At 46.3% G+C, this 72,089-nt stretch overlaps 3 protein-coding genes across 3 annotated transcripts; 1 reads left to right on the top strand and 2 right to left on the bottom strand.

Moving 5' to 3' along the window:
- On the bottom strand, positions 19,549-24,072 carry LOC8061539 (probable flavin-containing monooxygenase 1). Its single transcript, XM_002436788.2, has 4 exons — positions 23,423-24,072; positions 20,895-21,129; positions 20,617-20,774; positions 19,549-20,460 (listed from the first exon to the last, which is right to left on the bottom strand). Exons 1-4 carry the CDS (start codon positions 23,924-23,926, stop codon positions 19,738-19,740), a joined length of 1,620 nt encoding a protein of 539 aa, XP_002436833.1. The 5' UTR covers positions 23,927-24,072; the 3' UTR covers positions 19,549-19,737.
- Positions 31,401-35,882, bottom strand: LOC8061538 (SUPPRESSOR OF GAMMA RESPONSE 1). The gene is made up of 6 exons (XM_002436787.2): positions 35,724-35,882; positions 34,225-34,366; positions 33,614-33,800; positions 32,384-32,985; positions 31,849-32,217; positions 31,401-31,769 (listed from the first exon to the last, which is right to left on the bottom strand). The coding sequence occupies exons 1-6, from the start codon at positions 35,729-35,731 to the stop codon at positions 31,713-31,715; spliced, it is 1,365 nt and encodes a 454-aa protein (XP_002436832.1). The 5' UTR covers positions 35,732-35,882; the 3' UTR covers positions 31,401-31,712.
- On the top strand, positions 39,166-39,885 carry LOC110430747. The gene is made up of 2 exons (XM_021448649.1): positions 39,166-39,477; positions 39,657-39,885. The coding sequence occupies exons 1-2, from the start codon at positions 39,196-39,198 to the stop codon at positions 39,702-39,704; spliced, it is 330 nt and encodes a 109-aa protein (XP_021304324.1). The 5' UTR covers positions 39,166-39,195; the 3' UTR covers positions 39,705-39,885.

The raw sequence follows: 72,089 nt of genomic DNA, 5'->3' as shown, positions 1-72,089 counted from the left end.
CCTTGACGGTCTCGAGGGAGCCCCCATGGCGCAGGAACAGGTCGACGAGGCATGGGAACCGCCCGTCGTCGTCCACCGTCTTCCAGGTTCCGTCCTTGGTCCCCGATGTCCCGATCTCATCCTCCTCGGAGGGAAAGCGGTCCTCCCATGCCTGACGCTCCCGGAGGAACCCTGGGGCGATCCTGTCCATGCCGTAGATCGTCCTCTTGATCTCGAACTCGGGGTCGGTGGGGGTGCGCATCATGCAGGCGAGCGCCACCACTCCATCCGCTCGCCCCGGCTCTGCCCGGATCACGGCAGGTGCCCCCGGGAGGAGCCACGCTGGGGTCGGGGGGCCGTACACCGGCAGATCCTCTTCCTGCTCGCCGGGCCCTTGCGGCTCCGGCGGTACTGGCTGGGCCGGACCTTGGGGCGGGGGCTCGAGCAGTCCCTCCTCTTGGCCCCCCTGCGGCTGTTGCTGTTGTTGCGCCTCATGCTCCTGCGGCTCTCGCCCGCGGCTCTGCTCCGGCGGCTGCCGCGCCACCTCACGCTCCCGCTCTTCATCTTCCTCCCTCTTCTTCTTCTGCTCCTCGAGGGCACCGAGGCCGGCGGGCCAGGGAGTCGGTCCCGCGAGGTGAGAGGTCGACGCTTCCTCCTCCATAGGGTGGGCGCCTCCAGGTGTTTCGTTACCATCAGATGTATCACTGATGGTGATGGGTTCCCCCTCGACCCCCAATCGAGGAGGCTCGGGGGCTCCCTCCGGCACTTGCGTCTGGGGCGCCTCACCACACGCCGGCAGCGACGGGGTAGGCTCGGAACGAGGCAGAGCACTCTCAGCGCCCACTGGAGGTTGGAAGTCGGAGGAGCCTACAAAATAAAGAATAAAGGCCGGTGACTACGATGGTTAGCGCAAGAGCATCACAGATCCCAAAAGTAAGCCACAAACCTGGCTCCTTGGAGGCGGCACCCGCTTTGAGCCTCTTCGCCATGGACGGCTGGGCCTGCTCGAGGGTCCGCTTTAGCCTGAGAAAAGAAAGAAATGAGCGTGAAAAAGATCAGCATATGAGGAAAGGCGGAAGAGGAGGAAGACAAAAGCCACAACATCGAAAAGGCTTACCCCACAGGGAGAACAGCTCGCCTCCCGCCACCCCGACCGGTGGGCCTCGAGCCACCCCGCGTCAGGGCTCCAGACCCCTCGAGGGCAGGCGCTGGCCCAGGCGCGTCAGTTCCTGCCTGGCGGGCGCCGGGACTGGCGCTCCTGCGACCGGCCTCTCCTTTGTCGGAGGCCGCGGCGCGACCACGAGTCAGTGGCCCCGTCGCCTGGGACCTAGCGTGGCCGCCCGTCTTGGGCACGGGAGGAGGGCGCGGGGCGACCTGACCAGCCACGGGCGCAGGAGGGGTGTCGGCGCGCGGATGGTGGGATCCGCCTGGACCCCCCGTCGGAACTTCCGTCCGAGGAGCGTCGACATCACCTCGAGGTGGACCCTCGAGGATTCGGTCAAGGCGTGATGCCATCCCCTCGGAATCGTCGCTGTCGTCGTCGTCGTCATCGTCGTTGGGGGATTCTTCCTCAGGCTCCCCCCTCTGCCTGGATTTGGCTCGACGCGCCTCTAATGCTTGACGGTCGAGGTTCTTCTTCTTCTCCCCCTTTTTGGCAGAGTCCTTGGCGGACTTGAGCTTTTCGGCGGATTGGCGCCGTTTGTCGCGATCGACCTCGTCCTCCTTTACCGGAGGCCTCGAGGACCGGACGTCAATCCGTCCCTGTCGTAATAAAGGCAGACTTAGAAGAGAAAAAGAGAGGGGAAGAAAAGAAACCCAGAATCGAGGCTGCGCGCATGGAGAAAACATACCAGATCGATCGAGCCAGCATCTGGCCTCATGGGGAAGCCGTTAACATGCTCCGGCTGAAAATCACCGGCAATTGCAGCCCTGACTTGGGCCGCGACTTCGTCATCCGCCGGAGCCTCGTTGGACATCTGGCACGCCTCGAGGTCCAGAGATGAGACGCCAGGGCCCATCTCATCCATCCTCAACGGCCGAGACATCAAAGGGAGAACTCTCCGGTGATGGACGGCCGAGAGGACGAGGGCGGCGGTCAAGCCCTCCAAGCGCAGCTTCTTCATGGCGTCGAGGAGGGGGTCGAGCCGAGATTGATGAGCTTGGACGACGCCGTATGTCCAATCCGCTGGACGCTCCATGATCAGACGGCCCGAGTAGGAAGGCAGGAGGTTGTCGTCGTTCCGCAAGTAAAACCACTGGGAGTCCCAGCCGGCGTGGTTGGTCGATAACCCTACCGGGATGTACTCCCGCGGCCTGTCCGTCTTCCCCGTCTTCTGCACAAGATTGAGGCATCCCGCCCGCACGGGTTTCCTTACGCCCGTGGTTCCGGTGGGGGCGTGGAAAAGCTCGCCCCTGTAGAGGTGGAGCCACATCTCCCAGTGCGGCATCATCCCCAAGTAGCCCTCACACACGGCGGCGAAGACCGCCGCGACGGTGATGGCGTTTGGGGAGAAGTGCTGGAGCTCCACCCCATAGTGGAAGCAGAGGGCCCGCATGAAGCGGCTCGGGGGCGCGCCCAGGCCGTGGCGGTGGAACTTGGCGAACGACACCACGTAGCCCTCGGGCGGCTGGGGCTCCCTGTGATTCGCCGGCGGCGCGATCCACTCTGGCGACGATAACGAGGTACGGCGGCGCAGCAGTCCCTCTTTCTCAAGCTCTAACAACCGGCACTCCGTCATCGACGACGGGCGCCAGTCGTCGGCGGCGACGAGTCTTACAGGCATCACGACCGGAGGGACGGTGGACCCGCTACTGCTCGAGGAGTCGTGTGCGCGTGAGACGGCGAGAGAGCTAGGGCGGCAAGAAGGCTAAGGCAAGAGTGAAGATGGGAGGCGGAAGAAAGAACGGCGGCGGTGCCGCGGCGTATTTATAAGCCAAGATCCGCCAACGGACAGATCCGAGAAATGAGGTAACGTCCACCCATAAATGCGCTACCTAACAGTCTTTCCCCCTTCACAGGCCGGGCGCTCCGAATTCCACGCCGATACAATGTCATAACGTCACCCGCCTAAAAAGGTGCGCCCAACGGGCAAAAAGGCGAACCGCCACGGCCACTTCCTTCCCTTGTAAGCCAAGGGGCGTGCCCGCGAAAGCCTCGAGAGGTCGCAGGCTGGCCCACCGAAAGGGTTCGACAGCCGATCTCGAGCACCAGAGTCAGGGATCTCCAGCGAGCGGTCGAAGATCGAGGCCCGCCTCGAAGACTCGCTGGCGATGTCCAAGGTAGGGTCGAGACAGTCGAGAGGAATCCCCCCGACGGGAGGCATCGAGCCGCTGGACTCTATCGAATGAGACCGGTATCCCCGACCACGTCAACCCAGCTTTATGAGAACGCCTCCGGGCTACAGCTGACCCCCTCGAAAAGGGCACAGGTTCTCACTTGGACTACCCGCTAGGAACTCAATCTGGGGTGGAAGACGCTCGCTCTATCGAGAGTACGTCGAAACCTCCTCCGAAGGCAAAGCCGATCAGAACCTTCCACCAATGGTGTCCATAGCGCTTCTGCGAATTTGGCAAAATAACCCTCAAAGGAATTAAAAACTCCCTCGAGGGCTCGGGGGCTACCCCCGCGGGGTCGCTCGCGCGCCCCCACGGAAGTTCGACCGTAAAAGCAAAAGTCTCCACTCGAGCGCCAGCGCTCGAATGGAGACTCGGGGGCTACTGTCGAGGGTATCAACAAGGGGTACCCTCACCAGTGCATATAACAAGGTTATCCGTACGTAGGACGAGGCCCTCGATTCGACGCTCCATCCGTACGTATGCGCAGCCATCGACGGCCACAGCCTCGAAGACGGAAATAGCGTCGAGCGAATCAATCAGGCGTCGAGCTCTGGTTACCGTCGAATACGGAACAGGCTCACGCGAACCGGGAGGTGTCGAGCGCAAGGACGCCGCCCGCCGCCTGACGCGCGCACGCGAGCCGGGGCATTAAATGCGCCTGATGCTTCCCCACCTAACACATGGGTCACAGGAGGCGTGATAGGGAACAGGCATCCGTCCCATCGATCTTTTTGCAGCCTTCCCCACCAAACGGCCCAGGGCGTGTCAGGACGTGGGAAACAGAGATGGCACGTCTAATCAAGACCCCCTCGAGGCAGCCAAGGTCAGCGCTCCGACATCAGGACGTCGTACGGCGTCCGACCCTCGACTTAACATGGTTCCTTCCTGGGGACGGGTCGGACGTCGACTGGCCACGCCGCAACCACTCCGCCGGATTTGCCGCCAAACCGTACGAGCATGCGACCGTTGAACCAGTACAAGACGGCACGCAGAGCAGAATGCAGGGGCACGCGTAATCATCACCAGGCTATTAAGACGGGACGGCTCGAGGCCATGCCGGTACGGAAGCCTCGAGTAGGTCAGCGCTCCATACTGCTATCGACTCTTATTCTGACGCCTATACATGTACCCTGGGTCTCTCCTTGGAACTATAAAAGGAGGGACTCAGGAATAGAACACAAGAGACAACACCAGGTTCATACGCAGTAGATCTCCACACTCCATACCACGCTTGTATTCACCCCTGTACAAGCACTTAGGTGCAAGATAATACAAACTCTCTCCCCCCGCTGGACGTAAGGCCTTCTCTTGCCCGAACCAGGATAAATCTCTGTGTCTTCTTGCATCACCATCTGGGAAAGGGAGCACGCATACAAATTTACTCGTTGGTGTGACCCCCCGTGGGGAAAACACCGACAGCCCTCTCAAATGAATCTGGGCCGTTGGATCAAACCGACCTTGATTCAACGGTTCTCCTTGATCCTCAAAGGCGGTGGAGCATAATCCGCGTGATTCACCGTGATTGGCCACCAGAGGTGGGCGGGCGCCCAGGGGGGTAGGGCGGGCGCCCTGCCTGTGGGCCTGCTCGGCCTCCCGTTCGTTCGCGTGGCTTCTGGAACCTTCTAGACCGAGAAAAATTGGCGCACAAGTTAATATCTCTATGAAAATTGGCGCACGGCTAGTATACCTAATTTAACACTCTATAGAAATTGTACATCTTTACCCATGAGTCGTGATTTACCCTTTCGCTCGAGGTTGCAAGTCTCTTAACCCCCTTCTTAGGGAGGTCGGCAGGGATCACTATGAAGCCTTTCAAAGGTTTCGTCTAACAAGTTAGGGCCATTAGATTCACTCGGCAGGCAGATATAGAGCCCCCCTTCCATGGCACATAACACGCAGCCTATACACACGGACAGAGGCCGCACTATACCCAACGTGTCTAGCCATTCTTACGCCATTTAAGGTAACCGCTAACAAGCTAGAAAAAGATCCTCATACTGAGCTAAAACCAGAGCCATGTATCTCTCATGGTTGTACGAGTTGTCCCAGCTTTTGCCAAGGGATAAGTCCTTATGGAGGGTTAAGATCAATCTAGCAAAAGCTAGAGTTCTTTCCACCTTTTATGTTCAATTTGCTAAAGCTTATTTTATTGTTTATTGTATATTCAAATATTCATGTTACAAGATAATGGATTATACTCAAGCACTAGCAAGAACTACCCAAATGCATATCCAAATAGCTAACAAGGAATTCAGGATAACAATCATCTATGATTTTGTTAAGGTCATCAAGGTGGAAACATGCATATGATATATATTGTACTTAATTGTGTATAGGTAACAAGGATGATCCCAAGTTATACTTGCCTTGATCAAAGCTCTCCTGAGCCTACTGCTGGTCTTTAAAAGCTTGGTCTTGGTCACCAACGTACGACTCACTGTCTACTCCCAAACATCAATCAACAACACGCAATCCAATGTAGGCAATCATACATGAAGCAAACAAGCTATAATTAGAACATTACACTAACAGTGGTAAATCAAAGATAAAAGTTTATAAAAATATTCTACGCAGCGCTACGATCACACAAACATAAAGTTCACGAAAAATCAGAATTAATACGTAGAAGTTATGAATTTTCTAAGATTTCCTATAGATAAATAATTAATTAAATGCTACTGCAAAAATAATAAGTTTCAAAACAGAGAAATAATACATCTAACATGTAGAGCTCGTAAATACGAATCTAACGAAATTTGAATGGACGAAAATGAAGTTCAAATAAATATTTTATGAGCAAAATACTTTCAGTGGCAAATCTGTGTATAACTGAAAACGTATTCTGAGAGAACTAAACTGAAATACGCTTTTAAATGAAGAAAACGTATCCTATGAAAACCGCCAGGGACTGCGGGTGGAATAATAAAAACTCTCAGGGGCTCTTAAAGAAAACAGCTAGTGAAAGGGTATCTTCTATCATCAACCGTCGGATTCCAATCGAACGACTGTGACTTCTCCCTACCGAACTCCGGCCGGCCGGCCGCCAGTCTCAGGCCCGACGCGGTGGCGCCATTGAAGGCCTCGCCGGAGCTCTCGGTTCTCTCGCTCCCGTGCACCAAAACGCGAAAGAAAAACTCCGATAGAACGAGGAGCTCACAGCGGACTCACCTAGCGACTTTTCTCAGACCGAGGAGCAAAGGAGAGGGCTCGCTGCGCGCGGCGGCTAGCTAGGCTCTCGGCGAAATCCCGACGCGCTAACCTAGGCGGCTAGGGCTCAATTTTCGTGGCTCGGTGGGAAAACGGAGTGCGGGGCAAAGCTGGAGGCCTTTATAGGGTTTAAAACCGCGTCGAAGGGAAATATTCCGTGGAAGCCGGGATTGCATCGGTGGTTTCCACCGAGTCCCGCTCGGTGACGCGCGGAGAAGAAAGGAAACGGAGAAAACCCGCTGACGTGCGGGCCCCGGCTGACGGACACAAAGAGAAGGGAGAGGGGAGGGCGCGCGTGCGGGGCTGCCAGTTGGGCCGAGGTGAGGGGGAAAGGGGGAGCTGAGCCGCGGGAGAAAGGGGAGGGACTGGGCCGAGCGAGTTGGGCTCCGGCCTGGTTCCAGGGAGCTGTCTCCCCTTTTTCTTTTTCTTTTTTCTAATTTCTTTTCTGTTTTATTTTTTTTCAAAGCCTTTTTTGCAAAGGATTTTGAGGACAATTAAATACAAACCAAAAGCAATCAACACAAAATAAAATATGTCTCAGCATGAATGCACAATTAAGTTTACTAAACTTATAAAAAATTTTAATTTCAATAAAAAAATTATTTAAGTATTAAATTTAAATGCTCACAAAAATACTTAATTAAATCAAATTAATTCCTATTAATTGAAATCAAATTTTTAGGTGTTACACAGCATCTACTAAAATAACTCAAACAGAAAGATCCTCTAGGCTGGCTTTTCTTTTTTCTTTTTCTTTTTTTTCCGAGACTGGCTGTCTTTACTAGGAAATGGTTTATGGTTAAGCGAACTAGGATTATAATTTAGCGGGTAATTAATCAGCCCACTCATATTTTCATGGGTATATTATAAAATTTAGCATCCTATTCTTTCGCCGGTAGAACGAGGTAACTGAAATCGGACAGTTCAATCTTATATTTTCATGAACATATATTTAAAATTTAGCTCGCTGGTGGACACAATGTGCCTGAAAATCTTTTTTTTTAACATAATGTGCCTGAAATCTAAGGCCACCTAAAAGGTCCAAATGACTAGAGAGGGTGAATAGCCTATACAAACTTCAACTAAGCTATACTAGACAAGTTGATTAGTAAAACAAAAGGCGAAGCTATATTAGCACTAGCATAACTAAGCTATGCAAGCCACCTACACAAATCTAGCAAGAAGGCTAAACACTAGTTACAACAAGAAAACACAACTAGAAGTTTGCTACACTCCTAAACAAGAGAGCTAAGCTAAATAAGCTACACAACTTAGCAAGGTATGCACAAATAAATGAGAGGGAAGTGATTGTTATACTAACATTGTAGAGATGAGATATATCCAATCAATCACATACACAATCACAAGAGAGATCTCGGTAAGAGATGACACAAGATTTTTTTACCGAGGTTCACTTGCTTCCCGGCAAGCTACTTCTCGTTGTGGCGATACACCTACTTGATGGATTGCGAGCTAATTGGCAATCCAAAGCCAAACCCTCAGCGGGTGCCGCACATCCACTCACAAGATGGGGATCCTCCAAGCCACGAGCAATCTACTAGAGTAGCCAATTGCGATCTCCCACGGAGAAGGCTCAAGAACCCCTCACAAATCACTTGGTGAGGCTCAAAACAATCTCCAATCACGAGCTCAACACCACCGCTGCTCCAAGCCATCTAGGGCGTCGGGAAACACCCAAGAGCAACAAAGAAATCCGCAGCAAACTCAAAAATCAAGTGCCACTAAATGCAACTCTCAAAGCAATGCACTTGAATCTCACTTAATCTCACTAGGATTAGCAATCAAGCAAGGAGATGAGTGGAGGGAGTGTTCTCTAGCTTAATGTATACCTCAAGTAATCAAATGTGCAAGAGAGAACCTCCCAAAGTTGGCCACCTCCTATTTATAAGGCCCCTCAAAGAAACTAGCCGTTGGCTGTTTTTAATGGGCTGCAGTCGGGCACACCGGATGCTACTAAGTGAGCACAGGACGCTAAACCCCCTGCGTTCGATGTTCTGAGGTTGGCCACGTGTCCTCCTTTGAATCTCGCGCGTCAAACTCTAACGGTCACCTGCGGACCACCGGACGTGACCAAGTGAACACCGGACTCGTCCGGTACTCACCGGACTCGTGCGCCGAGAGTTTGTAAAACTCAGGTCTCACCGGACGCGTCGGACTTATGCGTAGAGAGGGTTGCAAAACCTCCTCACACCGGACGCACACCACCGGACGCACTCAGAGCGTCCGGTGCTCTCAGACATACACCCTCTATTTAAGATAGGCCACCGGATGCATAAACAGGAAACACCCTGCGTCCGGTGCTCAACCCTAGCAGGGTCAAGCACTGACAGCACACCGGACGCTGAGGCCAGCGTCCGATGCCTCTGCACCACGCGTCCGGTGTGAGAAACACTCCCGTGACTTCTCCAAATTTCCCACTGGCGCATTAGAAAATATACACTTAATTTTCTCAAAAGCGCTGACACCAACAAGTGTTCACCACCAAAGTGTATGTGTGTTAGCTTTTTACAAATATTTTCATTAAAGGAGTTAAGTTAGCACTTTACTAGATTCTAGTGCATATGCTCAAGATATGGACCTAGTAGCACTTGATTCAAGAAATGACCGTGATTTCCCCTCTTGATAGTCGGCTATCTATCCTAAATCCGGTCAATCACTTCTCTACTCAACTTAGACCGACAAAAGTAAATGTTTATACCTTTGCCTTCATCACTTTACTCCTCGTCTATCACCATGATCTCCACTTTATGCTTCATCTCTTTGTGATCATGTGGCCATCTTCCCATGCCACCATGCATCTTCATCACATGTGTTGCTATGCCTAACTCAAATCACTTAATCACAAGGCATTAGCAACTTGGTATCATTAATTACTAAAACCAAACTTGGGCTTTCACCACCTCCAACAAGACCTGCACAACTGGCTGAGTTAGATGAAAGACATTCGCTGGTCTGAAAAAGTTATGGTTGAAATTATTGTTGACTGATTTATTGTGAGAGAAAAACACTACTGGCTAAAAGAAACACTACTAGAGAAACGAAGTTTCGTGACGTTGGTACTGTTCACTCCGTGGCGGGCGTTTTTTTTGCCCGCTGCTGTAAATCGTGCGATTTCCCACATCGGGCACTTTTAATTAACCGCGACAGACACTTTTGCCCGCTGCGGTAAATTGATTTACCGCAGCGGACATCTTAATACGTCCGCCACGGAAAATATATATTTTCCGTGGCAGACGTATTAAGATGTCCGCTGTGGTAAATATCGATTTACCGTAGCGGGTGTTGACGGTCCTTAATGCTCACATTTAACCATCAACTAATCATAGAAAAGGATCTAAATGAAACCAACATCTAGATTTAGGGTTTTATCTGACAGAATTCCACGAGTTTTCTTGTTTGTCTATTTCTGCAGGGGGTTATCAGGAAATACGGAAGAAAGGCCCACACGTCGGGTTTACATAGAGATATTAACGTGCCGAGCAATTTTCTATCATCTAGAAGACTCCAGAAGCCACGGGACCGAAGCGGAGGCCGAGAGGACTCAGGGACAGGGCGCCCGCCCTCTTCTCCTGGGCGCCTGCCCTCAACCAGAGTCCAAGCAGGACTCTCTTTCGGGATATTGCTCCACCGACCTAAAGGATCAAGGATAACCGTTCAATCAATGTCCGTTTGATCCAACGGCCCATATTCACTTGAAGGGACTATAAAACCAGACCCCCTGGCCCCTGGAGATCATACCTCTTCTACAGAATCAAAGTTAGGGTTTCAATTCTTCATCCAAGTAGAGAGGATCCCTCTAGTTCTTCTAGTTCTACCTCTAGTTCTTCTAGTTCTAGTTCTAGTTCATCTAGTTCTAGTTCTAGTTCTAGTTCCTCTAGTTCTAGTTCTAGTTAGTTCTAGTTGTAATCTAGAAAATAGGGAGAGAGAAGAGGAGAGCGGAGGAGGAGCCGGATCTGTTGGATCTTCCTCAACATTGTACTTTTGCAGCAACTGGTTCGTTCTTCATCGTTCTCCAGGTTCTTCAATTCATAATTCCTAAGTACATTAATTACTTTTATTTACATTCAAGTTATTTATTGGATTCCCGCTTGCATCAAGTGCTCTAGTCTTTATAACGCTAGAGTAGTAATTAATAGATTAGACGTGGTGTTTAGTCTTGCAATTACCTGGAATTGCACCCAATCCTGCGGATTTTTGTGGTAGCCTTAGGGTAGTGACAGCCCTAACGGTCGACGTATTCCACCTCGTTCGGATCGGTGTTTGTAGGACCGTAGTCAGACCTTCCTAGCCCCCTTCTCATCTCTTTCTGTGGTTAGTGCTCTGATGTCCCGATATAGATAATCTTGAAGTAATTCTTGATTCTTAGATCAACTAGAGAACTCTCAGAAAACTTCCTCTCTTCCCACCAAAAATAATTATATAGTTATCCTTGGGCGATCTTGGATCTTAATTAGTACACTCACGTTCTCTGTGGAAAATCGATACTCTGGAATACTCTCGGGTGAAAGCTACATCGGTATCCGTGCGCTTGCGGATTTTTCTGTTTGCGTTTAAATTACCCAACAAGCTTTTTGGCGCCGTTGCCGGAGAACGGTAGCTGTGCTAGTTTCGAACCAAGTCGTCCGTGTATCCTTTTTCTTTTCCTTTATTTACCACACTCACCTTATCACTTTCACCATACCACATGGATTTCACTCTAAGCATTAATGAGCATGGAATTTATTTCATAGCCACTTCATTTACTCCATGCTCGTATGCAACATCTTCACAGTCCATTGGTCTCTCCAACATCACCACATTCGAGATCTCCAACCCCCACTTCTTTTCTATTTATAAAAACTTTAAAAGGGCGGTTGTCGATGCATATGTCTATAACAAATTTTGTAGATCTCGTTGAGTTGATCTTGATATAGGTCAGCGTTGGAGGGGAAACCATTTCACCGACATAAATTAATGGTTTCCCAAGGACAAGCTTAGTGTCCTAAAATAAGCACTGATCAGATCGTAACATGAGCTTTTAATTATTTGCAACATTACCTTGTGTGTTGAGCATATAAGGATAATTGTAAAAAATTCCTTCGGGTATTCTTGTCACTAACCTTTCCAGGATTGGAGCAAGAAGATCGGATGAATTACAAGCACAAGGTATGTCCAACCAATCATCATACAACATTGAATTAAATTCATCCAAACTTGAATTTTGCAAAATTCAAGCTTGGGGGAGTACTTTACATAAAAACATTCTTTGCCATGTTGCTATGTTGGTTGTCCCTACCTTTGAGACATGCTCAATTTGTTAAATACTAATCACACTACTTCATCTCCACTTGAGTAGATCTCTATAAATGCTCTCATGCTACCTTTATTTACTTTAGTATATGTCTAGGTTTGGAGTAGTTTCATTTATCTCTTAATTAAGCATGGTGCTTAGTTTAGGGCTGATGATCTTACTTCCAAGGGAGTTTAAATTAAGCATGATGCTTAGGTTAAAATTCCCTCCTAAATCAAATTAGACATGGTGTCTAGTTTGATCTTTGAGGCGATAGTATGCTATAGTAGATATTGGATATTTTGTTGGACTAACCCCTGCAGGAAAACTTTCAATATTGACCTGGGAAGTCCTGAGACAAACTCACATTGGAGACAAAGAGAGAGGCACATGAAGTTTAACAATTTACACAGGGAAGGCATAGCTCACAAGAGATGGTCTATGGAGGGTGCCACAAACATGATGCACAACCGCTAAGAAAGGAAAGCTTCCACAAGGTGATACTGTACCATCACTCTTCAAGTAAGATAACATCTTAAGGTACTTGTCTATCACTTTTATAAGTTTCTCCTTGGTTCTAGCGTTCATATGAATAAAAGAGACAAACATGTATGATTTACAACTCTAGATTAACCAACCCAGTCGATTCAATATGTTTAGTCCTTCCACCTTTGTGATCCCACACTCCTAATCATATGAACTAAAATGTCGCACACGCAATCTTTGGAAGATATATAAAAAAAATAATAAGTATAGATAGATTATCTTTCCATTAGGTTGAGCGATCTGATCTCACAAATGTTTTAAATCTTACACTCATGATCTTTTTATCCATCAACTTTGTCTTGCTCACTATGCTTAAGGTTAGAGAGAACAAATACACTTTTGGTTCTGTTGGTGTTTTTCACCAACAGAGCCCATGCACTAGATCTTTGCCTTGTCTCTATGAGCAGGTACACTTCGAGCAAAATATGAAGGACTTTTACAACTCCCAGACTCCACCAAGTGAAGAACCTAGATCTACGAGCACAAACACACTGGAGATACTGGACACTCAGGCAATCACTGCCTTGAGATGCTTGAGGACGTAACTACTGGAGTAACCCCATTGTGGAAGTAATTACTGACCTTCTGCCAGTCAAGAGAGGCCATCCAGGACGCCCCGTCATCCCGATCTCCATCGGCATGGTGGACTTCCCAGAAGCACTCTGCGACTTTGGCTCCAACGTCAACATTATGCCCAGAGGAAGCCATTCCTGAACACCTCGGGAGCTGTCATCTATGCTAGTGCTGCCAAGATCAGTTTCTACATCAAAGGGAGGAAGGAGACGTTTTCCTTCAAGAACAAGATTACACAAATCTCAGAGCAATCCCGACATGAACCTAGGAAGAGGACCAACACGAGGAACAGGACCAAGCAAATGTGGACCAAGTCAGCTAAGATGGTCACTGCAGCTCAAGGAGGTCAAGATCGTCAACTCAAGTCGCCTTTCTTGATCAAGAAGGACGACCCTAGTGTTCCAAGCATCGAGTGCACAATCAACGGATATTCTTTTCAGAAGACACTCTACGACACTGGATCTGACGTCAACATAATGGCCGCAGTCACTTATCAGCTCCTGCATGGAACCATGACCCTACAACCAACATACATTCAGCTCCAGATGATTTTCAGGTTATTGACATGGGAGAAGACGAGTACAATACACCCATCACCATTGGGAGACCGTTCCTCAGCACCATTAAAGCAATCATCTACATTGGAACCAGAGAAGTCCACATGCACTTCCTCTCTAAGAAGGTACGCCGCTATTTTACTGACCTTAATTATATAGTTGAAGACTCTAAGCAGGTCACGACAAGAAGAAGACGACGCAACCGTAACCAGAGAAGGCAAAATCATCAAGGACGGATGGGTAGACTATGAAGGAGAAGTTGTAAGGTCTGAAGACATACAACTTGAACAGAACTATCCTGAGAAGATCGTAGCACTGAGTCGGGTGTGTAGAGAGAAGATAGTTATACATGAAGAGCAGGAGCCGCCAGAACCACCGACTACGCCATCCAGCGAATCCTAGGACGACTGAGAAAACGGAGGGTACCGTTCGGAGGACTTAAAAACACCGAACGCCTTGCCAAGAGGTAAACTTGGTAGTTATCCTTTCCCTTTCAATTATTTTAAAATGGTTTGCTTAGTTAATCAGGTTCATATCATCTTGAAAAGAAAATAAAAATAGTAAGCCCCATGTGATTATGCTCATGGCATAAAACCCATACGTACATTCACTGTGGTGGCATAAAAATGAAATAAATATATTCCTGTCCTATAAAAATAAAATTGTAAAAATAAGATTGTGATCCTACTAAAGAGTGTAACATTTATTGAGGAGGCTCAACATGATAAAGGCTAAATATTTATGCTAACACTTAACTAGTTCCACAAAGCTTTGTTGTCTATTTAAGCTCCATAGAATTCAAGGATCAAAGAAGACTAGCAGACGGAGAACATCCTAACCGCTGTCAGGATGCTGCCGACATTCAAATACACCTCCGTCACCTGCTAGCTACATCAGAAGAAATTACGTCAAAATCCAGCTTGGGGGAGAGCACCCCCATTTATCTAGCTAAGTGTTCTACTCACGTTTATACTTTACTCTAATAATAAAAAGATGCATAATCATAAAAACCAAAATAAAGATTTTGTGCTTATATATGTCTTTTCTTAGTTTGCTAAATAAATAAATAAATAAAGTTTGCTATGAACCCTTATGATAAGCTCTCACATGGAAATGATGAATAGTTGCTCTGCCATGACTAGTTCTCAAAATTGAAATCTCTCTCAAGTTTAGGCATCACTGTTATGAATTAAGATTTGCTCTAAACCTGAACTTGTGGGGAGAGTACTTGATCCAAAGTCTAAGTTGTTAACGGATATGATATGGGAAGGTTGAGCTGCTGTTTATCTGTTCCTAGAGATGCTAGAATTCTGGAGAATTTTATCTTTGAAAAAAATCTTTAAAATGTTGCATGATGAGTTCCTGTATGATGAGAGTTTAAATTCCTACCACAGCCATATATACATGCTTGCTAGACTTTGAGCCACACATTTACTTTTTACTGCTTATGAGCATTGAGTGTGGTCAAGCTGTGTAGACCCTTAGGAGCTTGTCATGTGGTTAAGTCAAGATTCACTTGCACGTTCACTCACACATGCTGCTTCTACTCCGGACGTACGCATCCACATATATCCACCCATTTCCATCTCCAGAATCACCTAAAAATATTCTACTCCTAATCCGGGAGAGAATAGCCAAAAACATTTCTGTTTTTCCCTATGAAATAAATGCTCAAGTTATCTTGGTTACTACCACTTGTTATATTATTTTAGGAGATGAGTGCTCTAGAAAAGAGAGAGAAAAAAAAAGAAAGAATACGAGGAAATAAAAAGGGGCAAGTGCCCGAAACCTCGAAAGAAAAGAAAAAGTGAGACGAGAGGTAAAAATGGACAAGTGTCCGACAGTAGAATTAGGGGTACAAGATACCCACCTGAGAGAAAAGAAAAAGAAAATATAGAGCATCTCATTCTCCTCAAAAAGTTTCAAAAGAGCAAGAAAGGTATGTATCCCCTCAAAAGAGCACAAGTAGAATTAGACTTTCACCATTGTTATCACCATCATTACCATACACCATTCATTCACCACACATGCATATCTTGATTTGACTTATTGACTTGTTCTTCTGGATCCATGGTTTGACTATGCAATAAATGTCTTGTAAGTATGTATTAGCTGTCTCCCACCTATGAGCTCCAGATATCAAAACCTTATTAGAGTAGGGTGAGAGAGAAGGCAATGCCACTATGCCTTATACCACAAATACCACATAATTTGAGAGATGGCACACACCATTACTGCCTTGGTAAGGATCCAGAAATACCACAAAAGAGAGACTAGAGAGAGTCATACAAGGAATCTCTGAGTTTTATTTGAAAATCTACAAAAACTCCAGAGCTATAGTTAATCGAAGAACAAGAGACATGGCGCTTGACTAGACCGTTCTATCTTTTAACTGTTAAAGACACAAGTGACGGTTACAAGCCCCATGGTGGAAGGTAAAATGAGTAAATTTAAATCTTAACAGTTTACCCTAACCTAGAGATGAGATCTTGTTTGAACGTATGTGTACCTTTAAGGTATGAAACCACTGCAGAAACTCTTGAGTTCATCCTTGCTCAGGGATGAGCAAAGGTTAAGCTTGGGGGAGCTTGTTGACGGTCCTTAATGCTCACATTTAACCATCAACTAATCATAGAAAAGGATCTAAATGGATCCAACATCTAGATTTAGGGTTTTATCTGACAGAATTCCACGAGTTTTGGTGTTTGTCTATTTCTGCAGGGGGTTATCAGGAAATACGAAAGAAAGGCCCACACGTCGGGTTTACATAGAGATATTAACGTGCCGAGCAATTTTCTATCATCTAGAAGACTCCAGAAGCCACGGGATCGAAGCGGAGGCCGAGAGGACTCAGGGACAGGGCGCCTGCCCTCTTCTCCTGGGCGCCCGCCCTCAACCAGATTCCAATCAGGACTCTCTTTCGGGATATTGCTCCACCGACCTAAAGGATCAAGGATAACCGTTCAATCAATGTCGGTTTGATCCAACGGCCCATATTCACTTGAAGGGACTATAAAACCAGACCCCTGGCCCCTGGAGATCATACCTCTTCTACAGAATCAAAGTTAGGGTTTCAATTCTTCATCCAAGTAGACAGGGTCCCTCTAGTTCTTCTAGTTCTACCTCTAGTTCATCTAGTTCTAGTTCTAGTTCATCTAGTTCTAGTTCTAGTTAGTTCTAGTTGTAATCTAGAAAATAGGGAGAGAGAAGAGGAGAGCGGAGGAGGAGCCGGATCTATCGGATCTTCCTCAACATTGTACTTTTGCAGCAACTGGTTCGTTCTTCATCGTTCTCCAGGTTCTTCAATTCATAATTCCTGAGTTCTTTAATTACTTTTTTGTACATTCAAGTTATTTATTGGATTCCCGCTTGCATCAAGTGCTCTAGTCTTTATAACGCTAGCGTAGTAATTAATAGATTAGACGTGGTGTTTAGTCTTGCAATTACCTGGAATTGCACCCAATCCTACGGATTGTTGTGGTAGCCTTAGGGTAGTGACAACCCTAACGGTCGACGTATTCCACCTCGTTCGGATCGGTGTTTGTAGGACCGTAGTCAGACCTTCCTAGCCCCCTTCTCATCTCTTTCTGTGGTTAGTGCTCTGATGTCCCGATATAGATAATCTTGAAGTAATTCTTGATTCTTAGATCAACTAGAGAACTCTCAGGAAACTTCCTCTCTTCCCACCAAAAATAATTATATAGTTATCCTTGGGCGATCTTGGATCTTAATTAGTACACTCACGTTCTCTGTGGAAAATCGATACTCTGAAATACTCCCGGGTGAAAGCTACATCGGTATCCGTATGCTTGCGGATTTTTCTGTTTGCGTTTAAAATACCCAACAGCGGGCATCTTAATATGTCCGTCACGGAAAATATGCCCGCTGCGGTAAATCGATATTTTCCATGGTGGACGTATTAAGATACCCTGTAAATTGATTTACCGCAGCGGGCAACCTATCATGTCCGTCACAGTAAATTTTGAAGCCCAAATATATAAGGTCTCTACCTGCTGCTGCTGCTAGCGGTGATTATTCAATTTAATGCCTCACGGCCTGCTGCTGCTGGTGGTGGTGGCGGCCCTGCTGTTCCTGGGCGACGGCGGCAAGGCGCTGACGGAGGCCGTGGCGGAGCTGCTGAGCCCCGTGGGTCTGCTCCTCCTCCCCATCTTCGGCGGGTCCCCCGACGACGTCCACCGCGTGGGAGGCTCTCCCGTCGGCGTCGTCTTCATGCTCCTCATCCTCGCCTTGCTCTACTACCACTCCTCGCTCTGCCCACCTCCACGGGCGGCGCGGACGGAGCACGGCGGCACGGCAGCGCGGATGGAGCCCGGATCCACGGCGGGGAAGGCGCCAAGACGTGGATCCCCCTTTGTGTCGATATGAGGTACGCCGCTGCTCCTCCTCTTCCTCCCGTCTCCCTCTCTTTTTTCACTCATCTCACTGTTCTTCCTTCTCTCTTTCCAGATCCGGTGAAGGAGCCGCCACGAGCCAAATTTGAGAAGGTGGATTAGAGTAGATCCATGGACGACGACCGCGACAACCCTAGATCGACGGCGCTAGGGTTTCCCTGGCGGCGGCGGCAACAGCCTGGATGAGCTCGTCGGGCCCCTGGATGGGCTCGGCGGGCCTGTTCAGTTTTTTTTTTGTTTTTTTTAAATCATTAACCACAACGGGCAACATAAGGTGCCCGCTGCGGTTAATGGGATTAACCATAGCGGACACCTTATGTTGCCCGCTGCGGTAATTCCATTTTCCGCAGCGGGCACAGGCGCCCGCCACGGTGAGGCCACGATTAACCGTGACCTTTCATTCGTGGCGGACGCCAATGTCCGCTGCGGTAAATGTAAAGTGCCCGTCACGGTTAAACAGTTGTGTAGTAGTGAAAAAAGAACCGGTGTCTCCTAGCATCAGGCCATGAGAAATTGGCGGTCTATTTCATTCGTGGCGGACGCCAATGCCCGCTGCGGTAAATGTAAAGTGCCCGTCACGGTTAAACAGTTGTGTAGTAGTGAAAAAAGAACCGGTGTCTCCTAGCATCAGGCCATGAGAAATTGCCGGTCTATTTGCTCATTGCTAGCAGACCTTCTCTCTCCTTTTGTCTTCCACGTCATACGAAGGCCGGTGACGTAGACCTTGATTGTTTCAGCTTATCTGAGTCACTCGCTTATAACTTGAGCATGATTATATGACAAGTCATGATCGGAAGAATCTGATGAATAAGTAGGGTATTTGCTGTTGTTTACAAGTAAAATTGTACATTTATGAAGTTTTCAGTATCAACAACTATCCTGATTATTTTGGGTAGGACATTTTACACTTGGAATTTTCTCAAACTACGTAGTACTGTTCCTGTAAGTTTATAGACTTCCAACTGGACCCAAATAAAAGTTTCTATTTACATCCCGGTTCTTCTCGGGATAGTGGAGCCAAGGCCTTGTGTTTCAAAATTTTTGGTAAAATAAACACTGTAACACTTTCGTTTGTATTTGACAAATATTGTTAAATTATGGACTAACTAGGCTCAAATGATCCTTTCGTAAATTACTGACAAAATATGTAATTAGTTATTTTTTATCTATATTTAATGCTAAATGCATGTGCTGTAAGATTCGATATGATGAAAAATCTAAAAAAAATTACAATTTTTTTTTGAAACTAAACAAGGCCTAAAGGCTGGCTGCACTTGGTGGAGGCGTGCTCGGCGGTGTCTCGAGGCCTGGCTGCCGGCCAGAGTTAGAGGTCTGGCAGTCGGTGTCTGTAAAGTGCTGGCGGCCGACGTCCCGGTGCTCTGAAGCAAGTGTGGTAGGGGCCGGAGGGAGCCTGTGGTGGGGAGGCCGCGGCCGGTTCCGAGGCAGGCGGCGGTGGGTGGCGGCAGCACCCGAGTGAGCGCATGGGAGAAGGGAGGGGCAGGAAGGAAACGCGTGGGCTTTTTCCAAATCCAAGGTCCGGCTCGTGTTTCGGCCAACAATGGCGGGCGACCCTGGGCCTACCCTATTCAAATGAGTAATTTGGGGTAGCCCAGCCTTGAAGTCGTATAAAAGATTGGGCCGTAGTTCGTACAGTACAAGTACAGATTGAAGTTTTTATTATGCTAGCAGTATAGTGGGCCCAATTGGAGTAAACAACATGGGCCTAGCCTATTCAAATGAGTAAATTTGGTAGCCCAGCTTGAAGTTGGATCAAAGATGATTGGGGGTCCTTTATCCTTCGTACTCCATACAGTACAGTTCAGTACAAGTACAGCTTTCACTGGATGCCGGCGTAGTCCGCTGGGCCGTACGGCTGCAGCCACTCCGCGAGGAGGCCGGCCTTCCTCCTGGGCCGGTGGCCCATGTCGCGGCAGAGCTGGTCGTGGTACCACGTCGTGACGGAGGCGATGCACGACTTGAGGAAGAACCCGCCGCACGCGCGCCTCGCCCACCGGCCCCACCGCGCCCACTCCGCCACGTCGCGCTCCATGTCGCCGACGGCCGGCAGCCGGACGGCGCCGCCCAGCAGGTGCGCCACCCACTTGGCCATCATCTCGTACGGGTAGATGCTGGACCCGCTCTCCACGTACCCGACCACGGCCATCTGCGGGACCCGCGGGTGCACGCACTGCCTGTAGAGCGGGAGCACCGCGCCGTCGTCCGGCGGCGCGACCATCTCGCCGAACCAGGGGGAGGCGAACATGTCCCGCAGCGGCCGGTCGATGTCGAAGCCCGTGGAGAGGATGACCACGTCGGCGCCCACCACACCGCCGCCGTCGTCGTCCACGACGAGGCCGTCTGGGCAGAAGCCGACGGAGTCGCGGCACCTCCTGAGCTCCACGCTGCCGTCGTCCACCTTGTCGTAGAACCCCTCCGGCAGTGTGCCTATCCGCCAGCCAAGGCTCCCCTGCAAGAAGCTGCCGTCCGGGACCATCCCGTGCTCCTGCATCGGGATGCTCCTCTTGTAGTGGACTTCGGCCATCTTCGAGATAAGCCATCGCTGCACGATGGATATGGGTGGAGTCGATCGATCAGTGTCACAATGTGTTTGTTCGCATGACATATTGACGTGAGCTTGTTAAGTACTATTCGCTGATTTTACTACTGAATGAGTGGCAGATTCGGTAGATAAGCTCTAGACCGGTGCTAGTGTTACCAGTGGAGTGAGTGCCGTGGCTAGAAGGCTGAGCGCGAACCCCTCTCCGGGCTTGTGAACCATCAGCTCGGTCCATCGAGCCGAGGTGGTGATAGCAAGTTTAGGATCCAGCATCCAATGGGCGCTTCTGTAGACCATTGTGCACGGGTACCTGATACCTGTCAAACAGCACGCAAATGTGCAGAGCATGCCTTAGTAATTTCCAAAGACGTAGAAGCAGCAAGCAGTGCAGGCAATGCAAAAGCTGAAAAGCATCAGTCCGATCGTATGGATCTCACCGTTTGCCTCGGCGCACTGCGCGGCGATGTCCATGGCCGACTTGCCGGCGCCAACCACGGCGACGCGCTTGCCCCTGACCAGCTCGGCGGCGTCCGCGTGCGCCATGGCTGAGTACTCCATGGAATGGAGCACTCGCCCGCGGAACACCTCGGGGCCTCTCCCGTCAGGAAACGTCGGGAGCTTCGCGACGCCATACCTCCCGACACAGAGGATTAGGAAATCGAACCTGTACGTCTATGGAACAGAGCACCAAAGATTAATGTTATTATTACTAGAATCGGAACCTGTAGCAGCATATGGGAGATGCTTGGATTTGAGAGGCTAACAAGAAAGGAGAGGCAGCTGGGGACATTGACAAGTAGCGCGTTCTTTATGCGAGGAGAGGCCGGCAGTGACGAATGAATACATGTATAAATAGTAAACACCTCATTTTGGATTCTTGATTGCAAACGGATGGAGCTGTTCGTTCATCGGCCAAGACGTGTTTGCAAATTTTTGCTAGATGAGAGAGCTAATATAATACTTTTGTTGTTGTGCTATTATTAGTTGGGTTGTTTACAGAAAGTAGGCTAATAATTAGAGCATCTATCTCCAAGAATCATTCTAAATTACTCTCCAAAACATGCATCTTTTAGAGTCATTTGAGAAAAAAAATCATTTTGTATACCTTTGTACCCTCTAATAGCTTTTTGGTATCTTGTGTGCACTTTAGACAACCACATTTTCACTCTCCATCTTTTGTTATTAAGGAATCCAAAATAAATGATGTCTATATTTGAAGACCCAATTAAGGAGTCTGTTGGAGTACATTTTTCACCAAAATCAATCCCTCTAAATTAGGAGGAATATAGAGTCTCTTAGAGTTGCTCCTAGCCACTATAGAGAGTGTACCAATAACTTAGCTGGCCTGTTTTAGATTTTAGCTAGCCTTTTAACTAGGATGTTTGGATCAGTTAGCTCTATTATTTTAGCATCCAATTGTAAAGCTAAGAGCATCTCCGAAGGCTTTGGTAAATTGACTTGGCATTTGTTGTTATTTGCAAACTCCCATAACAAAATGCAAAGGACAAAAATAGGTCATCTCCAAGGGAATTGACATTTGGACTTGGCAAATGATAAAAATAGAAGGTCTCCAGGCGCGCGCGCTTTCCTCGCGCGATTGGGTTTGCAAAGCCATCCACAACTTGGCATTTTTGCCAAGTTTGCTCCCTCATTTGCCAAGTTGCCCAAATTGCAAACTCCAAATGCAAAACCGTTGGATACCTCTTTTGGAGCTTTTTGGCAAATTACTCAAATGCAGACCTCAAATGCAAAACCCTTGGAGATGCTCTAAGGGACCCAATCCGTCTCTAAACAGAATCGGTTTTTAGGTGACTCAAGCCTAGCATCACAAAATGCTCCAATTGGCTCTTATAGTCATATACTCCCTCCGTCCCGATTTATCTGTCGTTTTAGCGGCAGTAGCATGTCCCAATTTATCTGTCATCTAGACTACTATACATGGGTCCACACCTATCTGCGTTTTTGGTGCTGGATTTGTCTCGGGGAAATCGAGCGAACAGCAGGGGAGAGAGAATCGCTGTCATGCACAGATTTAATAGGGGCACCTTGGTCTTTTAACTTTCACCTTGGTCTCTGTGTATGGTTCCCGACGACAGATAAATCAGGACAGAGGGAGTACTACATTTGTCCATGGATAAATCAACTTCTAGAGTTGTTTTAAGTTATTTTTTTCTTATTTAAAGCACATACATTTATGAAACCAAGTAAGCACATTACGAAAATATATTTATGATGTCTAGTATAATGTTACTAATTCCATATTATAAATCTTTGGGCTATGTTCAAAGTTTAAAAGTTTAATTTAGAAAAACTCTAGAAATTGATTTATTCGGTGACGAACGAGCATATGGTTATTTGCTTAAAATGCTTTATAAGTTTACGTTGACATGAGCTTATGGAAAGTAAGGACACTCACAATGCAAGACTCTATCATAGAGTCCAAGATAATTAATTACATATTATTTATGATATTTTGCTGATGTGGCAGCATATTTATTGAAGAAAGAGTTAGAAAAAAATAAGACTTCAAGTCTTATTTAGACTCTAAGTCCATATTGTTCAAGGTAATAAATAACATTAGACTCTATGATAGAGTCTGCATTGTAAGTGCCCTAATAACTATCAAAATCGACTATCTAATAAGGTAATGCAGAGCTAAAGAAAACGTCGAATAAATACAAAATGGCTTTCAGTGTAGCACATGACGGATTCTTGGATCAGTGACCACTGACCAATCCATGTGCGCATGCATGCATTGGGACGCAAACTCTCGGTCTCAATCACCATTTGGATCTTAAGCAGACCAAGATATCAAAATCGGGAGTCTGCTGGCTCGTCGTTCGGCCACCATACGTCCAAACGAAACAAAACCAAACATACACTATCCCCGACCGTGCAACAACTACCACCACATTTCATTTCTGCCGGCAATTGAGATTGACTCATCAGTAGCCATACGTCATACCTGAGTAGTGCCGCCCTCCGACTCGCCGTCGCCGTCGCCGTCGCGGTGCCGCACCCGCACGGTGAGGTGCCACTCGCCCGTGCCGTCGCCGAACGCCTGGCCATTCCCGGACCAGCGTTCCCACGCCGCCACCTCCTGCTCCGTCGCCCCGACGTAGCTGGCGCCGAGCACCCTGCAGCCGAACCGGACGCGCTCCAGGACGCCGAAGCGCCGCGCGTACGCGGCCATGTACTCCGCCACCTGGTCGTGGCGCGGGAAGCGCCGCCCCTCGTCGTCGGGCTCGGCCGCGTCCGTCGTCGGCGGCCACGGGAAGTCGGAGAACCGGTACGCGGACGCCGGCGTCTGCAGCCTCGTGGAGGCCAGCGTCCGGTTCCACACGCCGCCCACGGCGGTGCCGGACTCGAAGACCACGGGGCGGAAGCCCTTGGCCAGCGCGTGCTTGCATGCCGCCAGGCCGCTCGGCCCTGCTCCGACGATCGCTACGCGTTTCTTCTTCGCGTCCATTTATTTGCTTCTTGTGTTTACAGCTTAGCAGAATAGGCAGAGTGTTCTCTTCTCTTCTTGGCTTTCACAATTCGGAAGCCCCGGCCGTCATGTGTAGCTATATGATGAGTTAGCACAACGTCTGAGCAACTTTCCCTACATTTTCCTCTGATCCCGTAAATAGTACGTATTAAATTGTGGGTAAGAGCGAGAAACACATCACATAAACTGATTTTTTTTGTATATAGAGGTGGCTATGACAATTTTAGATATGCAGTTGACAAAACAAAAGAAATCAGTCATATAATATAGAGGCGACTATGTCTGTTTAGATACACTGACATAAGAAACTAGTTATATAGTAATACAGAGGCGGCTATGACAAATTTAGATGCGGTTGCCAGAAGAAACCAGCCATGTAAATGCTTAGCTAGATTCAAACTTTCTAACCGTCTCAAAAGGCGGTTTTCAGACAATTGTTTTTTTTAAAAAAAACTACGTGGAACTATGGTTGCTTTGTCAAAACATATGTCCAATGAACAATTTATATTCCAGATATTCGCAAATTTTTTTTGACATGATATATTGTTTTATATTTTTCAGTAAATTTATTTATTAATCAATTCAGCCTTAGGCTCCGTTTGGTTTCTTTTGCTAAATTTTAGTTAGCTAAAAATTATTTTAGCTACTCTTGGGTGACTAGTGGGACTAAACTATTTTAGCTCTTTTTAGTTAGCGTGTTTGGAAGTTTAGCTACTAAGAGCAACTCCAAGAGAAAAACTATCTGTGCTATGTATTCTATATTTGGCTATTTTGGGAGAGAAAAGAGAGTCCAACAACTATTGTATTTGATTTGCTAAAATAGGAAGTTATCTGTCCCGGAGTTCTCGCATGGTAAATATAGCTTGCATGTCCCGCTAGCCATATGATTTGCCGTATTAGAAAGACTGTTGGAGATTTTTGTTTTTTTACATGATTTTCTATTTTAGAGGTTGGCTAAATCTTGAATTTAGCCATCCATTTTTATCAACTCTCTTGGAGTTGCTCTAAAGTGACTAAAGTTTAACTAACTAAAATTTAGCAAGGAGAACCAAATATAACTTTAATCTATCAAGGTACTCACAGGTGTAGAGTATACAATGTGTTTATAGAAGGGGAACCAAACATGGCCTTAGTCTATCCAAGGTACTCAGATGTGTAGAGTATACAATGTGTTTATAGAGATGATTGTCTATACCTACACTACGATTTGCAAAAAAAGTGATTTAGAATAAAACCATAGTGAATTAGAATTGAGAATCGACGAGGCACGATAACTAGCAAAAGTTAAAACAAAGCGCCAGTGTCTCAAGGTTTGAAATATGTTTCAACATCCACGTCTACACACGATGTTCGAAATCGCAGCGTGCAGCGTAAGTGCCTAGACCCGTTAGAGCCTTCACTCGTGGACAAGGACCCCATCCCTCATACTTCCCTCGCATGTGTGAACTTCTCCTTTCATTGCTTTGTTACAAACTATAAGATGTCAAACCAATTTCAAAGAAGAAATTGAATGCATAAATCATATGTACCCAGGGATCAATCACACACATAAGTCACAAATTACATATCGTTATTGCAGTGTTTACAACAAACACAGTCATAACAACACATAGTTTGGTACAACATCGAAATATAAATATGATAACTCAGGAAAGGTTGACTGGTGAACCACAAGCCTAAAAGACCTCCAGGTAGTCATCATAGCTACCATCATCTGTTACCCATCAGAGATTTTTATCCAAAAAATATGAACAAGCGTGAGTACACCTCGTACTCCACAAGCATAGCATAAGGATTCATAAAGCTCAAAAGGCCAGACTAGGTTTACTGCATCAGCCATTTAGTAGGTCAATATTTTAACCATTAATCAATATTGAGTTATGCTTAAGCTCCCAAATAATCCATATGATCAGTTGTCAGAACCATAGCGAATCATTAAGTCACATTATAACATAATTATGAATCATCAGGTACAACATCAATTTAGGTAACCAATTATTCTGTGAGTTCTCCGGGCCGCTCATGACCATGAGCATGACTGTTATAACAGTTATACACTCTGCAGAGGTGGTACACTTTCACCGTGAGTCGTATTGCCCATATGCCCGAGGTCCATCGATCCCCCAAACACTACCAAGGTGAACGAGCAGGGTACACTATGAAGCCTTCCACAGGTCTATTCTAACCAGTTAGGGCCACGAGGTTTCCTCGACAGGCAGATGTAGAAAACTCTCTTTTTCTATGGCACAAATCCATCGCGGTTATACTCATAAAAACAGGGGTAGCCCTACACCCAAAGTGGCAAGCCCCTCTGGAAATGATCCTATTACTAAGCCAAAGTCAGAACCATGTGACTCTCCCGGTTGCACTCTAAATCCCAGCTTTTGGCGACAGATAAGTCCTTATGGAAGGTCTAGGACAACATGACCTACAATCATTTGTACCATAGCCCTAAGTTCCATTTATCATAATCATGTTTAATCAATTAATCCATGGCTCCATAACTGAGTACAGATCATATATATGTAGAGTTAGAGCGCTAGCATTTCTACCCATATGCAATAAAACCCTTAGGTAAGGTATTAGGTCATCAACAACTAGGATGTCTTTATAGTTGACAAAATTAGACACATGCAGTATGAAATATTTAAAGTGAGTAGGACATCAAGGTAAGCTCATGCTATACTTGCCTTGGTTCACAAAGTCAGGCTGCTCTTCGTAGAACTCCGAATTCCCGTAGAATTCCTCACCGTCTGGACTCGATCAACACGTCACAACAAACACGCATTCCAATGGCAGACATGCAAGCAAAATATTTCTAAAGTAAGAATAGTACTCCAGCAGTGAATAAATGTAAATAAAAGGTTTTCCAAATTCATCTATGTGCTGCTACGATCATGTCAACGCGAAATTCATGAAAAACGGAGTTACGACGCGAAAACTACGCATTAAACTAGACCACAAAAACGATCTACGGACTTGTAATTTTCTAGAAAATCTAAGTGTGGAAAACCTATATATTAGTGGTACCAACGCGAAGCTTATGAAATTACAAAACTAACGCAAGTTGAATGGATCAATTTCGGAGCTAAAACGACGATTTTACAAGTGAAACAATGCAATGGCAGTTCTGTAAATTCTACAGAGAATAAACAAATTTAAATAAATCAGAAAATCCTAGAAATCCCATCTAGGCAAGGACTGCGAACAATTATACCAACGAAGGGCTATCAGGCACTCTCAGTCGTTAGATCAGTGATTAGTGGCGGAGATTAGAGCAAAGAGGGAAAGAGAGGGGGAGAGAGGGGTGTGGCTGCCGGTGATGAGAGGGATGGCGGTGGTGCCATGAACAGCGGTGCGGAGCTCGCCTGAGTTGGCGGTTTGGGCGCTGCGGTGCATGATTCTCGAAGCTGAGGACACTGCAAGAGAGAGGGAGCGCAGGCGAGTTCATCCCTGCCCTCTGCGCGGCTAGGGGTGAGCCCGCGCGGCCCGCGCCATGGCTGGCGGCCATGGACTTCACCGGAACTCGCGGCCAGCGCGGTAGAGCGCTCCAAATCATGTGGAAAGTAGACGGGGAGGGAGAGAAGGAGACAGCGAGCTCACCAGCGCGAAGAATGGAGGTGGAGTTGGCTTGGTTCATCGGGTTGAACGCGGTGGATCGCGGTGCTCCAGCGGCGGTTGCTGTGTGCTCCCGAGCAAGGGCAAGGGTAGGGAAAGAGCTAAATGGGGAGAGGAAGGGCGGCTCTGGCTTGAGTGCTCCTCAAATGAGGCCAAGGCGCGGGGGAACGTGGGGGCAAGGAGTGGGAGCGGGGGCGCCGATGATTTCGTCATCCACACGAAGAGAGAGGGAGGGAGCGGTTGGAGGAAGGGGTAGAGCTGACAGGCGGGCCCCGCCTGGCAGCGAGAGAGGAGGGAGAAAGAGTGAGCAGATAGGCCTTGGCCCAAAAGGAGGGAGGAGAGGCGCGCGAGGTGGGCTGGCTAGCAGGCCGAAAGAGGGAGAGGGGAAGATTTCCCTTTTTTCAAACATATTTTCCAACTTATTTTTAATTTGAATTTTGAATTCAAAACTCTTGTGCATAAATTTACGCATCACAAAATAAAATATTATTGCATGTATGCATCAAAATATGTTTCTAACCTTATATTAAATTTTAACTTCCTAATAATTATTATTTTCCCTATATTTTAATGCCCACAAAATTACTTTATTAAATCAAATTTCACTATTTTGAAAGAAGGATTTTTAGGGTGTTACATAAGACGTTTCGATAGTTTAAAATATATTGTTTTTATTATTTATCTAGATAGAGTGTGTGTATATATACATACGTAAAAAATATGTATTTAGAAAAGCTAAAATATTTTAAAATTTGAAATGGGGGAGCAGTATTTTATTTGGTCAAAGGACTGAACATCGATGTATATTGAAACCTCGATACTAGCTGTTTGGAACCAAACATCGGTGTGGCTACAATAGCAAATTGAGGAGGGAGACAATCCGAAGCCTTATTGCATTGTTGTTTGTAACTAGTATAAGAAAGAGGATCTTCTCATGTTACTCCACACTGAGATGCTGTTACTCGTGGGGCTGTATATCACTGGCCATATCTCGCGACTTAGGCCTTGTTTAGATCTAAAAAGTTTTTAGATTTTGATATTGTAGCATTTTAGTTTTTATTTAACAAACGTTGTCTAATCATAAAGTAACTAGACTTAAAAGATTCGTCTTGCAATTTACAGACAAATTGTACAATTAATTTTTATTTTCATCTATATTTAATGCTCCCTGAATTTTTTTTTTGTTTTTGGAGTGAACTAAACAAGACCTTAGACCGTTGAAGTAACAGGATGCGCTTGGCTGGAGATACAGACACAGTCAAATTCTCCAATTACGGTAATATAGCATAAACAATCATCCTTTAGGATTGTGCACGTGACGTCATGCATGACCCTACCGGCCCAGAATCTATGAGGTTCTGACTGACGTGTAGAGGTTGTATCCGATTAGGACTCTGCTACCACTTGTGCCCAAGTGGGAGTATTGCATCAGGCCGGCCGGCTGCTTTTCCACACGTGCAATAGTTATAGGACTAAAAGTTAGTTTAAAGTAGTTGTAGTTAGCCAACTACTCCATTCGGGTAGTTCTATAAGACGTAGCCAAACATGGCGCATTCATCTAAATTATAAATGAACCATTCATTTATTCTATATTATAATTTTTATAATTATAAAATTATAATTGTTGGATAGTATATTTGATCATGAATCTGATCATATTAAGTTTGTATTACAATAGTTCAAAATTGTTCACCAAATTATTGGTCAAAGATTGCGAAGTTTGAATCTTGTTTTGTATGTTCGCCTTATAAAGTTGTCCGAAACAAGTAGTTGTCTAACAACGATTTGTAAACTTGGTTTAAAAATTAATCCATCTATTAGTACTCATGTTTCGATATACTAGAGCTAATTTTAACTAATTTTTACATAGCTAGCAATTAACCCTTTTATCAAACAGTCCTACAGCGCGATACATGGTTTCAAGGACAGATCTACAGTTTAATAATTGGTGCTACCAGACACACCAGTGACTTTGGACAAATGCCTTTTCTAACAATTGTTTTATCCTCTCTTCATTTTAAATTCTAAATTATTTTATGCCTTTTCATATCTATATATGGCAATAACTATGTATCTAGAAAAGATAGGTCATCTTACAATTTGGAATAGAAGGATTAAGTGATTACCTATGAATGCTGTTAGATTATTGCATGTGATGATACCAATAAGTTGATTCTAGACCCGCCCTTGCATGGTTTGAAGTCACCTCTCGAGTCACAGCCCAATTATTAGATAGGAGAGTTTTGTAGCTTGTTTGAATAAACCATCAGCCATTCAGGTGCAACCGTGACTCGGTGAATGTTGTAGCGTGTGGTGGTCAACTTGACAGGAGGAGAGGTTGGCCTAGCGCCCTCTCTATTGGCTACCATTGCGCCGATATATTTTTCTTCTGCAAGCATATAGTCGGTTAGTGTTTTGAAGTTGAGGTCCCTCCTCGTGGTTTTTTTTTTCTGGTGGTTTATATATGTCTTTTGGATTCTGTAGGTAATCCTTGGATTATTTGTGAGTTCTTTTATAACTATTATTTGACCGTTCTTTTAGCCATTCCTCTTAATGAAAAATGGGTAAAAGAACTAATCGTGAAAAAAAGATGCTAGCTAGGAGGCTCGTGAGCGTGTGAGGTGAAGTTGGCAGTTTGGCACCAAAGTGTTGTAGATGATCCAGGACTCTAGTTGAGCTCCAACAGTTAAATATATATGCTCAAAACAAAAATACAATTTTAATCGAGTTTCTACTATAGCCTCAAATTTGAGAGGGCACCCAAATCCTCCCTAGGAACCCTATTCCTGTGGCCTTTCTGGTTATCCCTCCCCGCCCACACACGGAACATAGTGCGACGGCCTCTCCCTCCCTCCCTCCAGCAGATCCCACGATGGCACGATGGAAGCGGTGATGCTGGGCCCGTGCGCCCCCTTTGGTGGCCCCATCCCTCCCCTCCCTCTAGCTCCCTCTCGCAAGGTCTACACATGGACACTATGATACAAGGCCTACGCGGTCCCTTTCCTCCCTGCATGCCCACCGATCCCTGACAGATCTCCTTTCCCACACGCTCGCTTCCTCGGTCGATCTCCCTCCCTATGGCGATGTTGACGAGAACCGATCTTCTGCTTGAGTGGCTCCTTTGGTCCTCAAGTGGATCTCCCTCCCTCCCCGCGTGTTGGGATGAGCAAGGCACTCCTCGCTTAGCTAGGTAGAGTGCTTGTCTCTGCGTTCTCTACGATGAGAGTTTTGCTAGGTAGAGCATTGAGAATAACAAGTGGGTCCCAATTGTCAGTGTCTGATTGGGACAAGAGGTAACTACCCAAAAATTCCCTTCGGCTATTTTCATCGTTGTGCTCATGAACTGCCTGCATAAAGGCCATCGGCAACCTTCCTCCCACCCACAACACTGATGGTCTTCTTCATTGTCGACCGTTGCTTCGACCATGCCACCCTACTTGACCTTACTGCCCCATCCAGCCCCACGGTGACCATTTGCCACCATCCCTGTTCGAGCTCACCGGTGCCTACCACAAGTAGCCCTCCACTAGTGCGAGCTTGATCTCCCCTGCGAGCAGTGTGACATGTAGGCCTGACATATCATTCTCTACAAGGATGGATTTGGAAGAGTGGTATGAAAATATGTGACTACCGAAATATATACGTAGTTAGTCTGCTTTAGGTAGCATTGCCAGAGATAGTCTAAGATAGATTTGTTTCCCAGCATGGCTATACAAGAGCTGAAGAGAAGGCGAGCATTTTTTCCCATCTCACTATGCTTGTTAGTGGCTCATATATGCTTTGGTTCAATCAGGACCTGCATGGTAAAATGAGACTAAAATGCCAATCCCTTAGATATCCTAAAATTAGTAGAGCAATACCCATTCCAAACAGGCAATTGGTCTGCCGACTAAAATAAAGGTGTTTATTACAAAATGTACAAGCTGATGCAACCAAGAAAGGCCAATCTCACACTGAACAGTACTGCACAGTGGTACAGCATGATTCCTCGGCCTTTCATATTTCATATAAAGCAGTTCATGTGCACCAGAGCAACTCAATGCAAAAGGGAGACCACTGTTGGTGCAGATTTCACTGCGGTCTCACAAAAAACAGATCAGCTGTTTCTTCATGTACCAAGCGGTGCCAGGAGTGCAGCAGAGCAGCGTCAGTCGTCAGTCATCTTGCCAACTGCCCATGTTGTAAAGCTATCCTGTGAAAATTCCTGCAGGCAGAGGTGAAGTTTAGCGAGCACGGGGAGAAATGGAGAACTGATAATGTAGCTGATGGTACCGGAACCATACAATTTGGCTCAGTCGAAACTCATTAGTGCTGTCAAGCTCAAGGTTTGTGTTATCTGTGGGCTCCAACCGCTGGCACTCTTCTAAATCCTTCTTGAAGTCCTCTGTTGACAGGTGGGCATAAGCAGCTAGGCAAGGCTTTGTCACTCTAGGTTCATCTCCACCGCCACAGGAGGTCTGAGACTGACTCAGGAGGAACTCGTCACAGAGAGCGAGTCCTTCCGCCAGCTGCTGAGAGTCTAGCAGTTCAAACTGGGAATCACCTTCCCACAACTTCGGATCTTGAGATTGGGGATTATCTCCATCCTCTGTTTTTTCAGAGGGTGGGAGGACAACAGTCTCTTCAATGTTTATTTCACAGTTTCTGTTAACCTGCACATTCGGCAGAAAAAATACATTATATTTTGTAAATTGCATTTTCAATTATCAAAAAACAAGTTAGCGGTATATGTTCTATTTTCAGGTTCAACTTACCTATCTCATACAAATGTGTGCTGCATAGAAAATATAGATAATGAGCACAAGAATATTCAGTTACCTGGTAAAGATTATGCTCAGGATTCTGGACTTCTTGGATTGTACCAACATGTTTGTCAGCGGGCAATGTAGTAAAATCAGGGAGATCTGCTTCCGCAGCCATTGATTCCAGATCATCCGATGTGGTTACCTGGTTAAGATTATGCTCAGAATTATGGACAACTTGGATTGTACCAACATGTTTGTCAGCGGGCAATGTAGTAAAATCAGTGAGATCTGCTTCAGCAGCTATTGATTCCAGATCATCCGATGTGGTTAGCTCTTGAGCATTCTTGTCCCCAGGTTTAAACTGTTGCTGAAAAAATAATTTAGAGACGACATATTCACCATCTCTCTCATCCTCTCCAATGCCTAGGTGGTACTGGTGCATCACCCAATTAGTCTTCTCAGCCTTCCCACCCTTTGCCGGGCTCATATAAAGCACCATTATTTTCTTACTGCCAAGCTGTTTTCCATCAAGTAATACTGGCTTTGTCTTGCCTGTCTTGTGCCAACGGACATCAGCATCAACAGTGTTTATCTTTCGACGCTTCCTAGTCCCAGTGTTGTAGGCCTTAAATGTTCTGTGGAAGAAATGTGATACACTTCCATTTTGCTTGACACCTGAAATGGACAGAGATGACTTTTCAGTGTTGACAAACAAGTGGAGTATCAAAGCAAGAGTGTTCCAACCAGAACATGAAATGTCTATTTGAAAGAAGGCAGTAACAATACAAGAGTTGTACAGGTTGTTAGTTGTTGCTTAGTTACATGGTGGAAAGCTAAAATGAAAAGTAGAATAAGCCTTTTTCTTCACCTGCAGTTTTCCTAGGCTAAATGCAGGCTGTAGGGTGTGATCAACAAAAAAGAGTGCCACAGGACAACAAATTACTAACAAAGATAAGAATTTGAGAGTAGCTGTAAACTGCAGATTTTCACATTTGATCTTATCTGAAAGTAAAAGTAAAAGTTCTTACTTAAGAACCTTAATCATGAAAATCCCATAATCTTTCAGAAAGAAGATAGAAGTACCTCGAAGTTTCTGTGGATTTTCCTAGGCTAAATGCAGGCCATAGGGTGTGATCACTAAACAGAGTCCCACAGGACAACAAATTACTAACAAAGATAAGCATTTGGCAGTAGCTGTAAACTGCAGATTTGCACATTTGATCTTATCTGAAAGTAAAAGTTCTTACTTAAGAACCTTAATCCTGAATAATACCATAATCTTTCAGAAAGAAGATAAAAGTACCTGGCAGTTTCTGCGGATGAGTGTAGCAGATGCCTTCATCTTCCTCAACCGTTGGAATAAATTCATCAATGAACGGATGAGGTTTTATATCAGATTTTCCATGTTTTGCCAGTAAGTGCCAGATTAATTCCTGGTCAGACGGATCAAATTTTACACCTTTAGGCAAACCAGGCCAATGGTGAACAACCTGCAGTGAGAACACAGTCATAAGATGATTACACTTTAATAGAGACATTGTTTATCAATGTTGATTTGTAGCTAAAGGAATATTCACAGCTACAGCCCCATACTGTATATGCAAAAGTCAAAGCATTTCAGAAATAATTGGTCTACTAAACATGGTCATGAGCTGTCTCAAAAGAAAGTCAGTTAAAGGCACAAATATAACTAACCGGCAACCATAGGTATTTATTCCAGTTTTATAAACAAGTTGACCAACTCCTTAAGATATGCAAATTGTTAATCTTTGTCAATTGCTGATATATCATTTTTCATTTACTCCTAACCATGCTTGATTACAGAGAAATGGAAACAACATATCTAGTGGAAAAGCGGAAATATTGTAGCTAGCCCAATTCTACTTCAACATAATAGCAATGCACAACTCTTACATCACTGTTATCAATGACATGGCTGCACTTTGGGCACTCTTTACTTGGGTTGCTGATCCATTTCTGTTTACTGGGATCTGAAGACCCAGAAGCATTTTTTATTTTGGTGGCAAATCTTTGGCTGTCAATTATCCAAGTTGTCCTGCAGAAAATATTGAAAGGAAAAAAATAAGCAGGGTTGCTACAGAACACAAACAACAATGCCAGAACTTCGTCATTTCTTAACAAATAATCATTGATCATTAACAAAAAAAAAAGATAAAATACAAGGCCACATTAAATGTACCCAAGCAACGAAGGTAGAGCTACTTTTTTTTGGCAGGCAGACAACAATTCAATTGCTAGGAGCAAAATTAACTTGCAGATCCTCAAAATTGTTGTCATAATAATATTGATCAAACATCCTGTTTCAAACAATCAAGACCACACTCGCCTCCACTAACTATACCATTGCCTAAATGCCTAAAGATAAGTTCAGAATATATAGCTATTCTAGCCAAACTTCCACCTAAAATAATATTGTTGACCCATGAAGCAGGAGTCCATGACATCTGTGGAAGTCAAATCTAGCAAACAATAACAGTTCATGTCCAGTTTACATGACCTGCTGATTACAGCAGTACAGAACATAAACAAGCTGGTTTTCCCCCCCACTATATTACCAAGAGAGAAGTGGTTTCTTTAAGAAAACGAGACAAGCAGTGACTACACTATCTTGCAAAGGGGGCAACCAAGTTGCCCATAACCAAGCTATCAATGGTCAGTCAAGGAACTAAGTTTGAACTAAAGACAAAAAACAAGAATAATCAAGCTAGTAGCCATAGTCTACTGTTGAAACAAGCATTCAAACAATGTAGCCATAATATCCCTTTGAGTGACACCTGGTGCACCCTTACAAACAGAAGTGTACATACTATGACTATAAATAGAACATATACTTCATTCGTACTGTAGACATATCCTCCTTATCATTAAAACCAAAGTACAGAAACGTCATCATTTGTCCAGAACTGCCGTCAACTGCAAAAAAAAAAAATCGCCGCGGCATCCATTCAGCTGAACTGAAGGGCGCCACACTGTTTACTCACCAAATCGAGCCCCAACACGACAAATCGTTAACAAAGTTAGCGATCCTAACACCTTTATAACATGAAAAAAACGTCTCCTTTTTGATCAAAACTGATGAAAAAACCAACGGAAATAGGACCCCCCCAAACCAAAATCATCTGTTTTGAGTTTTGACTGTAGCACAAGTGCTGTGCCCAGTGGAATAGTGCATTCCCCCAAATCACCCCATACTGCAAAAGATTAGCTCCGATTGATAACGGATATCAATCCCCACAACACAAATACCAAAAGGACGCATCCTCCGTAGCCCCCCGCAGCCCAAGGCGCTCCCTTTTTTTCTTCCCCTCGACATAAACAGATGACATTCTTTGCTACGGAGAAACGCGGACGGACGAGAGAAGAAGATGGTCGAATCGGAGATGGTGGCGCACCCTGTCATGGCCGCGGCAGCGCTTCCCGCCACGGTCGCAGGATCCTAGGGTTCCGGCGAGCACGCGGCGGCGCGGCGGGGGCGGCGTGAGAACTGGCTGGAGCAGGGAGAATATGTGGGGGGGTTTGTGTCTTTGTTTTTTTTTTTTTTTTTGAACGCGGGTTGACTTGACTAGACTAGGGGAAACACACACCGACCGGGTGGAGTCAAGTGCGCGCCCTCGCCGAATCACGGGTTGACACGATCAGACAATTCTTAGCCGTCGGATGGGTAATGGTCGTTTCTGATTCATCAATATGATAAGTGGGACCAGGTGATTTGTCTCTCGATGATTTGCGCGCCTCTCGCTGTGTCATGGACTCATGGTGCAGTTTTTTTGAAATCCAATGGGCGCGGCTACGAACGTGCTGGGCCTTTAGAGCGTCGAAGCTGCAAGTTGGGCTTAGGATTGATAAAAGATGGGCTACGCGTGTGGTGAGCTTTCCCTTTCCTCCTTTAACTTTCACGTTTTTTTCTTCCTCAACTTCAAAACCGGGCAAATCACCATTCTCAACTTTTCGAACCATACATTTTATCTCCCTAAAGAGGTTTTGAAGACGAGTTTTGTTACAGTGAGTGGTGGTTTTTCCTACAGTAACGGTAGTTTTATCTTTTCTTTTCTTTTTTATTTGGCTGAATATTTGAAAATTCATAATAAATCACAGAAAAATCATAAAATAAAAAATCAAATTTTGTTGGAAGTAGATATACAAAGTGAACATATAATATGGTATGATTTATTATAAAGTTTTTGCTATGAAGGTTTTGTCTTTTTCTTTTTTATTTTTTTGGCTGAATATTTGAAAATTCATAATCTATCACAAAAAGCATAAAATAGAAAATCAAATTTTGTTAGACTCAACATGAGTAGATATACACAGTGAATATATAATATGGTAGGCTTTATTATAATGTTTTTGCTATGAAGGTTTTGTCTTTGTTTTTTTATTTTTTTGGTTGAATATTTGAAAATTCATAATAAATCACAAAAAGCATAAAAATAGAAAATCAAATTTTATTAGGCTCCACATGAGTAGATATACATAGTAAATATAAAATTATAAAATGCATGGTTTAAAAAGTTAAGAGAGGTGGTTTGACCGATTTTGTAGTTGAGGGAAGAAAAGTGGACTATCGTAAAAATTATAAGAGGAAAAGTAGACTTTTTCTCCCTGCTATACTAGTGTGAAATATGGCCGGGCCTTCTTTAACCGGCATTAGTAGACGACCTGAATCATAAAAACATTTAGTCTCGCTATAAATATTAATTAAGGAAATGTTGGCGATGGATTTTATTTATTTATTGGCAAATGGAGTACTAAATGAGCATGGCAATTAGATATGCACAGGGATGTCCATATGGCATATATCCAGATATGCTAGTTCGTACATACATACTACTTTGTATATAAGGAGAGACAAATCTCGACGCACAATTTCCATTATTTTAAGCAACGCTGCCATATATGCAGATGATAAAAACTTAGAAAGTCCAATGCATGCTATTATGTAAAAAAGGAGAAAATTAGGCTGGGAAAGATTTTATTCCATAACTTGTGCCCCGAATAGCGTGAATGTAATCAACGGATGGCCTCTATATATAGTACACACATACACACCCAATAATCATCTTCCTCCCATAGTCCCATCCGCCATAGCCACGATAAGAACACAAAAGCCCCGAGAGAAAGGCAGCTCTTTCGTGATACGTCATCCTTGAAAAACCAATGACGAAGAACGGTAATGCAGCGGCGGCGACGACGACGATGATCCTGATCGCCGTCCTTCTCGGATGTCTCGCAACGACCTCCGTGCACTGTAAGGCCCTTAATTCTATACCAACAGAGTGGATTTTTCTAGGCCGGATCCCGGATATATATATATATATGTATATATGTATGTATATATATATTCTGATGCAATGCTGCTGTGATCGATATTTATATATATAGGTGGTCGAGTAGAGCCTAGAGATGTCACCGGCGGAGAGCTTGGGGCGGAGGAGTTGATTATGGTGCCGCGACCCTATTGCTACAAGGCGTGTGGCAACGGGCGCTGCGACTTCTGCTGCTGGAGCCCGTACATGCCGACGATGTGCTGGGACAGTGAAGCCAAGTGCAAGAAGGAGTGCCATCCGCCCATGATCTAGCCCTCCCGGCCCGTTTGACACTGACGGTGTGACAACGAGCGTCCGTCCGTGGGAAAAGGAGCGTATTCATCTCTCGTCTCGTCATGTATTGCATCAGTCGTGTGCATGCATGTCATTAGATAGATTTATTTATATGAATAATTGAACTACCCGGACCGCTGTCATCGCCGTTTAACTTGTTGCAAGCTAGTATAAGGCTTTCCGAATAAAAATGTAGCAGCGTACGTGTTGCTGTTTTTGAACTATATATGTTTCTGTTTTTGTTCGGCTTGCCATGATGAGCTTTCAGCCGCACCAGAGCAACTTCTATGCAAATATAAAGGGTTGTTTGGGACTGCTCTGCTTCACGTTTTTCGCTCCGCTCCACGTTTTTTAGCCAAACGGTTTCAGCTCCACGCAATCAGTTCGAGAAAAAGGGGCTCCAATTTTTTGTGGAGCTGCTCCATGATAAAGTTTATGGAGCATAGTTTGTGGAGCAGTCCCAAACACCCCCTAACTCTCTCCTGCAGACAACATGAGGGGCAGGGGCACGACGATTTCGAGTGCTAGCTCTCTCTGTCTGGGATCTCTCGATGTTAAACGTTCAATCCGATGTTCAATTATAAGCCGATTTGTTCCTCGAAACTAACCCACCACTATATATAGCAATATAATACTAAAACAATTAGGATTTTTCCAAAACATATGCTTTATATAAACCAGACCACTATATTGCAATATATATATATAAACTATTATACCATAGCTGGCTATAGAATATCAAATTTTGTAGCCGGATCCAATCCAATCTCTCTGATCAACCAGACCACCCAGCGGCAACAGCACAGGCCCACCTAGACTTCATGGGTTGCGGCTTGCCCTGCCTGTAAATAGAGGTTTTTATCCGTATGCCATTATAAAAGATTGACCAAACTATGAAGCCACTAGAAAGTTGTTCGCACCGCTGTGCCCAACTTTATCTGCGCCGCCATATATCAGACCTCTTAAACGGAAGAAAACGAACGGAATAGGGACGGAATGACATGGGTATAGCCGAAGATGAAGTTGAGCACAGCGGTGCGAATCAACTTTTTAGTGGCTTACTGATTTGGTCAATCTTTTGTAATGGCATATAGGTAAAAACCTCCTGTAAATACGCCCACGGCTTGGTTCATAAATCTAGCCATTAATCATCGGTTTCTATTTTCTCCATTCCTGACGCCCTCGACCTTCCGCAGAACTCGCTTCGTCCACATGGTCGCCAATTCCTGCCCCTCCCTGTCGCGATGCAGCCGGTCTCGCTCGGATGGCGGCCCCGGCGGCGGAGCTGCTCGCGTCGCACGGATGTCGGCTCCGGCGGCAACGCTGCCCGCCCCAATCAGATGGCAGTTACCAATGGCGGAGCGGCTTAACTCGCATCCATGTCGGCCCCATCGGAGGCGCGTCTCACCCCGCCCCAACGGCGCCCCTCGGCGGCGGCGTAGCAATGCGGTGTTCAGGTAGCGCCATGGCTGCCTACGCTTGTGCGATCGAGCAGGGCCGAGGCGACCATCCCCATCCAGCCGCCGGCAGCCAAAAGATTCGCAAGGTAAGCAGCTGCCAAAATCCCCTTCTCCCATACAAATCCTGATCAGCAGATTCCTTTGGAATCGAAGCTGATTCATATTACTTGCTTCGTTCTCAACCATCCACGCAACCTGAGATACATTGGTTTGGCATATTGTGATGATACGTGACCAATTGCTTAAATTCGACATCTACATGCAGATTCAGCGTCCTCCTCGATTTCTTCTGCTAGCTGATCACGATCACTGACGTTTCCTCGAGGGCAGCAGAAACGCCCTGAACTCCCAAGTCCAAACTGAGAGTCTGAAATGGGTTGTACGCCTCCAATCATGTATTTTTTGAGCAGGTGTACGTGGCATACTCTAGATCTGCCCAATACATCAGATAAGTTTCTGATTCGTACGGTTCTACATTTTTGTTCCTTGTTAAATGATCATATTACTTACTATACATTTTTACTATTTTAAATTAGGTGCATCGATGTCCGATGACGTACGATGATGCCTTGTGCGAAATTGCCGAGCAGAATCCGTGCTCTTTTACGCCTTGTTTACTTCCCCAAAATTTTTGCAAAATTTTTCAGATTCCCCGTCACATTGAATCTTTAGACGTATGCATGAAGTATTAAATATAGATAAAAATAAAAACTAATTGCACAGTTTGGTCGGAATTGACGAGACGAATCTTTTGAACCTAGTTAGTCTATAATCGGACAATATTTATCAAATACAAACGAAAGCACTACTATTCATATTTTGCAAAATGTTAAACAAGGCGTTAGAGTGCAGCTTTTGGCATGGTCGATTGATCTCATCTCTAGATTATCGACAGCAAGTGATGTATTAGTTGCCGCACTTTTTTTTCTCATCACAGATATGTATAGGGTCTGTGCTATAAGCAATTGTGTATCTACAAATTTTTGTACCACGTGAATCAGTGTTTCTTGTAAGTTGATCATGAGGAAATTGAGATGTAAGTTGCCGTAATTTTCCCCTTATAATTATAGTAAAGTCTACCATAATGATACTCTAAACCATTATAAATCTTGCAAGTATTTTAAAATTCATCTTAATACCATAGTAACTCGTTTAGGGTTAAGGCCTTGTTTAGTTCGCAAAATATTTTGTTTTTGGGTATTGTAGCATTTCGTTTTTATTTGACAAACATTGTCCAATCATAGAGTAAGGGCAGTCCCAATGGAGTATTTATGATAGTTTCTATGTCTATTAATTACCTTAACAATTCAGTTTTTTGCTGACGTGGTAAAAGAATTAATGAAGAGAAAGATTACAAAATGAAGAAACGATTTCTTCCTGAAGAAACCAAGTCGACGCTAGCATCGATGCGTGAAGAAACCAGGCAAACCCCGTTGGGGAGACTCGAGTAGTGTCGAGCGGCTTCCACACGGATCCAGTGCGCCACCGCCGCCGCCAATTTTCCTCTCGCGCCCTGGTTCTGCTACTCGCACGCGGCCGCTTGCGACCCGCCTCGGCCTCGCAGATGCCGACTGCTGTGCTTGGTCGCTGCTGCTGCAAGCACGCATGGGCGGAGGACGTCGGGCTCACGTGTGGCCGCACAAGCTCGACGCCGACTCGCCAATCCATCTTCACGCACGCTGCCGCTTGACACCCGCCTCACACGCGGTTACTTGCGACCACCTCGGCCTCGCAGATGCCGGCCGCCGCGCCCGGACGCTGCTGCTGCAAGCACACATGCCTTGGAGAATGCCGCTCCTCCTCACGCGCAAGCCGGACCTGCAGTCCAGATGCACAGCCACACTGCCAGCAGTCGATGCCCTGCCACGCGGATGCGTTAGGTCGCTGTCGCCTAGCCGCCGCCGCTGTTGCAACAAACGTGCAAGCACAAGCCCAACACCCCGATGACCTGACCACCAGGTCGCCGCAATCACAAGCGAGAGCTGGGCTGCCCTTTTCGAAGCATATTTTTTCATCCATGTGGTTTCTGCATAAAAGATCCGTATGCTAGAGAGGTGATCACGGTGATTGATTGGTTGTTTTATTGTTTAGACAATAGAAGAAAATCTTGCATTGGAAAGAATAGTTTCTTGGCACAGTGTCCTATACTGTAGAAACTGCTACTGATTTCTTCCATTGGGACTGCCCTAACTAGGCTCAAAAGATTCATCTCACAAATTATAGGTAAACTGTGCAATTAGTTTTTATTTTCGCCTATATTTAATGCTCCATGCATGCGACCAAAGATTCGATGTGACGAGAAATCTTGAAAATTTTTACGAACTAAACAAGGCCTAACTCTACCGTAGTTCCCCTTTTAATTATAGTAACATAACGATTCAAAATTATAGTAACTCTACTGTAATTATAATCTCAAACCACTTAAATTCTTGTACCTATTCTAAAATTCATCTTATCTTAACGCTATAGTAACTTGTTCACGGTTTGCTCTACCGTAATTCCCCATCTAATTATAGTAACATCATGATAAAAAATAGTAACTCAGCCGTAATTAGAATCTCAAACCACTTAAAATTCTCGTAGATGGTAATCCTAGTGTGTACGCCATGTAGTATAGGTATATTAGGCCAGTCTCAATGCTGGTTTCATGAGTGTTTCATGCACATTTAATATAGTGACACATCAGCGCAAAAGGAATCTTTACATGAAATAGGGAGGAGAGAGAGGAAAATCGTTTCATCCCGGTGAAACAAGGTTGCGTCGTTTCCGACGTCTTGGTAATCGGGTGAAACGAGCACTGAGGCGTTTCATTTCATCCCCACCGATCCCGTGCGGGCGGGAGCCTGGCCATCGTCGTCATCCTTCCCGCGCTCAACCGGATTTTGCCTCCCTATCCCGCCCCCTCGCCAAACATCGCGACCTGCCTCCATCCCTTCTTCCCCGACCACCACCGCTGAAGCCAGGTGCATCTCCACCGCCGTATCCAGGGGCTCCGCCACCTCCGAACCTAGGGTAGAGGAGGAACGGCTTCCATGGATCTGACGCCGGCAGGGGATGCTCGCCGTCCCGCATCCGGCTGTGGAGAGAAGGTGCCGCCATCCGCTATGGATCCGCCGCCAACAGAGGTCAATCGGCGAGCCGCATCAGGAGGAGGCAAGGTGCGCCAAAGTAGACTTGGATTGAAGAAGGCCTCCACTTCGGCGGCATCAACCCATCCAAGTTCGCCACCGCCACCAATTCCTCCTCCTCCGCCGTCGATTTCGTCTTCAGATGCGCTCCCTGCCGCGCCTACTGCGCCGCCTCCGACCTCAGCTGCTCAGACTGGCTCCCCTGCTGTTATCTGGTTGTCTGGTTGTTCCAGTTATCGTTAGCTTGCTGTTCCAGATATCGAACCTTAGCTATGTTAATGCAGTTCATGTGTCAACTTGTTATGTTTTGTTCCAGATATCTATTGTGACCTTTAAATCAATCGTATGAACTGTGTGTGAACTGAATGTGAATGTCTTCCACTGCACGTTCGTGTGTTCAGTTTATGTAGAAATGGCTACATGGCACATAGTGCATATTTGATCCTAGCATCTGGCTGCAATTAACTGCTTTATTTAGCTTTGGAAATGGTGTAGTGAAACAAAGCACTGTGAATGTTAATTTCATTGCTGGTTTCAATCAAATACTATAGTTTATGTGGCATTTTGGAAACCGTGTAGTGAAATAAGCATTGAGACTGGTCTTAGTACTATTATTTTATTCTTCTGTAACAACCGCTTAAAGTAGTCCGCTAGTTTTTGGCACACCACCGAAATCACAGTGATCTGCATGCAGTAATTAATTCACGGACACGGTTCTCGGCTAGCATTTACGAGCCTGCTTCCTGGTTCAAAGCGCCACATGGTGCGGTGAATGCCTAGCGCTTGACGGGTGGAATGGTCTGGCTACATAATATATAATATAGTATTTTGTAGCTAGCTATAGAGTATACTCTCTATATATATATACAAATGCTATTCTACACTCTAGATGTAGAATACTATTCTACACCAAACTATTGTACTGAACAAAATTCAGTATTGTTCAGTACTTGTATTTTAGTATTTTTCAGTTTTTTAGGTCCTGGGTGTAGTCATGAATGATACTGAACGTTATTCAGTACTGCTCAGTATTTTTTCTGCTCAATTTTGACTTGCGGTGTAGAATAATATTCTAGACCTAGGGTGTAGAATAGCGCTACCGTATGTATATATATATATATATTATTCTCGAGATATCAACTAGGAATAAATAAATAAATAAAGGATCCGCAAGCGCACAGATAATACCGATGTAGCATTTTAACCAAAAATATTCCAGGTATTGTTATTTATGTTTTTACCACTGGAAAGGGACTTGCAATGGATAATGATCAATGAGCACTACATGTAATCATGGAGACCTTAGCCATGTCTTTATCTATCTCTCATGCACGATAAATGTCACATAAGATAAATATATGAATATGAATAATAAGTGACAGAGGATAAATAATAATTCATAGCCATAAGGTAAATATGATAATCATCTCAATTAGATTACTCTAAGTCTATAGCACTAGCATGGTATTAGGACAATCTACAAGAATAAATCCTAAGTATCTTAACTATACTGTTAGAGCATACTTTGATTAGTGCAAGTACACCTAGCATCATTATTAGAAAAGGTTATATCTATGCATAATGATATTAGCAAGAAAGATCATGAACATAGCAAGAACTTTCCTGTAATAATGGTGCTCTACAATCCTTATAATCGGGGAGAAGGAATACAAGGGACTCAACAGGACTATCACTCCCGCGATCTATCTCAAGCTCTAGACTATAAGGGGTAATCGTAGAAAAATACGGTCTAGGCACCTCGCCTACACAATATTTACCACTTACCCATCGATCTAATGAATAAGCGCTATATGATCCTATGCATAAACATAATTCTAATCTAACTTCACTAAGCATATAATCATGATAAACTAATGACAATATAATTAAGAATATAAGCAAATAGAATAAAGTCAATTCTGATATAATCAAATAGATCAAAGTCGTATTCATAGTAGCAAGAACTAATATAAATATAACAAAGAGAATAAGAGTTTACCAAGAACTGAAGATAGATCCGGACTCCAAGATTGACTTGACTTCTTCTAGATCTATTCCTATGTAGCTATGCTAAAGAACTATAGAGATCTAATTGAGTTGGTGGCTAAGAATCCTATAGAGACAGATCCATTCGAGGGACCCCTCTCTATCTAATTCTTCTCTTGATCTTCTCAGAGAATAATTATGAGCTCCTCCTCCAGGGGGGTCAGGGTCTTTATTTATAGCCCCCCTAGGAAGCACCACAACCCTTGGATCAAACCGACTTAAACGTGCGCTTAAGATTAATCCTCAAAGTCGGTGGAGGCACGATCCGCGAGGTTCAACCTGATTGGTTGAACCCCCTGGGTGGCCGCCCGTGATAGGGTGGGGCGCCTGCCCCTGCCCTATGGAAGGTGGGCCCCACATTTTAGGTGGTGTCTTCCCGAGCCTTCTGGAGTATTCCTGAGTTGACGTTACACGTATTCTCTCTATGTAAATCTGATATGTGGACCTCCTTTTGTTCTTATTCCGATAACCCCCTACATAAATAGACAATCACCAAAACTTATGGAATTCTGTTAGTGATAACCCCTTATAGCTAGATAGTATTCTGATTTAAATTAAGTCCTTTCTCATGCTCTGTTGATGGTTAAAAAGAGTACTTATCTACCATCAACAACCATACACATGTAGACCACAAAGGAATTGCCTAAAATGAGGTAGAGTTTGAAGTGAACTAATAAGATAGAAATCTAGATTCCATGTCCATAAATATTCAAGGTTAGTAAAATAAAAATAATATATAAACACCTCATCATAATAATCTCACAACCTATGCTTAATAAGGGCACTAAAAATTCATGTGACGGTCATTAAAAATATGTATTTAAGGATATCTAGAAAATAACTAACCTATGCTCGTCTGTGGTCTAAAACCTCCCAATGTTTTGGCTGTCCTTTTAAGGAGTGGACTTCCTCCATAGAGTCTCCTTCACGTTCCTCATGCTGAATATCTCCACTTGTTGGTAACCATCAAATGCTTTCATGTTGCCCAAGGTTGGATTGATAAGGGTAAGGATGTCCTAATCTTTTTGGTGGAGATAGATAACTTTGATTTTGACTAGAAAGTTGTTCATGACCTAACTACAACCATCCAAGGACGCTGCGCCTTAGCGATCGATACACCAATTCTAGCGGTTGCTCACGATCTTGTGGATCACAACCAACCAAACTACTAGAGTTATTCCTGCAAGAAATTGAAAACCAAGAAAGAACAAATGCATCACATCCAACTTTAAGGATAAAATTGAATACAATATCTTTTGTGCGCCCTGAGATCAATCACACATAAGTCGACAAATTATAGAGAGTATCATCATAAGTGCTTATTGCATAATAATTAATATCATAGAGTCTTTACATAAATATAGTAGAAATAGAAACATAACTCTCTCATGGAAGCTCCATATCACAGGTACGACGACTAGTTGACAACGAGTCTAGAAATCCTTAAGGAAGTTGTTGTAGTAGTCATTGCCCATGTTATGTGTTACCCATCCAAAAATTTTATCCAAATAAAGAAAATAAACAATCATAAGTAAATCTCATACTTAACAAGTGTAACATGGGGGTTCATGAGGCTCAAAGGCAAGACACTGGTTTACTGCATGTAACTTTTAATTGTCACAATTTTAGCATAAGAGTAGCATCAAGTTGTTATATCCCAAAACAAACACATGATCAAGTAAAATGAATAATGAATAGCATAACAATATAATAACAACAATAAATATTAGTATCCATTTATTATGTAAGGGTTTCAAGACCGCTCGTGACCGAGAGTATGACTGTTATAACAATTTTTCACTCTAAAGAGGTTGTACACTTTTACAGTGAGTCATGAGTCCCATATACCCAGGGTAGCTACTCCCCAAAACACTTCTAAGGTGAGCAGGCAGGGTCATTATGAAGCATTTCCAAGGTTAGTCTAACAAGTTGGGCCGCTAGGTTTCTGTGCCTTGCAAATGTAGAGCTCCCCTTCCAAATGGCACAATGACATACAACCTATATTCATAGGGACAGAGGCCACACTACATCCAACCCGAAACACATCCCATTTGCGCCATAAAGGTAACTACTAACAAGCTAGAAAAGGTGCTCTTGTATGACAAAGCCAGACCCATGTAGCCTTCACAATTGTACTCTAAGCCCCAAATGATCACATACAGATAGGTCCTTATAGAGAGAAACTAGAACACCATATAAATAGCCCAATACTCTAGCCCTCTTTATCAAAGTTGCTAAAAAGTCATATTTTAATGTTTATTGCACATTCCATTAGTCAAATTACAAGATCATGGTTTAAGTTAAGTGCTAGCAATAGCTACCCAATGCAAAATCCATAGGGGACAAGCTATAAGATCAAGACTAGGAAATCCTTAACAAGATGACACATGCAATATGAATTTAGTGTATTAAAGTTATTAGGAAAACAAGGATAGCCCCATGCTATACTTGCCTCGATCCCACTGCTCCTATTGATCCTGTTTGTAGAAGAACTCTTGGTCACCCGCGAATTGCTCACTGTCTATACTCAATCATCACATCAACAACAATCATCTAGATACAATCATACAGAGCAAACAAGTCTATAATTAAAACAGTACACAAACAGTATCAAACAAAGATAAAAAGTTTATAAAACATATCTACGTCTCGCTATGATCACACAAATGCGAAGATCACGAAAAACAGAGCTATAACGAAGAAGTTATGATTTAATCAAGATTTCTTATAGTAAAATAATATATTAAATCTAAGCTCAAATTTTAAAAAGTTGAAAACATATATACTTGTAGCACTATCATGTGAATTATGCAAATACAAATCTAAAGCAATTTGAATGGGTCAAATCAGATTTAAAACGATCATTTTATGAGTAAAACAAACTCAGTGGCAATTCTGTAATTATTGAAAGCATATTTTGAAAAGAAAATATGTTTTTGAATAAGAAAAACATAATCTGTAATTTACACCTTGGATTACGGGGTATCGACCACTTATGGTCGTTGGATCGAGATCATATGGTGTAGATCAGAAGATGGGAAGGGAGAGAGAAGATGCCAACCACCAATAGTGACCGTGTGCGGTGATGTAGACCATAATTCAATGAACCAAATACACAAGGAGATGGACAAGGTGACGGTGAGCTCACCTAGAATGAAAATGAGGGCAGGAATCAGATGGAGATGACGAGCGGCCTGAGATGGTGGGGCGGTAGACTCCCTACATAAGTTTGGTGGTGGCGCATAAGCAAAAGAGAGCGTGGAAAGGTGGGAAAACAGACTTGGCGACCTCGCAAACATGTCATGAAGCTCGATAGAGGTTTACGGAGCTTGGTGATGAGGCTAGATGACCCAACGACATCAAGATCCTACTCAATGAGATTCGAGTGACAGTGTTGTGTCTCAAGGCGAAAGTGACACGAAACAGGGTTCGGGGATGGCAGTAGGTGCATGCGGCTTCATCTTATAGGCCCAAGGCATGGGACACATGCCCACATCATGGAAAATTGCACGACCGGTGTGGACTCCAATCAGAGCAAAGTTCGGCTCATGATACGGGAGGTAGAAGACGACACTGATAGGTAGGGCCCACCTAATCGGCGACTTAACGGCATGGGGCCGAGCTGTCAGCGAGCCAAATGAAGTAGAGGCAGGGTGCATCCACTGCAGTGACTTGGGCTGACCTGCTACATGGCCTGCGAGCGAGAGAGGAGTGCCCATGCACTAAGCTTCAGAGTGGGACTATGTGTCGGCTTGAGTCGAAAAGAGAGAAGGGCTGCGGCTATGGCTTCCATTGGGCCTGCGGGAAAAGAAGACCGAGCAGTCCAGATAGGGAGGGAGACTGAGAGAGGAGTGAAGTTCTCCTTTTTTCTTTTTTCTTTTAGAATTCCAAAGAATTTGTTAAATGGAATGTAAATTCCTTTTTGAATTTTAATTCAAACCACTCATCACAAAACTTATATGCAACAACATGGATGCACAACATATAACTACACCTTATAGTTTGTCACACCCTTATTTTAAGAACAAAATAGAATGCATAAAAAACTCATATGTGCCCCAGAAATAGTCGCACACATAAGTAGACAAATCTCAAATGTACCATTGCAGTGTTTATTACATAGCGGAACGATAATAAGTCACATAGTCTTATACAAAAATGATAGCAAGAAATAAATAACGCTCTCGACGGAAGCACCACACAGGGACACTATTGACTGTCAACTCCAAGCCTAATACTCATAACAATAGTCCTCATTCCAATCATCATCATAAGCATAACCTAGAGTGTTGTGAAATTGCAAGAGTGAGCACATATCGTACTCAACAAGTATAACCAGGTGTTCATGAGGCTCATATAAGCTGACACTAGTTTGACTGCATTTAGCTTTTATATGTGGATAGCATGTTTATATTTAGATAGCCAATATCAAGGTAGCATAGTAAATCCCATAATCATATGATCAATGTATACAAGAATTAAGAATATCACATATAAACAACATAATAAACCATCATTTATCATGTTCATCAGTGTCCTTCTATTCCGTCAGTTTTCCGGGCTGCCCGTATCCACGGGCACGGCTAGTATATGTTGATATTTGTTAACGCCATCAGGAAATGATCCGCAAGCGCACGGATATCGGTGAGCATTTCAGCCGGAAGGTTATCCAGAGTATCGTATTTATATTTTTACCACTGGGAGAAAGCGTGCATCTGACTAACCAAATCTATTGCTACTACCCTTTAGGCTACAAAAAATGTGATTCGATGCGAGCGATGTCTAGAGAAGACTACAACCGCATTCTAACCTTGGTAAGGATGATCTACTGTTCTATTGGGGAGGCTTACGAAATCTAGACACCACAAAGGATGTTCGACCCACACCTATAAACCCTATCGATCTTGTTAACGGGATATGGGCTACAAAGGTAACTCAAAAATGTCACGTTCCTTGCTACTACCACGGTCCAGCTAGACAGGGGATATCTATGAGTATTGTCGGCGTCTAGACTCGTTGTCTAGACACTAACGAGTATAGGTCTGCGTGCCTTCCTAAACCCGGATGGTGATGCAAGTGAAACACAGAGAATTTATACTGGTTCGGGCTAAGGATGCCCTACGTCCAGTGTGAGATCGGGGGTCTGTATTGCCTTGCACCCAAGAGTGCTCGTAGTAGGGGTATACAAGCAGGTTGCGAGAGAGGGCTAGGTCCCAGGTCTCGACTTTGTGTGGTGGACAGAGCGCGGCTTGCTACTCTGTGTGTGAACTTGCTTGGAGTTCTAGTGTTATGTGTGTCTTGAGTCTTGGTTGTATTGGTTGCCTTGATTGTGTCTGTTGGATGTGAGCCCTGGCTCCCCTTTTATAGTCTCAAGGGGACACAGGGTTTTTACATGTGTGACCGGTGATCTCCTCTTGGTGAATGGTGAAACCACAGTCCCGACCCTGTAGAGGCTTGCCCATCTCGTCCTTGAGGTATGGCTGACAGTATGGTTGCTTCTATGGAGGGTTGCCGAGCCCTGTTGAGGTCGTGGGGGTCGGATCGGTGACACTGTTGCATGTCCTGCAATAGTAGGAGAAGACAACTAATAGTGACACTGGTTAATCTCTCCCATACCTCTTTTACTGTGAGGCGGTACACCACAGTGAAAGAGGTAAGGCTGCAGTGGCCGGGGTGGTTGGAACAGTTGCTGCCATGCCCTGCCATGGTATGAGGGTCACAGCATCCGTCATGTCGAGGGTACGACCACCGTGCGTTTGAAGCCTGGCTCCGAGATGGGGGGCTCGGGCGTGTTGATGCAAAAGCTGATCTGCAAACACAAAGGGCTAATACCCGATTTAAACGTTAAGGCGTGCCAGCCGATTTGACCTTACTATCGGCAAAGGTGATAACTCGAATACTTTGGTCCCGACAACAGCGATGCGCTCGGATGCCACGGCCAAGAGGTATTCACGCGGAACTTGAGAATACGCCGAGCTTAAGTCGACGAACTCCTAAGAACTCGTAATAAAAAGGAAAATATGACGAAGTCGTCGAAAAAGTAGATGCTAGAATATGAGTAGAAACTTGTGTTTGATTGATTGATAGATGTCTCAATTACAAGACCCTAGGGTCTACATTTATACCCTGCTCAAAGAGCTACAACCAGACACGACTAGAATTCGAATTCCAAATTTAAACAGAATCCGGGTACAAAACGATTTAAATAACTAAGGAAAACATAAAACTATCCTGCCGTGATAAGCTAGAACATCACCATGGACCAATTGGCAACCTCCAAGCCTTCCTTCCTCGTTATCGGCAGACTCCCCATTGGCAACGATCAATACTGGCCATCGGCATAAACACATCACCACCTATGGACTCAGCCACATCCAGCTGCCTCCTCATCGACAACCACCCTTATCGGCAACTTTCCTGCAGATCAATCACTATTGCCTTTTCTTGCCGATCCACATTCTACCGATCCTGGGTACGCGTCCAAAAAACGGTGCCAACAGTAATTATGTACCTCAAGGTGTTTACCTTATCAATTGGAGGGTTATGGTACTGAACCACCTTATGGAAGCTTCTCTTGCCTAGTTGGTTGTCTCCATGAATGGCTTGTCTTCACTATCTTTTTGCTCTCCTAATCTTGACATTCTTATTGGTCCTTGTACTCCCTTCATTGTCTTGAAAGTTTCTCCATGATGGTCTTTGTCTTGAAGGGGCCTCATGGAGATTTGTTCACCCTTTTCCATGGAGTGAGTGTTGATCTTGTTTTATGGCACTTATCTTCTTGTTCCACGGATCTCTCCGTGGGTTGTGTTTTCCTTGTGCAAGGTTATTGAAGTTCATGTATCTCTTCTTTCTCCATGTGAGTTCATCTCAGGACTTCCCAATTTGACTTTTGAAAGTTTTTCTACAGGGATTAGTCTAACAAAGTATCCAATATCCACTATAGCATACTATCGACTCAAAAATCAACCTAGACACCACATCTAATTTGATTCTGGAAGGCATTTCAACCTAAGCACCACACTTAGTTTAAAAGCCTTTAGAAGTAAGATCAACACATCTTTTGGTTCAAGAATTAAACTAGACACCTTGTCTAACTTAAGTCAAAAAATAGTTTAAACTAAGCACCTTGCCTAATTTAAAAGGTGTATGAAAAGACTTCAAAACCTACACATACTATAGCAAACAATGGTAGCATGAAAGCATCATAGAGATTTGCTCAGAGAGTGAAGAAAGAACATGATTGATGTTTTAGCAAATTGAGCATGCCTTAAAAGTAGGGACAACCAGGAAAGCAACCTGGCAGGGGATGTTCTTAGAAAGTTTCCCCCAAGCTTGGATTTTGGATAGACTCAATGTTGCATGATGTTTGGTCAAACATACATTATGCTTTGTTATTCCTTCGTTCTCTTTGCTCCAGACCTAAAAGGTTAGTAACAAGAATACCCAAAGGAATATTTTCATAATTATATCTTTATGATTGTTTCATAAGGGCAGCATATCATAAAGGTGAACACTTGTGTTAGGATCTAAAGAGCGCTTATTTCAGGACACTAAGCTTGTCCTTGGGAAACCTTCAAAATGTTTTTAGTGAAGTGGTTTCCCCTCCAACTCCAACCTTAAGAGCACAACAACATCTGCAGTATTTATGATAAACATATGCATCAACAACCACCCTTTTGAAATTTTTGTAAATAGGAAGAATAAGGGGTTGGATATCTTGAATGTGGAGAGGTTGGAAAGACCAATTAAATTGGGAGATGTCTCGTACAAGCAATGTCATGATGAGATGTTTATGAAGTAGCTTCCTTACTCATTGAAGTCTCTATCATTTTCATCTTCCAAGGGTGATTTGTCATAAATGTCTAAAATTTCCCTTGGATTGCCTCTTGAATTGGTCTCATATAAGTCCACATCCACACATTCAATGTCAGTAGCATATAAATTTTTAATGCTCTTTAGCCATTGATGTTGCTCTTCTCGATCCTCCTTATGGTCTACATGATTCCTATGTGTGGGATGTGTAGATGGATTTCTAAGATCGTCAGGAGGTTTAGGAGAAAGAGCATTAGAGGATTCATCAGGGTCAAGGATGGGTCCAATGATGGGTTCATAGAAGTCATCTAGTGTGGGCATAGAAGGGGAGAGGATAGGATTGTCTTCTAGGTGGCTTCCTACTATGGCATCACTAGACTTGCCATCCTTCAGTCTTTCTAAATATCCTTTTAAGGGGATTAGATTTGGAACGCTTTCTAAGAGATCCCTTCTCGAGAAATTCAAACTATATGCACTAAAAGATATCTTATGAAGCGGGAAGTTTATGCTCCTCCCAAAATCATCATTGAAAAAGATTTCCAATGGTAGAATTTCTTCTTCCCTTAGAGAATTTTGGAGTACAACTAGTTTGGGATGAATAGCCAAATCATACAATCAAAATGTTTGTAATGTGGCTATGGAAACTTCCTCTTCTTGTTTGGGGGATGATTCCTTCTTTACCTCTAGGAGTTAATCATGAAGGCTAGTGCAAGGATTGTGTCTACTAATAAGGGCAAACCTTGCTTTACTAATGGGTAAAGAAAGAAAAACTCCTCCAAAAGTGATATTATCAAGACCCATATGAAAATATTGGAGAGGAATAGGATCTTATAAGGCTAGATCTAAACCTAAATTTATAAGAAGATTGAAAGATTCCCTTAGTGTAGCCAAAAGTTCATTACCTTCTTGATTGGAAGATAGAACCTTGGCTATAGAAAAGGATTAGTTTTGACCTATTGCAACTAATCATAGGCACAACTCATAGCTAGATATGAGAATCATGAACTCTAGTTGCTCTAAGCTTGTGCTCATGGGTACAGCATATTAATAGATAGGCATGGAATTTGGGTTATTATTGGATAAAAATGATAAAATAAAAAGGTGATAAATGAAAAAGAAAACTTAGACGAACTTGGTTTGATTCTAGAATAGCTACCGTTCCCCAGCAATGGCACCATAAAGCTTGTTGGGTATTTTCAACGCACATAGAAAAATCTACAAGAGCATGGATACTGTGGGGGTATAAACCCCTATACCCTTACGGCTAGACTTCGGCCAGGAAGCTTGGCCCATTACGAGACGAGTTCAAGGCTTGATCCGACAACCTGGAGTTTCGCGCAAGGAAACAAGATGGGGAGATCAAGCAGGATTCTAGTCGGTTAGAATAGGAATTGATATCGAATTATCCATGGCAATTGTAACCGACTAGGATTAGTTTCCAGATCTGTAACCCTGCCCTTCAGACTATATAAGGAGAGGCAAGGGACCCCCCTAGGACATCATATTCTCTCAACACAATCCAATACAACCAGACGCAGGACGTAGGTATTACGCCAACTCGGCGGCCGAACCTGGATAAAAAGCTTGTCCGTGTCTTGCGTCACCATCGAGTTCGTAGTTTACGCACCGTCTACCGATAAACTACTACCGTGGGTATACCCCAAGGTAGACTGCCGACTAGCTTTCGTCGACAGTGGCGCGCCAGGTAGGGGGTGTGCGTGCAACTTTTCCGGCGAACAAGATGGTCACGATCCCAGCTTCCGCGACCGTGCCTGAAGGCCTCACGTTCACCGTTGGCCAGATCACGTGGACGACGTGCAGCGGCGGCCTCACGACCACGGTTTCGAAAGAGACCCAGATCCAATCTGAGATCACGCCGTCTCCGACCACACACGTGGCGGCACCGAGCGCCCGACCACCGTTCCCGCTCTACAAGGGAAAGAAGATCGACAGCTCGGACCTTCTCCAAGCGCTTGATCGCGCTGACTCCAAGCTACTCGAAGTTTCCCAACTAGTAGACAGAGTTCTGCGTCGGCCCGACCAAGCTGCTCCAGCGGATTTTTTCAAATCCCGCCGGCCAACTCGTGTCGCCACACACGAACGGCTGGGAACGTCTCTGACGATAACCTCAACACCCTCAGGACGATCCGTCGAGCTCAAGAAGGAAGATTATCCTTGCGGCCTGAACAACTCGGCCTCTGTTTACTCACAGCACACCCAATCCGTTTTCAGCAAGGCGGGTTGGTCGCCGACAAGGAACGATCGTCACTACGTCAACATGGTGACAATCCGAGAACTACGGGACGGCCAGGTTTCCAGCACCAACTCAAGTACCGGTTCCGTCCCCACCGAGGTTATAAATACCGAAGACGAGGACTACGACCTGGATTTTCCTTCACACCCTCCGGGTTTCAACCGATTCCCGATATTTCCCCCCCGGCGAGGGGATATTGTGTTCAATGTCAGCGCCGACGAACCGGTCGTTGATGGAGAAACAGATGACCAGAGGCAACTCCGCGAACAGCGCAACGCCGATCGCGCCCGACGACGCGCAGACGAGCAACAACAAATGCCACCAAATAATCTCAACGATGCCTTTGACATGGTCGGGGACCAGCCAGTCTACAAAACGCCAAGCGCCAACGTGGTTGTCGCCATGGCTAACCTAGATCGGCTTCCTGATACCCCCGAATGCCAGGGAGTCCGGACCAGCATCCGAGCACACCTGATCGCTGCAATGGGACAGACAGCCACTCTGCTCAAGAGAGTCCAGGACGTCTCTTATACGGAAGCCGCCTCTGACCAGACTAATCGTAGCCGGGCCTCACCGTCTCCCAGCAGGCGTCACCGCAGCCGCTCCCCCGACAACCGTCGAGGGGACTCACGGCGCGACGATGGTGGTCGGGACGCCGACGGTCGCCGCAAGCAGAACCGCGTACGCGGCCAAGAAGTAAACCAGCACAGGGATCTCCGCCACAACATCCCTCCCAAAGATGCCCGGGACCGCATCAACAGGCGCGCCGCAGAGAGAGCAGTCCACGAAAACCTGCGCCGCATCGAGTACGATGCAACGCACGGTCCTCCGGGCCTAAGACAGTTCTCCTCACACCTCCGCCAGGTCGTGTGGCCCCGCAATTTCAAGCTCGAAAAACTTAAAAAATACGACGGCAAGGAAAATCCAGAGAACTGGATCACCCTCTATGAAATCGCCGTCCGATCAGCGGCAGGGGTTGAGCACGTCATGGCTAACTACTTCCCCGTAGTCCTCGACCAGGCTGGTCATCAGTGGCTTCTTGGCTTGCCCGAGGACTCCTTCGACTCTTGGGAAGAGCTACGCCAGGCTTTCATTGACAACTTCATTGCCACATGCGAGCAGCCCGGAAACAAGTATGACCTCGAAAGGATAAGGGACAGGAAGAACGAACCCCTGCGCGATTACATCCGACGATTCTCGGATATGCGCCTCAAAATCCCGAAGATTTCCCATGACGAGGCCATCTCAGCCTTCATCAAGGGCCTGCGTTTCCACGAAGCGCTGAGGAACAAGCTGCTGCGTAAACGTCCAACAACGGTAGCAGAGCTCCTCGCCACGGCCAAAAATTACGCCGATGCCGACGACGCAGAAAAACTAATCCGAGACGATGCGAGAGGTCCCGACCAGCCTCCCCGGCGAGATGATGGTCGTGGTCGCTACGACAGCAGAAGCCACCGCCGCTCCGACAACCGCGATCACCGAGAGGGTTGGGATCGGCGGCGCGACAACCGCGACGATTTCAGAGGAAAGCGCCCTCGCGACTACGATCACGAAGTAAACACGGTCAAGCGTCCCAACGGACGACGCGACTACCAAGAAGACTACAACAAAACGTTGAAGGGACCATGCCAACTGCACCCAAAGTCTAATCACACCATGGAAGAGTGCCGCGTCCTCAAAAGCATCTATACACGGCGGGCCGCCCAAGACGACTCCGCCAAGAAAAACAACAAGCGAGACGGGCACGACCACGAAGATGAGGACGAGGACCAAGATAGGGACCCCCGACACCAGTACGTCAGCCCCACCGACGTGGTCCACTCCATTTTCGGGGGCAAGGTCTCCATTGAATCTAAGCGAGAAAGAAAGCTGTTAAAGAGAGCCTGCCTCAACATAGACAGCACGGACGGGCTGATCGCGGACCCAAAATTCCCCCCGTGGTCCCATAGGGAGATCTCGTTCAGCAGGAAGGACCAGTGGGCCGCTATCCCAGAGCCGGGTCGTTTCCCCCTGATTCTGGACCCTTGCATCAACAACATCAGATTCGAGCGCGTGCTCGTGGACGGGGGAAGCTCCATTGACATCCTCTTTCGCAACAGCCTGCCCGCCCTCAAGATATCTCCTGCACAACTAAAACCTTACGACGCCCAATTCTGGGGGGTTTTGCCAGGTCAAAGTTCAGTGCCTCTCGGACAGATAACATTGCCTGTCCAATTCGGCACACCCGACCACTTCCGGACGGAGTTCATCAACTTCGTAGTCGCGGATTTCGACGGGACCTATCACGCCATACTGGGCCGACCATCGCTGACAAAGTTCATGGCAGTCCCGCACTACTCATACCTAGTCCTTAAGATGCCCACGGAGAAGGGTGTCCTAACCGTCAGAGGCAACGTCTACACTGCGTACACCTGCGAAGAAGAAAGCTTCAGGATCACCGAGGCAATCGACCTCTCAATCCGCATGGTAGAAACAGCAAACCAAGCCGCACAGCTGCCTCCCGACCAGCTCCGACTACCCGAACAGGAGACAGCCAGGAAGAACTCAAAATCCAAGGAGTACAAAGAAGTGCAGCTGGTCGAAGGCAGCCCCGAGAAGACAGCCCTCATCGGGGCCAACCTGGATCCAAAATAGGAAGACGCGCTCGTCAGGTTTCTAAGGGACAACGTGAGCGTTTTCGCATGGAAACCCGCAGACATGCCCGGTGTCCCACGAAACCTGATCGAGCACTCCTTAAATGTCTCGAAGACTGCAAGACCAATCAAGCAAAAACTGCGATGGTTCGCTCGTGACAAAAAGGAGGCTATTAGGACAGAAATAACACGGCTTCTAGCAGCCGGATTCATAAAAGAAGTGTATCACCCCGATTGGCTCGCCAATCCGGTTCTTGTACGCAAAAAGAATAATGAATGGAGAATGTGCGTTGATTACACTGATCTCAATAAACACTGTCCTAAAGATTCTTTTGGTCTCCCTCGCATCGACAAGGTGGTCGACTCAACGGCCGGATGCGAACTCCTCTCTTTTCTAGACTGCTACTCTGGTTATCACCAGATCTCGCTAAAGGAAGAAGATCAGATCAAAACGTCTTTTATTACACCTTACGGCGCATACTGCTACACGACCATGTCTTTCGGACTCAAAAACGCCGGAGCCACTTATCAACGGGCCATCCAGCAATGCCTCCACGACGAGATTCGCGATGACCTCGTCGAGGCCTATGTAGACGACGTGGTCGTAAAAACAAGGGACACGAGCACCCTAATCGACAAATTAGACCGAACTTTCAAGGCGCTCAATAGGTACAAGTGGAAGCTCAACCCCAAGAAGTGCATTTTCGGCGTTCCTTCCGGTCTACTGCTCGGCAACGTCGTCAGTCGCGACGGCATACGACCAAACCCTTCAAAAGTCAAAGCCGTACTCGACATGCGACCACCGAAGAACGTCAAGGATATTCAGAAGCTAACCGGATGTATGGCCGCCCTCAGTCGTTTCATCTCAAGGCTGGGAGAAAAAGGCCTCCCTTTCTTCAAACTATTGAAAGCGTCAGAAAAATTTTCTTGGACAGAGGAAGCCGACGCTGCGTTCACTCAGCTTAAGACCTTCCTCACTTCACCACCTGTCCTCACAGCGCCTCAGCCCAATGAAGACCTACTTCTTTACATTGCTGCAACCGACAGGGTTGTTTCCACGACAATAGTGGTCGAGCGAGATGAACCAGGTCACGCCTACAAGGTCCAGAGACCCGTTTACTTCATAAGTGAAGTCTTAAACGAGTCCAAGGCCAGGTATCCACAATATACAGAAGCTCATATACGCCATTCTGATAACATCAAGAAAGCTGAAGCACTACTTCGACGGCCATCGAGTCCTGGTGACAACCAGTTTCCCTCTCGGGGACATCCTGCGCAATAAAGACGCCAATGGCAGAATCGTGAAATGGGCGATGGAATTGTGCCCATTTTCCCTGGAGTTCCAGAGCCGAACTACGGTCAAGTCTCAGGCCCTGGTCGATTTCATTGCTGAATGGACGGATCTCAATGAGCCTCCCGTTCCCGATGTCTCAGACCACTGGTCAATGTTCTTTGATGGGTCCTTGAACATCAACGGTGCCGGCGCTGGGATACTGTTCGTATCACCCAACAAGGACAAACTGCGTTACGTCCTTCGGATCCTTTTTCCGGCGTCAAACAACGTCGCCGAATACGAAGCATGCTTGCATGGCATAAGACTAGCCGTTGAGCTGGGAATCAAGCGCCTCTATGTCTATGGCGACTCCGCTTTGGTCATCAACCAGCTCAACAAGGAGTGGGACGCAACCCACGAGAAGATGGATCTCTACTGCAAAGAAATTCGCAAATGGGAAACCAACTTCTACGGCATAGAGTACATCCACGTGGTCCGGGATAAGAACCAAGCAGCAGATGCGTTGTCGAAGTTAGGCTCATCTCGGGCCCAGATCCCGCGGGGTACTTTCGTCCAGGACATCCACGAGCCAAGCGTAGGCTCCCCCTGGTCGACAAGCAACCCACCGAGGCAATGCTCATAGACGACGCCACTCCGACAACCGGTGGGCGTGACTGGCGTACCCCGTTCATCAAGTACATATCGGACGGGACAGGCCTTCAGGACAAAGCAGAGAATGAACGCCTCATTCGACGATCAAAGAACTACATCCTGGTCGACGGCAAACTCATGTGAAAAAACGCAAGCTCCGAAGTACTGCTCAAGTGCATACCCCAAGATGATGGTATCAAGCTCCTAGAAGACATACACGCTGGATCCTGCGGCAATCATGCTGCATCCAGAACGTTGGTTGGAAAAGCCTTCGGAGCAGGTTTTTATTGGCCAACCGCGGTGAACGATGCGGAAAAACTGGTCCGACACTGCGAAGGATGTCAGTTTTTCGCCAAGAGGACACACGTACCTGCTCACGAAATTCAAACCATCCCGTCGTCTTGGCCTTTTGCTTGCTGGGGACTTGACATGATCGGGCCATTTAAACCAGCCCCGGGCAATTTCAAGTTTGTTTTCGTGTTAATCGACAAGTTCTCTAAGTGGATCGAATACATGCCCCTGGTCAAGGCAACCTCCGAGAAGGCTGTGGAGTTCCTCAATCAAATCATACACAGATTCGGCATCCCGAACAGCATAATCACCGACCTGGGCACTCAGTTTAGTGGCACCACTTTTTGGGACTTCTGCGATGACAGAGGCATAGTCATAAAATACGTGTCAGTGGCACATCCACGTGCCAACGGTCAAGTTGAACGTGCTAACGGAATGATCGTTGACGCCCTAAAGAAAAGGTTGTACACCGAAAACGACGCACCCGGTCGATGGATGAAAGAATTGCCGGCAGTGGTCTGGGGACTCCGAACTCAGACCAATCGAAACACAAGGGTGTCTCCCTACTTCATGGTGTACGGTGCAGAGGCGGTCCTGCCGTCTGACATACACTTCGGATCTCCTAGAATCGAACACTTCGACCAGGCGACCGCTGACAACGCCAGAGAACTCGAAATCAATTGCATGGAGGAAAAGCGTTTAGATTCTTGTCTCCAAACAGCAAAATACCTCGCGGCAGTCAGGCGATACTACAACAGGAACGTCAAGGACCGTTCCTTCGTGGTCGGCGATCTGATACTTCGATGGAAAACAAGCCAGGAGGGAATGCACAAGCTATCCACTCCCTGGGAAGGACCCTTCGTGGTGACCGAGGTCACACGACCTACGTCCTACAGATTGGCATACCCAGACGGAACACGAGTGCCTAACTCTTGGCACATAGACAAACTGCGACGTTTCTATCCATAAAGTTTTAATAACTTTCCTTTGTAAGTATCTTATAATTGTTGATAATGAAATTCTCTATTTTTTGCCTATACCTTGTCGCACACAGCACTCGGCAAAACTCCTGCAATGGATGCTCTTAACGACTACCAAGACGAATACGGTGACACGTCACTCAGATAATCTTACAGCGCTCAAAACAACAGTCATGACAAAAAGCAAACTTTATTACAAACTTTACATACAAAGTTTACAATAAATACCCTGACGGGCAGACACTAGTCTATTCCTACAGACTACTCTATTGGCCTAGCTGCTCGGGCTGATCACCCGCCTGGCCCTGCTGCCCGGACGAAGGGGTCGGGGCCACCGGCGCCTGGCTGGTCGAGACCGCAGGCGTCGACCGCCCATCTCCCGCAACGGACGCGCCCGACAACTCCCTGGCCGACTTATCTGAACTCGGCTGGTCTGGGGGAGTGGCCGTTCCGCACAGATTGATGTCGCCCATCACTGTCGACGACAAGTCCAGTAGACTACCCCGAAGCTCGTCTGCTTCCTGTGGGCCGACCTCCTTCGGGTACCCCTTCTCCAGCCTGCTCAAGTCGACCAGGGGATAGTGGGCGCGCACCATGCTGAGGACGTGCGCGCCGGCAAACTCCCCAGCGTCCTTCACGAACTGCTGGAGCCAGTCCCACGCCCGTTGCGCCTTCTCGACCGGGGTCAACTGTGGCGCGCGGGGCTGGCTCTCCGGGAGCTCGGGACTGATCAGGTCTAGGACCGGGGACACTCCTTTCCAGATCCTGCAACAGTTGACCTTCCAGGAGTCCCGGTCCTTGATCAGATCATCCAGGTGCTTCTTGGCGTTCACCTTGAGCACTGCAAACGAAACAAAGCGTTATTTTCGGCATACCAAACAAACAAAGGGGCGACAAGCAGCAGCTAACAAGGCGGCACCCATTACCAGATAATTCCCAGTCCTTTCGACCCAATTCCTCTCCTGCTCGCCGCCCGGACTCCAGCGCACCGGCGAGCTGTTGGCTGAGCTGCTCCTTCTCTTGTCGGAGGCGCGCCACCTCCTCCTCCAAGTCTGCGTGAATCATAAACTGGTCAGTAAAGCAAACTACACAAGTACGCAAAGCTGCTCGGAGCGTGTGACTAACCTTCTCGCTGCCGGTACTGGTCGGCCAAGCGACGAGTGAGGTCGAGACGACGCTCCTCTTGGGCGCTCATCTCGGCCACCTTCTCCCCGACTTCCGACCGCAGCCGGTCTACCTCCGCGGCCAGGGCCTTGTTCTCGGCCACGACGCCTTCTATCTGGTCAAAGCACCGTTTCCGGTACTTTGCCGTTTTCATTGCGCCCTACAAAGCGAACATATAACGACCATGCAAGACAAGGCATAGAATGTACATCAGTACAAAAAGTCGCTTACCTTGACTTCGTCGACGAGGCGCTTGGCCGCGTGCTCCACCCTGGCGGCCTCCTCGGTCTCGGCGAGCTCCTCATGCCCGATAAAGTGATCCCCGCGTTGGCGCCACACATACACGTGTTGGCGGCCATCACGGGGACGACCCTCAATCTCTTCCACCTCGTCACCGGAGGCCGCCCGGGTTTCCTCCTCCTGCGCTGCGTCACCCCCGGTGGTGGTCCCAGGCATTACTGGCCCCCGGACCAGACCTGGGGAGCCTGCAGCCGAAGAGGTTCCTGCTCGGGGCGGCGTGGGGACTCCACTCCCCCCGGCAGGAGGAGGGGTCGGGGCTCTTCCCTCCTCTTCTGTGGAGCCAGCTGGGGGAGCCTCTTCAGCCCTGGTCGGGCTGCCTGTCGTAGTCGGTGCCGCGGTCGGGAGCCCCTTGGTGCTCCCAGGCGCGGCTGCAGCTGTAGGCTGCTCTGTGGTCTGGAGGGCCGTATCTTCAGCAGCGCGGACAGGCTCGCCCGTCCCCTGGCTGGCAGCCTGGCCGGGGTCGACATCCGACGCCGCACTACAGGAACAAAAGTGTAATTTAAAAAAAAAAAGCAAAGAGGAGTCCAAAATACGTAAGTCGAACACTTACAGGTCTGATCGACGGTGGGTCGCGGTGAACCTCGTCCTCGCCCGACCGGTCGGCACCTGCGCCCCCATCTCGACAACTTGCGGTACAGGGGGGTCGCTGGCCACTCGATCAGTAGCGGCCGGCGCATTATCTGGGCGGCTCCGAGGCCGTCGGACTAACGACGGTGCAGCCTCGTCGTCGTCGTCGTTGTCGTCAACGATCCGCACGAGCCGACGACGCTTCGGCGCTTGGCTGCTCTCCGCCGGTAGATCTGCCGGCAACATCGGTGTCGGCAAGGGATCTGCCGGCAATGGCCTTTTCCCCGCTACCCTCTCCTCGGTGGTCGGGACGGGGCGGGCTTGTTCCTCCTCACTGCTGGTGTAACGAGTACACCTAGCAGCATCATCTTCTGGCAGGTCTTCTCCCGCAGGATTCTCCATCCCCGGTGCCAGTGATACATACACTGTGCACCGATCGACATCGCCGATCTGCAAAAGCAACAAAGATGAGTCAGCTACAGACGATATACGAATGCTAAAACAAAATACTCTGCAACATACCTTTGGTGCTGGTCGGCCTAACTTGAAGGCTTGCACCCGATCACTGCCGCGGATGAAGCCTCCGTCCGCAAAGTTGAACAGCTCGTTCAACAGCTGTTGTACCTCCGCCTTCTCCAAGATCTCCGGTCGCATCCTAGTCGGGTCCACGCTTCCGGAATACTCGTACGCCGAGTGCACCCTCTTCTGGCAGGGCATCACCCGACGACAAATGAAGTTGCCGACCACACCAAGCCCATCCAGGCGCGACCAGTCGATCAGCTTCATCAGATCCGCCACTTGACCGTCGAACTCCGGGCGGTCGGTCCAGCTTACCCTCTTCTCGGGAATGTACCCCACGTCGCAGAACGTGGAGCTGCCCGGTTCCTCCCTGACGTAGAACCACTTCCTATACCATTCGGTCAAGGAAGTGTTCCATGGACAGTGCAGGTAGTGATTCTTCATTCCATCACGAAGGTTGAGGTACACTCCACCTGCAACCTTGGAGCCTCCAACTGCTCCCTTCTTCCTCAAGCAGAAAAGGTAACGAAAAAGATCGAAGTGCGGCTCTATGCCAACATAGGCCTCGCACAGATGAATAAACGTGGAAATAAGGAGAATTGAGTTCGGGTGCAGATTGCAAATCCCGATCTCATAATACAGAAGAAGACCTTGGAGAAAAGGATGAACCGGAACCCCAAAGCCCCTCTTAACGAAATCTTCGAACACGACGATCTCACCGGCACGAGGGTCGGGGAAGCTTTCTCCTTCCGGTGCTCTCCAGCCGCCGAGCTCCGAGCTGTGCAGGAGTCCCATGTCGACGAGGTCACCGAGGGATTTGGTGGTGCTGCGGGACTTCTTCCACTCCTTGGCCATCAGTTCAGCCCTCTTCTTGGTGTTGCTCTTCGCCATTGGAGGTGAGAAGTGGATTTGGGTTACGAAGATGCAGGTGATTGAAGGAGGCGAAAATGGAAGGCTTGAGGGCAATGACAGGGTAAGGAGTACAGGCGGAACTGTCAGGCTTTTATAACCCGCAACTCCACCTCTCCCACTTCCCGTATTCTCGGGAAGTGGGCGGGCCATGCGGCGGATGCGGCGTTTCGGTTTATAATGATTATAGACAATTAATGCGGCGGAGTTTTCTTACCAATTAATGGTTCCCTTTTTCTCAAACCACGCAAAGGGCGGCTGTACAGTTGCCAGGCGCAACTTTTCATGCGTCCATCTGACAACCCATCAGGAGGTCTCGTCATGTCAACTTTAACTGAAAAGATCGTTTCAATAAAAAGAAGACAAATATGCCAGAGAGTCAACAATCCGGGGACTGCACCGACCACCGAGCACTCGACGCTCGGGGACTGGTTGCCCAGTCTATCAGCTCGGAACTTCAAGGACTGCACCGACCACCGAGCACTCGACGCTCGGGGACTGGTCGCCCAGTCTATCAGCTCGGAACTTCAAAGACTGCACCGACCACCGAGCACTCGAGGCTCGGGGACTGGTCGTACAGTATAGCAACGCAGAATTCTAAGGAGCGCACTTGGTGCTTGGGGACTGGTCGTCATACTATTATACACCCGGGGACTGGTCGATTAGTCTATTCAATTGCAGACGGACTGGTAAATTCAATTTTTTAGACCTTGCTACAAGGCTCATACTTCGCCTTCCAGCAAGCTCGGGGACTACATCGGTACGATGCATCTGGCGATGCATCTCAGTTACAGAATTTCTTTGAGGACTTTTATTTTGACCCTGGCACCACGTGCCTACGTCACCTACTACTAGGCTCGGGGACTAAGTGGGCACACTTCACCTTGCGGTGAATATGCTTGCTTTTTTGATGTTTATACCTTTCAAAAAAGTAAAGTGGGCACACTTCACCAGGAAAGAAATCTTTTTTAATTTAGAGCACCATGCATTCTTCGAACAACTCGCTTCTTCGATGTCAATGTTGATCAACTGTCTTTTGAGTTGGTCAAAGAACCGTTGCAACTGTTTGGGCGACTTTCCCACTTATTGAAGACGTCAAGTCTCACTGATCGAAGAAGCTCAAGACGGCGTGTTACATCACAATACATGGTGCTCGGGGACTAGCTGTGGGGGTATAAACCCCTATACCCTTACGGCTAGACTTCGGCCAGGAAGCTTGGCCCATTACGAGACGAGTTCAAGGCTTGATCCGACAACCTGGAGTTTCGCGCAAGGAAACAAGATGGGGAGATCAAGCAGGATTCTAGTCGGTTAGAATAGGAATTGATATCGAATTATCCATGGCAATTGTAACCGACTAGGATTAGTTTCCAGATCTGTAACCCTGCCCTTCAGACTATATAAGGAGAGGCAAGGGACCCCCCTAGGACATCATATTCTCTCAACACAATCCAATACAACCAGACGCAGGACGTAGGTATTACGCCAACTCGGCGGCCGAACCTGGATAAAAAGCTTGTCCGTGTCTTGCGTCACCATCGAGTTCGTAGTTTGCGCACCGTCTACCGATAAACTACTACCGTGGGTATACCCCAAGGTAGACTGCCGACTAGCTTTCGTCGACAGATACCAATGTAGCTTTCACCTTGGAGTATTCGAGAGTATCGATTTCCACGGAGAACGTGAAGTATACTAGAAGAATTAGGAATGTCCAAGGGAAGAGTAATTATACAGTAGAGAGGGATTTTAGGGTTTTCTAAATGGTTCAATCTAATCAAAGTCTTACTCCATTTTACTTACTTCAGAGCAGCAGTACCTTTCTGATTCTCAAAAAAATTAGGAAGGAGGTAATTAGGGGAAGGCTGCCTAAAAGCTCTACAAAACACCAAACCAAATGTGGTGGATTACAAAAGCCTAACAAAGTTGTCACCTCTGGGGCTACCATAATTATCTAGAGGATTGGGCGCAAACTCACGTAAACCCTAATCTAAACGCCACATCTACACTAGCACTTACTACTCTAATTGCCTAGCTAGAATAACTAGATCACTCAATACGAGCAGAGATCCAGTAAATATAATAAGGCAAGAACTAAAATTAAATAAAATAATTAGAGATGAATAATGAAGAACCTGGAGATTTCTCAAGACAAACCAGATGTTGCAAAAGTACAATGTTTTGGAAGATCCAACAGATCTGGCTCCTTCTCAGCTTTCTCCTCTCACCTCTCCCTGATCTCTAATTTACAATATGATGAAATAGACAACTAGAAGAACTTTGGTCCCGACAACAGCGATGCGCCCGGATGCCACGGCCAAGAGGTATTCACGCGGAACTTGAGAACGCGCCGAGCTTAAGTCGACAAATTCTTAAGAACTCGTAATAAAAAAGGAAAAATTATGACGAAGTCGTCAAAAAGTAGATGCTGGAATATGAGTAAAAACTGGTGTTTGATTGATTGATAGATGTCTGTATTACAATGCCCTAGGGTCTACATTTATACCCTGCTCAAAGAGCTACAACCAGACACGACTAGAACTCGAATTCCAAATTTAAACAGACTCCGTGTACAAAACGATTTAAATAACTAAGGAAAACATAAAACCATCCTTCCGTGACAAACTGGGACTCCACCACGGACCAACCGACCATCTTCGAGTCTTCCTCCCATGTCATCGGTAGACTCCCCATCGGCATTAGTCAATACCGGCCATCGGTATAAACACATCATCACCTATGGACTTAGTCACATTCAACTGTCTCCTTATCGGCAACTACCTCCATCGGCAACTTTCCTGCAGATCAATGACTATTACCCTGTCTTGCCGATCCACATCCTACCGATCGTGGATACGTGTCCAAAAATGGTGTCAACACATGCCCCCCAATTTCGGAGTATGAAATCATTAATGCTTCAAAATTCTCTGCAGTAATGATGCCTTTCCGCAATTAATGCTCCCAATTTGGTAACCGACAGCCTCAATCTGAACAACTCTGATCCTATTCCTCCGCAGATTCCTCGAAATCCTCAACTTCCTAAACAGACATATCCACCTCAGTCGCCCATCGGCAATGTTACCGTTACAGAAAGCCGCCGATAGACTGACCAGGACATCCTATATAGTAACGTGCCTTATCCTCCCCAACGTATATCTCCACTCTATCCGTCCATCGACAATATTACCGTTACAAGGCACTACCGATGGACCGACTAGGAAATCTCGCACAGTAAAATATCCCCAGATCACGACCGCTTTCTGTCAAATCACCTGCGTAATCCCTTGATTACCGTGCGAACAGTTACCATATCTTCCTGAGTATCCTCGGATTTCACGGATACGGCGAAGTGATAAGTCAGATTTACCCTTGCCCACTCCGTCCTACAAATAATTCCTTCTCGGGTACTCCTTCCCCATCACACCATTCTACAGCCCCAACTCTGCTTCTCTGGCGGCGGCGCCGTTCAAGAGCTCCAAGAACTCCAGCGAAGGCTTTTCTCCACCAGTCTCGAAGCCTTCAATCTTCTTCCTTGCGAGGAAAATGGCCATCAACTTCACAGTCCCTGAGGTTAGTTCATCACCCCATCTCGTGTACTTTTACCATGTCCCGGTTCATCTACAATTTATTTTACTGAGCATCCTCCTTTTTTCTCTTTTTGTTCTTGTTCTTCTTTTTACCCCTAAAACTACTAGGATCTGTCCAACAAAATAGTCATCCCTACTGATCAGCCACACCTCCAGTGTCTTGGTCCGCTAGGGAACCCAGATCCCACAGATTTGATTAACGCAGAAACAAACAGGATTCCTTTTAGAGCCGAGAATTTTTCGTTAAATCTGTGGAAAGACACCTTCCGTTCCTGGCCCAGTTTTACCGTGGGATGGAAGGACTGGTTCTTGAGGGTCAGCCATTCAAACGAGGTTCAGTGGGGTGAGCGAAAACTGGACCAATGCATCAGGCCGTCCATTGCCGATATGCATAGGAATGAATCTCTGCTGATCGCTGCATCTTATTTTTGGTCGGACACACTCAATGCTTTCATCTTTGGTCATGGCCCTGCTTCCCCTACACTTGCCGATGTGGTTAGGCTCACCGGCCTGGATATATCTTCTACCGATAGCACCCACATTTTCGATACCACACCCAGTGCCAAGGTAGAAACCCGCTCCATCGACGGTTGGTCAGGATACATCCAAAAATACAAACGAACAGGTCGTGTCAACATAAAGGAACAGACCAGTTTCCTGAACATGTGGTTGGACAAATTTGTATTTTGTGGTCGATCGGCAGGACCAACCTCCGTCTACTTAGCGGCAACAGAAAGATTAGCCAATGGTGGCCGATTTCCCCTCGGTCGATACCTGCTTGGCACGGCTTACCACCTCCTTCATCAAGTAACCAAGAAACTCCTACTCGGCCAGTCCATCGGCAACTTGGGGGGTCCCTGGTGGTTTATCAACATGTGGCTCAGCCTCCACATGCACAAGCATCTTGAGTTTGATCTCTTCGCACAGCGCTTCCCCAGGGATATAGCCGAGGACTACGAACTGGATGAAGGCCTCCTTCTGAACTTTGGTGAGGCTGCCATAGTTCTGCCCGGTACAGGAGGCAATGCGGACCAGGTCAGCCAATTCTTCCAAACCCTGTATGAATTCCTGACCAGAGAACAGCGAGCATGGATGCCCTATGAAGATCCAGACACCATGTTTCCTTTGGTCTTCCATCCGTTCAACAATGCTGTTAACAAGGATGACGAAGTGATGATGGCACTGATCACCCTAGAGTTATACCAGTGAACTTCTTCGGCAGTGGGAAAACCTCCAACCAAACCTATGAGTTTTACAACCCATCGGCACTAGCCCGTCAATTAGCTTTCGGCCAGCTGCCGATTGCACTCTGTTATGCCGATGTGATAAAACCCAGGGAAGTCATCACTAACCTCCTCGAGTGGATCCGAGTAGCCCAGCTAGCACCAAATGCCGATACAGATATAGATCTGTCAGAGTGGGTTCCAGCTCTCTTCATTACTCAGGCATATAAGCAATGGTGGGAGGAGTGGAAGGAGCATTTGTTCTGCAGATCGGCCCTTACATACCGTGGCATGATCGATCCTCAGTACAAAGTCCCCGATGATACTGTAAGTACTTCCAAACCGATGTTCTAATCTTTTTATTCTCATTTTCATCGGTAACTTACTCTTTGTGTGATGTTGCAGGTTGATGACACTCCCCCATCGGTCAGCAAGAGCGGCAGGCCGATTGATCTATTCCCATCAGGTCCGATCTCTTCAATCGGCAACAACGCTCCCACTCTGGCTGCCATCATGCATCGAGGTGTACACCTCAAGAAAGTAACCACCAAGAGGGCCAAGGTATCTCCATCGGTAGCTGCCTCCACCTTAGCACAGGCTTTCAAGGTAATTGTTTAAATCTTCTCATCCATACCGATTCTACCCTTACATATGTTACATTCATACTCACGAATCCTTACTCTTGATACAGCACACTGGCGCATCGGCAAGGACCAGAAGTAAAAGCGCCGATGCCCCCCAGTCCAGCCAACCAAATAGGAAGGGTGCCAAGAGTGCCAGAGCACAAGCAAAACGCCAAAGAGTAGCAACGCCTTCTCCTCCCCCGGTATCTCCAATCCCGGTAGAATCTTCTCCTTCCTCCCCAGAAGTCCAAATGCAACAAGTACCGTCTCCCCCTCTGCTGCAAGAAGCACCGCAAGTAGAAGAACCCCAATCAGAAGAGCCTCAGCCAGAAGTACCTCAGCCAGAAGACATATCGGGTGACGTGCATGAACAAACTACCAATCCAGCAGGTTCCATTATAGCATCGGTGGTTTCTTCCATCCAGACAAGTACTGCTCCCCCTCAAGGTAACACACTTCTATGAGATTATTGCCGATGAACTTATCTTCTTTGTCTTATAATTATTTCTGTCATTTTTCTAGCCGATATAGTTTCATCGGCAACTCCGGCCGATCAGCCTATAGTTCCACCGGCATCTTCCAGTCAAAGGCGAGAAATTGCCTTGAAGCAAGTAAGTTATCCAATCTCCATCAGTACCACCTGTCAATACCTGACCATGAAATAATTCACTTTATTTTTCTTTCAAGAACAAGATTCTCCTAATAGCTTATTTTCCTTTGCCATCGACATCTCCGAAGACGAAGGCGAAGAAGCAAGTTCTTCTCAGGCAATTGGAATCACATCGGCAGAAATCAGAGCAAAGCTAGAAGAGTTATCAGCCCTCCTTCACCAAGACACGGCCCAGCTGGTCGATGACTCTGACCCATCCAAGGCTTTGTTCAAGACCCTAAGAGGCCAGATCCCTGTCGATGCTGAAGAAATCCTCTTTCAGGCTGCACACCTAGAAAGCCGTCAGCTGCAATACCAGAGGGCTGCCCAACGTCTTGCCGATAGAGCTGCTCATGCCCAACTGTCTGAAGAGATGATGAAAGTGAAGCTCCTTGCCGATGAGAAGCACAAGAACATTGGCATCTTACAGTCTTCAGGAGATGCATTGAAGCAGAAGATTTCTGATCTATCGGCAAGAAGAGAAACCTTGTTGGCAGAACTCAAGAAAGTAGAGGATGCCCTGTCCCAAGCCCGACAAGAAGAAAGCCAACTGCCAGAGACAATCAAGCTTCTTGAGCAAGAGCGGAATGTCCATGGCCGTAAAGCACTGCAGTTGAAGAAGAAGAAGTTGAAGCCGGTGGAAGGTTCTGCCGATGAAGACATCAAGGAGATAGAAGCAGCCAACCAAATCCGCCTGCGTGCCATATCGGCCATCCAGGCGCTGCTAGACATGTGAACTCTTCATCGGCAACACACTTGCCCCTCTCTGCTTTCCAGCTTTCCTAATATTTAGTCCAGCCGATAGGACTGTTATCGGCACCCTTTAAAATACTGATTTTCACTCCCAGATACATTTTGATCCAGCCGATAGGAATGTTATCGGCACCTAACTTTTATGCATCGACCCATATGCTGGGATAGTATTTCTTCAGATATTTGCCATTTAATGCTCTGGGAAATTCAACTCCTTCGAGGGTTTCTAGAATATAGGCATTACCAAGGGCCGATCGACTTATGCGATAGGGACCTTCCCAATTAGGGGACCACTTCCCAAATTTGGAACTTTTAGTCCCGATTGGTAAGATTAATTTCCATACCAAGTCTCCATCGGCAAATTCCTTAGCCTTCACTTTTTTATCATACCATCTGGCAACTCTCTTCTTATTCTCTTCTATACTCATTAAGGCCCTCAGCCGATGCCCTGCTAGATCATCCAACTCGTCTGTCATCAAAGTAGCATAATCATCGGCAGCCAACTGATCCTGAAAAGATAGTCGCCTAGATCTAGTCTTAATTTCCCAAGGTAGCACTGCATCATGCCCATACACCAACTGATAAGGTGAAACCTTGGTCGATCCATGACAAGCCATCTGGTATGACCACAAAGCTTCGTTTAATAATGTGTGCCACCTCCTAGGATTTTCTTCAAGCTTTCGTTTAATAAGCTTGATAATTCCTTTGTTAGATGCCTCGGCCTGCCCATTAGCTTGAGCATAATAGGGAGAAGAGTTTAATACTTTAATTCCCATACCGATTGCAAATTCGTCAAACTCCCCCGACGTGAACATAGTACCCTGATCGGTAGTAATTGTTTGAGGAATTCCAAATCGGTAGATAATATGCTCTTTCACAAAATCAATCATATTGGCCGATGTAACATTCTTCAAAGGAATAGCTTCAACCCACTTAGTGAAATAATCGGTGGCAACCAAGATAAACTTATGCCCTTTGCTGGATGGCGGATAAATCTGGCCGATCAAATCAATAGCCCATCCTCGGAACGGCCAAGGCTTGATGATAGGATTCATGGCCGATGCAGGTGCGCTTTGGATATTGCCAAATCTCTGACATTCTTGACACCCCTTAAAATATTTGAAACAATCTTCAAGTATAGTCGGCCAATAATACCCATTTCTTCTAATCATCCACTTCATCTTAAAAGCCAACTGATGCGCTGCACATATTCCCTCGTGGATTTCTCCCATCAAACTCTTAGCCTCATCATCACCTAAGCATCTGAGAAGAATCCCATCAATAGTTCGGTAATATAATTCATCTTCAAGGAGCACATACTTGGTAGCTTGAAACCGAA

Source organism: Sorghum bicolor, chromosome 10 (genome assembly GCF_000003195.3).
Source record: "Sorghum bicolor cultivar BTx623 chromosome 10, Sorghum_bicolor_NCBIv3, whole genome shotgun sequence".
NCBI classification, from domain to species: Eukaryota; Viridiplantae; Streptophyta; class Magnoliopsida; order Poales; family Poaceae; genus Sorghum; species Sorghum bicolor.
This window is presented reverse-complemented; position numbering and strand designations above follow the sequence as displayed.

What these genes read in the sequence shown, in the direction of transcription:
- LOC8061539 (XM_002436788.2), bottom strand. Translation starts at nt 23,926, where the DNA reads ATGGACGCGAAGAAGAAACGCGTAGCGATCGTCGGAGCAGGGCCGAGC. An exon ending in GCAGTGCGCCGAGGCAAACG is followed by an intron (nt 20,775 to 20,894) that starts GTGAGATCCATA and finishes GCTGTTTGACAG; the next exon opens with GTATCAGGTACCCGTGCACA. An exon ending in CCACGGCACTCACTCCACTG is followed by an intron (nt 20,461 to 20,616) that starts GTAACACTAGCA and finishes TCCATCGTGCAG; the next exon opens with CGATGGCTTATCTCGAAGAT.
- LOC8061538 (XM_002436787.2), bottom strand. An exon ending in ATGTCATTGATAACAGTGAT is followed by an intron (nt 33,801 to 34,224) that starts GTAAGAGTTGTG and finishes TTCTCACTGCAG; the next exon opens with GTTGTTCACCATTGGCCTGG. An exon ending in CTGAGCATAATCTTTACCAG is followed by an intron (nt 32,218 to 32,383) that starts GTAACTGAATAT and finishes CCGAATGTGCAG; the next exon opens with GTTAACAGAAACTGTGAAAT.
- LOC110430747 (XM_021448649.1), top strand. Translation starts at nt 39,196, where the DNA reads ATGGCGGCCCCGGCGGCGGAGCTGCTCGCGTCGCACGGATGTCGGCTC. An exon ending in GCAGCCAAAAGATTCGCAAG is followed by an intron (nt 39,478 to 39,656) that starts GTAAGCAGCTGC and finishes ATCTACATGCAG; the next exon opens with ATTCAGCGTCCTCCTCGATT.